This window comes from Lactuca sativa, chromosome 4 (assembly GCF_002870075.4).
Source record: "Lactuca sativa cultivar Salinas chromosome 4, Lsat_Salinas_v11, whole genome shotgun sequence".
Classification (NCBI taxonomy): Eukaryota; Viridiplantae; Streptophyta; class Magnoliopsida; order Asterales; family Asteraceae; genus Lactuca; species Lactuca sativa.
Window position 1 is genome coordinate 23,766,587 of NC_056626.2, and position 72,089 is coordinate 23,838,675.

A 72,089-nucleotide genomic window follows, 5' to 3' on the forward strand; every position below is an offset into this window, starting at 1 on the left:
CTAGCTGTATCACTATGAGGATACGTCCAGATGGCGCCAAATGTTATGACATGCTCTTCAAGGGGTTTGGATGATGGATGATGTAACTGCTTTGGGAACTTTCTTGAGAACATAATCACAAAAGAACCGTTAGAGGACGACCGGGTGTTCCCCCGAGACGTCACTCCGATGATCAAGTTATTTTTCTGAGAGAGAATTAAGATAAATTCAGTGAGAGAGAAGATGGATATCTCCCTTGAGATGGAAGAGTTCATTTTATACTTGTTATTAACAGATCGTGGGACCATCTCTCGTGAACGTGATATGTGGCCTCTTCTTACTGGGAGAGCTATTCACGCTAACTAACCCCCAGGTGACGTCAGTTCTGGGCATCACTGGGCTATTTGTAGCTTTGTCATTGGTTGTGGGTGAATGAGGAGATCACATGTGATGTTCTTCCCTTGTGACAAGAAATGAGTTGTCGCTCCGACTTTGGCTCTCTAAGGCCAAGACTGGGTCTCAGCCAAGGCAGTAACGTCTCTGTTACATTTAACGTGGCCGTTGGGTAACGTTAACAATTAATATACCCAACACTACAATGGTCTCCGAAGTTTGAATAATAAAAGGAATTGCCAAAAGTGAATATCCCACAAGCCTTATAGGTAGTAATTTTCAGTTCAAGGTGCAAAAACCTTCCAATTAACATGCTATGAGTATGGTTAGTGTTACTACAATTTGCGATTTGTCTTGCATAAATTTTCTTCTTCAGTGTGGGGTGTACAGAAAGCAAGCATGTGTGCTTCTACAATACGTATGGTCTTCTAAGTTTGAACAATGCAAGGAATTCCCTGACTTTCAGGTATGGATTTTATTATGATTGCTTGAGGAAGTATGGAAATGCCAATGTAACGTTTAGATTATCTACCTCCTGCCCTTATTGAGATCCATGTATGCAAAAACACCCATCTTGCTTATTTGTTATCTTTTTTTATTATCAAAAACTAGAACAAAATGATCAACATTTAAGATTATTAATTTAATTTTAATATGTGTTTTTTCATGTCTTGAGCTTTCAAAGATTTTGAGTTATCTCTGTAAGAAGGTCAACTATTTCATCACATTTTTGGAGTGTATTCCAGTGTGCTTCGAGTCCATCACACTCATTCTCTCCTTAATCAAACACATATCTCTTTCCAAGCTTGCCTTCTTTCCTTCTTCTACTAATTAACATACAATCAAAATTACAAAACCAACAGTATAAGTTGTTAATTTTACTTGGTTTCAAGGTTTTATTTGGTAATGTAATGTTGTCTGAAAGTAGTAATCTAAGGGGGAATGAAATGGAGCATTACAAATAAATGAAAAAAAGCATGTTTGTTTTGCTACATTGGATTGGAATGGGATGTTCTTCATATTCCAGACTTGTCTTCATATTTCGGACTTGTTCTTCACATTCCGGAATACGAAGTTCATTTCAGAGTATTCATAATGACGGATAAAAGTTGTGAACATGAACATAAACTAGTTAATTTATGATAAATAAGTAGCTTTCTATGGCTCTAAATCCGAATTAACATTCCATTTCGGATACGTGCTTGGAATTTCAAATATGTTATTTGTAATATAGACTATGTTATTTTGGTTAATATTCAATAAAAACAAATACAAAAGTAAAGGAAGAAAGAACTAACCTAGAAAACCTCGATATCCTTATGATTGTATGTCATTTTACTTTGTTAAATATCTCCAAAATGTCAAGTATTTCGATGTACATTTCGTATCAACATTAAGTAGGGGCCATTCAGTCTGAAGCTGTTTCTGAAGGACCAGACCTCGAGACTCATATCCAAAATGCCCTCTTCCCTAGTAGTTAGTTATTTTGCAAAAGGTAAATTTATAGATAATTTCTTAAATCACATTGTATAATGGTTAACTTAGTCAATATTTTTTAGGATAAAATGATGAGAGAATTTCGTATATGCCTTTCTTAAACATCAAAATATCATATTTATCCGGCCTAACTTCTAAATATCATATATAACATTTATAATCTTTTAAAATATCATATTTGCCCAAATTCTATTTTTAAACATTTTTATAACTATTTATTATGATTTAAAATAATTATAATTATAAGAAAATCTAGAATACCCATATTACCCTTGTTTATATTTTGTAGAAATACATTATGGCGTTGGGGGCCTGGGGAGATTGGCGGTTTTGAACACCCACTTACTCTCTTCCTCCTTTCTTTTCACCTAGAAAATCTAGTTAAAGACAAAACTTCAAAAATGGTCCATGTGGTTTCCGAAAATCTGAAGTTTAGTCCTTAATTTATAAAAATCTCACGGATCGTCCCTGTGGTTTCAAAACATTTAACATATGGTCCTTTTCGTTAACTTCGTTAACTTTTGACCGTTAAGTAAAGGGTATTTCTGTCTTTTCACTACCACATGGGCCATCTATGAAGTTTTGCCTTATTTTAAAATAAATAAATAAATAAAAATAATTATTTAATATTAAAGGTCTCTCTATCTCTCTCTCTCTCTCTCTCTCTCTCTCTCTCTCTCTCTCTTTCTCTCTCTCTCAAAACCCACCTACCCATCTTTGTTACTGAATCCGATTTTCAAGCCCTCCAATCATTCAAACAAGAACTCATTGACCTAAATGGGTTCTCGAAAAGCTGGAACGATAGCGGATATGGAGCATGTTCTGGAAGTCGAAAAGGAATCAAATGTGCTCAAGGTCAAGTTATCGTGATTCAACTTCCATGGCGAGGATTAGGTAGTCGAATCACACCGAAAATTGGTCAGTTTCAAGCTCTCATAAAGCTTAGCCTCCATGATAACGTCATTGAAGGTTCGATTCCGAAGGAATTAGGGGTCCTTCTGAATCTTAGAGGACTTCAATTGTTTAACGACATATTCACTAGTTTGATTCCTCCAGCATTGGGTTCATGTCTATTGCTTCAAACTATTGATGTGAGTAATAATTCTTTGGTGGGTGTAATCCCAGAAAGTCTTGCTAATTGGTCTAAGCTTTATAAGGTCAATTTGACTTTGAATTCTTTTACCGGTTCAATCCCTGTCCCGATTACAAAACTAAATTTCTTCATGTTTCTTGCTCTACAGTTCAATAATTTTTCTGGGGTTCTTCCAGATTCTTGAGGGAATGACAAAAATGGCGTCAAATCCATGGTCAAATCTTAAACCTTTGACCATAATTTCTAGTAACAACCTTTCATCTCCAATCCTCACACAATTTTCCATCACCACCTTAACTGTTCTTGATCCGAGCTCCAGTACATTCTCCGAGGAACTACCATTACAACTCACAAGATTAAACAAATTGCAGAGATTATCACTCGGGAACAATTTGTTTTCGGGTAACTTATCAAGCAATTTGCTTTCACTTCCTAGTTTGATTTTCCTCGATGTTTTCGATAATAATTTCACAAGTGTAGAGATTGTTATTGGAAGAAGTTGAGAAGAAGAGAAAATTAAGAGCTTGAATATGGAGCGACCAAGGAGCCAAAAGACAAGAAAATCCCCAAAATCCATATGGGTATCTTCAACGACCTGCTTCCATCCATTGGCAAAGCAGTAGTTATCACCATTTTTTTATCTTCAATCTCCAGGAATAGCCTCCATTTACAGATTGGAGTGTTGCGTTCTCAGGGTTTTTGTTCTCCAAGTGCTTACGAAGGAAGGGAGCCGACAAGGGCGAGGGGCTATTTAGTTCGATTGATGAAGCTCGAAGACAGAATGAAAATTGAAATTGGAGAGAGAGAGAGAGAGAGAGAGAGAGACTTTAATATTAAATAATCATATTTTTTTAATAAGGAAAAACTTTATAAATGGTCCCTCTGGTAGTGAAATGATATAAATGCCCTTTACTTAACGGCAAAAAACTAACGGAGTTAGAGAAAATGACCATATGTTAAAAGTTTTGAAACCACATGGACCATTTTTGAAGTTTTGTCCTAGTTAAATGCACTATACCTATTGCATGATCTTGGTGTAAAAACACACAATTATAGAGAATAGTGACTCACAATGAATAATCATTGCTCAAAATCTATAAACTACTAAGTTTGCTTTCAATCTTATCAAACCCCTAAACCTCTATTCTAAGTCATTGTCATTCTTATCTTTTGGATTTAAATACAAAACCAGTTACTCAAATCTCTGTTTATTCTAATAAAATGCAAGGAGAAAATCTTTTGTTGCCACCATGGAAAAGTCGTTGACAGTACCTCGGGATTTTGATGCAAACTATCAAAGAGATTTTCGCCTTTTCGGCACCATTATTTTTTTGGCTCCAAAGTCTCTGTCTAATAAGATATTTATCCTTGTTAGAAATTTCTCCTTGTTGCGCTTTCCATGGTAGTATAATTTAAGACAAAACTGCAAAATTAGTCCTTGTGGTTTACAAAAAACTTTGAATAGGGTCCAAAAAGTTTTCAATTTGCATGGAAGGTCCAAAATCAAGAATTTTCTTTGGTTTTGGTCCTTGGTAAACTTGAAATGACAATTTTGCCCTTTTTATTTCTTTTTGTATTTTTTTTTTGAAATTATTTTACATAATTTATTAAAATAAAAAGAGAAAAGAAAAGCATTAACCTACCCACCCTACCCCCACCGATGCCCTCTCTCTCTCTCTCTCTCTCTCTCTCTCTCTCTCTCTCTTTCTCTCTGTCTCTCTCTCTCCAGTCTCCACGCCATTTTCATACTTCCAATCCTCTCAAGCACATATCTTTTAATCGGAGGCTATGGAAATGACAAGGATGAAACCTCAGCAAGAACCACATCTCATCAAGATCCCTACTGTTCGTGGCCATCTGATCAGAAAAGAATTCAGCCTGATGGTCGCCTCACAATCATATCTAGGTTTCTTTATCTTCATCTTAATTAGTCTCTTGGAGATAATGGTGGTTGTTGTTTATCTGGAAATCTACGAAGAAGACGAAGGATGGAGATGATAATTTCATTGAAATTTCATGGGTCCTGGGGCCTTCATTCGTGTATAAAAGAGATACAGGGTATGATTTTTCATTTTTGATGCAGTTTTCGATGTTGAAATCCTCTTCACTATCGCAACTTCTTCTTTATTAGAATCTGTTAATGGATTGATTTTAACATTTTCCCAATAAATTTCTTTTCGAGTTTTTTAGCATTAAAGATATAAATGCTCAAATTTTTATCTGAAATTCTTTGTGTTGATGAATGGGATTTGTTTATTGATTCTTGTGAGCTTCAAAATGGGAAGGTAATGAAAATTAATCAAAAGGAGTTTTCAAATGTATGAATTTTCGTTTGTGATGCGGTTCGATGGCCATGATTGAAATTCTGATTTCGTTTGGATTCAATGGAGTGAGGCTTTCCTTGGCTAAATAAGATTTGAAAGAATATGAAGGATCATTGAATGTTGGAGAGATGCGGTACCCTGGTAATTGTTTTCTCTAGATAAGTGGTGATACATTAGATAGAGAACAGACCGATGGCAGATGCTAGTTACAGGTGCGAGATTGGAAGGCGGAGATGGTCGTGGACGATCTTGGTAGCCATAATTTTGCGATTAGTCATTTCCGAGGCATCTGTGAAAGTTTTCGGTGGAGATACTAATTTGTTGTCTCCAATGGATCTGAATTGAAGCAATGGTGGGGTGGGAAAATGAAGATCTGGATCAGAGAAGACGACGAAGATTATAATTTATTTGTATACCGATAGATTTAGGATTTAAATGTGTAGCGTTTAATGCGATTGTAGAGAGAGAGAGAGAGAGAGAGGGAGAGAGATAATTCCTTTTTTTTTAAGTTAAAATACTATTAGAATAATTATAAAATAAATAAAAAATAAAATAAAATGGCATAACCGTCTTTTCAAGTTTTTTTGAACTAAAATCAAAGAAATTTCTTCATTTTGGACCTTCAATGCAAGTTAAAAACTTTTTGGACCCTATCCAAAGTTTTTTGCAAATCACATGGACTAATTTTGCAGTTTTGTCATAATTTAATTTCTCTTTAATTTGATTTAATACATATACGTTCAATGGAAATAGCTAATCTTTGAATTTAAGAATCAAAGTGTCGCTTTTCAAGCCTCATAATTGATATCCTTTTTAAACAACTTGAATCATAAATTGCTAGCCAATTTAAAATTCTTAAAGAGCGCTACCAATTACAAGGAATTTATGGTTTCGCTGCATGTAAAAGTACTTATCTGTCTATATCATTCCTCAGTACATAGAGTATCAAAGTATCCTTTAGAAAGCTTAAATTTTCATGTACTACATGAGTCAGTCTATTACCACTTAACTAAAATTGACCTCATGGAATGACAAATGTGACAACTTGCTCAACAGTGATGACGTGCATTACATGCTTGGAGCTTTAAAAATATTAGGGCTAATTGTTGAAGATGATGTAATTGAAAATGAAATTGTGGAAGGGTATTATCGGTATTCTAGATAGATTCTCTTATAATAAGAATGATTTTAAATTATAATAAATGATTATAAAAATATAAAAAGATAAAATTTGGATAAATATGATATTTTGAAAATTTATAAAAGATATATATGATATTTAAAAATTAGATTGGATAAACATGATATTTTGATTTTTAAGAATTATATATTTTTTTACTTTATTTTGTGATTTTTGTGACCTGATAATAGATTAACGCGATTGAAAAACTAAACAAACCAGACCATAATGTCGAGTAAAACAACAGTGATCAAACAATAATGTTATTTCCTTACCGACATTAAACGACAAAATAGAATTACGAAAATATTTAATCAGAAGCAGTAGCAGTCATCATTACAATTTACAGGTCATGCTTCCTTCGTTATAAACACACGCGGTCAGTTAACAGTTAACACGTATGAGATAAGGAGAGAAGTCGTCGGAAGTTGAAAACTTAACTAGGTCTAGAAACTTCACCGGCCCGGAGAGAAATAATGGGGCGGAGGAAGCTCGAAATAAAGCGGATCGAAGATAAGAGTAGCAGGCTAGTGACGTTTTCGAAGCGGAGAACGGGATTAATTGAGAAAGCACGGCAGCTTTCCGTGCTCTGCGACGTCGATGTCGCCGTCATCATATTCTCCGCCGGCGGCAAGCTGTATGAATTCAGCAGCGGCTGTACTGCTAACAGGTGCCTTTCATCGTCTTGTATATTTGTATGTTACTTCGATCCGAAAATCTGTTCGTATAGATGTGTACTCGTTTTCCTGAGTATCACCTGTACGTTATCTTTAATTTGCACAGTGTACGAGATTTTTAGGGCATAAACAAATGATTTTATGTCTAACCATGCATATATAACATAACACACAACCACAATATGGTCGAGGGCTCCATTTTTAGGTTTCAACTTTTTGATGGTATATATGGGGAGTTTCCGAGTCGTTTGTGGTGCCTGAAAGTAAATTTTAGCTGGTGAACGTTTACATGTTGACTCGGTTTTTGTCGTCTCTAATGTCTTCTTCTTTTTAAGCTGTGCCTGCTTTCTACTTGTTTCCATTTCTGTGATGAAGATAGTAACTAACAACGTACACATTAATTTTTGAATGTTTATAAATGTATGCTTGCTATTTTGGTTCATTGTTATAAATTATATGGTTCTTAAAGTTTTCCCTTAGACTTTATTTTGTTTTTGAATGTGAAATTTTTTTTTTTTTTTTTTTTTTTTTTTTGTAAAGACTGTTCTTACTTTAGGTTTTCAGCAAACGAATCTCATCATACAAGTAGATATAAACCTTTATATCTCAAAATCTTCAAGACTTGTACCAAGTGTAATTGCCTTTAGATTTTATGTGGACCATCACTTAGACTTGTGTGGGCCTCTCTTCAATATAATATTCAGATTTTGATAACAAGGGATTATTCCCTATGTATAAGAAATAATTAAATTAGTAGAGAGATGCAAAAGAAAGTAAATAATAATAATTCAAGACCACTATTAGTTTTTCAGGGTTTTTTTTGGGAGAGATCCCAAAAAATGGCCAAGGTTGTGTTCTGATTTAACATCATTTTAATTAAAAAAAAAAGTGTCATGTCCTATCAAATTGACATTGTAGCATCTCTTTCTTGAACCATAATATAAGCATAGAAACTTGTGTTTTTTTTATCATTATTTAAATTCAACATGTATCAAGTCCTAGCTATCATATTAGTATTAGGCCATAGAGTATGGGGCAACAACCTACATCAAAAAGATTGAACAGAGAAGAAAGAAGAAGAAATGGAAACATAGAAAAAGAGAGTCCATTGGTTGTGGTCTCTCGTGGTATATACCACATAAGACTATAATCGTTTCTCTAGGTCATCACCACAAGACATCCAAAATGGTGTGCACAGTTGTTGCCCTCCTCTGTCTCAGCAACGAGAGCTCCATGCCATGTATATACCCCACGACTTTATGGTTGGTTATTTCTCGGACCAATATAAGCATGGGAGATTGTATAATATTATTCTAATAACCTAAAATAAAAATAGTTAATTAAGGAATTTTTGCAAAGATCGTGGTCATCGGTCACAAGATCATGTTCAATAGATTTCCTCTTCATCGTATCATTAGGCTCATATTACGACTCGTATGTGGAATTAAATGTCAGATCAACAACATTAATGATCGGTGAGTAATTGTAATGAATGATCAAATAACAATCGTTGAGTATATTGATAACGAACAAGAAGATGAAATTTTGCGGAAATAAGAAGCTTCGAAGGCTAAAATTGAGTTTCATGTAGATTATAATGAAAGGGGTTCTTCATTCTCGATTTCTACCTACATATCAAACTAAAAATCGCCACCCCCTATTCATCGTTTTTCTCTTTTCCAAGCCTACTAATCGGTTATTGGAAAGAAGGGTTGGGCCTAGATCTTATTTGAGGCTTACCTGGTATTCAACTAAAAAAGAGGGAAAGGGCTACAACTTTTTTACTGTTGTTGTAGAAGACACATATACATTAGTCTCAAAGGGAAGAATGATAAGAATGACCGAGAATATCTTTTATTCTTTAAATGTCGATTGTGCACTTGTAACTTATGTCTTATTCTTTCAAGAATGCCTCTTATTCCTTCAAGAATGTTTCATATTTTTTCAATGATGAGAATGATTACGATTGTTACTTCTACACATGTAATTTGTGTATCTTATTCTTCAAGAATGTCTCTTATTCTGTTAAGAATGTATTTTATTTTTTGTAGAATTATACCAACATCAGTTTCTTTTTTATTCACACAAGATTTACTTGATATACATTCTCAAATATGATGTTAGTTTTCTATGTCATTCTTACAGAATAATAAGAATGATAAGGGATTTATTGGAATGATAATATAATACTACATAATCATAGGAATTATAAGGCGATCGATTGGAATGTGATTCTTGTTTCAAAAACCTCTATTTTTGAAAAATTATTGTATGCTTCTCATTCTTGGTGTAACAACGTAAATTTCCAAAACAAATTTTCATTTTTAAAATATACTTTTATTCACAGGATAATATCAAAACATAATGTATCCAATGTTATCATAACAAAACGTATCCCAGAATCTCAAGATATAAAACTTCACAAGTGTGTACGGATCATATCGGCGCGTTCTCGCGATCCTCGCTAGTACTTGAAACACGTAACACAACATTTGTAAGCATAAATGCTTAGTGAGTTCCCCAAATACCACATACAACACATACGCCACTCAAGGCCATAACTCTGTGGGACCTTCCGGTCCAAGTGTCTCAGGGGACTTCTGTCCTGAAATCCTGGTAGACCTTTCGGTTCGTAACCTCCTGGTCACACATAGGTACCATTCCATATACAGTATAGTGAGAAGACTCACTATACATATCATAGCATATAAGACCTTCTGGTCACACATAGGTACCATTCTATATACAGTATAGTGAGAAGACTCACCTCGTACAATATCGGATAATCTCCCGTGCTCGGGTACCTGATCTAGCCTTCTCCTATCAACAAAATAACATTCCTAGTCAATACTCTCTCATAATCTCATCTCTAATGATGGGTAGAAGACCATTCTACCCCTCCTAGAACTCTCTTGAATCAGCTTGACCAAAACCCTAAGTTTAACTGAAGTCAACGATCAAACTTTGACCCAACTCGTCGATTGCACATGGGCAACTCGGCGAGTCCACCCGGGTCCTCTGAATCCTTCTAGCCTCACTTGGCACGTCGAGTCATCCCTTCACTCGACGGGTTATTCCTGTTACGAATCGCGGGGAAACCCCGACTCGACTCGTCGAGTCCACTTATGAACTCAACGAGTTACATCCATGGCAACACTCAAATAACCTTCTGAGGTCAGATCCGATTCTCTAACCTATAGATCTGACCTTCCCATACCTACTAATCACGTAAAGGTGAAACCTTTACACTCATGCAACACATATATGGTTCCTTTTGAAGAAATAGCCCCAAAAATGGCAACCTAAGTTCATTCCTTCCATAACACTTCATAAAGCAAGATGGATAATGCTCTCTAGACCTCTATGGGTCCAGATCTGAAGTCTAACATATAATGGGACCATAAAATCGTCAATTCAAGCCATAAAAAGGGTATAGAAAACCCTAGATTCATAGATCTTAACCAAAACAGAAGGAGAGTTCGATTTGCTACCTCAATACTGCAGATCCAAGCTTGGAAACCACAGATCAACAACCCTCTTGACCTCCTCTAGCTGGAAACATGTAACGACCCAATTTTCATAGCCAAAAATTTCATTTTAATTAAACATTTTGCAAAACATTTGAAAATAAACAACATTCGATCATATCGTTTCTTAAAACATATTACATGTCTGAAAACTAAAACATGGAATCAACCATAATGTCAGAGTACAAATCCCAGAACAATCTCATAATGCGGAAAAACAAGGGGTGTGTGTGATGTGCCGCTACCGTGCCAACTCCTTCCCCTTCGCTGAAGAGGTGCCTGAAACCAAAACTCTAAACTGTAAGCACAAAGCTTAGTGAGTTCCCCCATAATACCACATACCATACAATCATATAATGAACAACTAGGAGATACGGGCCTCGCCCACACTCATGGAGATACGGGCCTCACCCACACTCCGCTAACTGGGATATACGGGCCTCGCCCACACTCCGCTATCTAGGAGGTACGGGCCTCGCCCGCACTCTGCTATCTAGGAGGTACGGACCTCGCCCAAACTCCACTACTAAACCATAACATACAAGTATCACACAGACAACGAGTATAAACAATTCTACCACGCTAGCATATATCATCATCAGACTCAACTAAGAGATACGGGCTCTACCCACACTCCGATACTATCATATCGTCTATACGGGTCGGCCTTGGTTCCTTAGACGCGTTCCTACTGTAAGGAAACTCACCTCGAAAAGTAGCTACCAAGAGTCTAACTGTTGGACGTCTGACTGCTGCACCGGTAATCCTCCAGCTACAAATCCATAAACATAGATTAGCCACTCATAATGCCCTTAGGTCAAATGACTGACCTACCCCTGGTCCAAGGTCAACTCCTTGGTCAAAGTCAACTTCCAGTTGACTGGACTCGCCGAGTCATGGCACAGACTCGCCGAGTCCTTCTCCTACTAACCAGGTCCTACATGCCAAGTCCCTCTTCCCACTCACTGAGTCACCCTCAACTCACTACATGGGATTATAGAACCGACTCGCGATCCGAATCGCCGAGTCCAAGAACAACTCGCTGAGTCTCCACGAGCAGACCTCCCACTCGCTTCCAAATCCTCATCAGAGCATCCTTTATGAGAATTTGGGTTTCTGGGACTATTGCTACACGTTAAATTGCTAATTCCACGTGTAGATATGAAGGGTTGGACCTTCAACACTTAAACCCCTCTTACTCAGTAACAGTTCATATGGCTCGCCGAGTTTCAAGAACAGCTCGTCGAGTTCCAGGCAATATTCATAGGACTCGCCGAGTTGTTCATCCAACTCGCCGCGTCTAAGGCCACCTTCATAGAACTCGTCGAGTTCCTCTTTGGGACTCACCGAGTCCCTTCGACCCATTTCCCATACAGACCAAATCTGAGACACGCAACGCTTCCAAACCATAGATCTATGTTCCTAGGGCATGCTTATCACGTAAAGTTGCAAACTTTATGTGCATGCATGGCCCTATAAGCTCCAAAACGCAAAACCAAGCTCTTAATGAGGTCATACACTCAATGGGGACCTCAACCACTTCAACCACATATACTTTATACTTCTAATACGTCCATAAGGTCTAGATCTGAAGTCCTTTCAGAACATAGAGCACAAATACATGCAGTTTGAGGTTTTAGGGCTTGAAAACCACTTATTTGGGACAAAAAGGGGATCTAATGAACTAGTGATCAAGGTAAGAACTTTTCTACCTTAATGGAAGCTTCTCTCAGTGAAGATTCCGGATCTACCTCCCCTCCTTGCACACTTCAACCTCTTCCTTCTTCTCCTAAGCTCTAAACCTTCTTCACAAAGCCAAGAACACTCTCAAGAACAATATGGGGGCTAGAGTTTCGCTCTACAGCTCTCTGGAAGTGTTAAGGACAAAGGAGGCCAAGTTAGAACGTTTAAATAGGGTGCAAACACCCGGATTAGGGTTTTTGCCCAAACAGGGTCTACTCGCCGAATCCGGGGACCGACTCGCCGAGTCCAAAGCTTGGACCCCGCGTCTCATCCCGCTTCTACTCGGCGAGTTGGTCCTTCAACTCGCCGAGTCCAAGGCAAAAATGCAAGAAATAAGAATTATTAATTATAAGGAATACATACCGGGAACCAGATGCTACAAAACACCTTCTTCTTTGCAAAATAACACCAAAAAGGATTAAAAAGGCTTGATCTCACACACAACTCGCCCAAGCTCTCTATATTTCTCTCTCTGGACTAGTAGCCGCAAATGAGGGCTATAAGGTCCTTTAAATAGGGCTTAGGCCCGCAGATTTAGGGTTTCTGACCTCAGCGAGGACTCGTCGAGTCACCCTGCCGACTCCTCAACTCCATTCATTAATCCAGTAATCAAATCGCGATCCTACTTGACGAGTCTAGGCGTCGACTCGTCGATTCCTTCACTCTAAATCAAAATAAATAAATAACATAGAATACCTGAGAATCCGGATGTTACACTTGGGGAATGCTTTGTGCTAAGTGAAATTTCATCTAACATTCTCATAAGAATGTCATTTTTTTCACTTTGTGATTAATTAAAACAAAGATAATAATCGAAATTGATTAAAAATCTTGTTAAAATGGAAATTGAAATTGATTCAAACATGATAAGAAAATCGGACAAATTTGTATCCCAAGAAAATCTTTCATTCCATAATTCAATAAACATAAAATGTCCATAATAGCCTTGGGAATCACATTAATGTCTAATAGGCACCTTAATAGTGTATATATATATATATATATATATATATATATATATATATATATATATATATATATATATATATATATATATATATATATATATATATATATATATATATATATATATATATATCATACTTGTTTTGTTATAAACTAACATGCTCAACTTTAAACAAATCTCGATCAACATCTTATACATGTATTATATACATCTTACACATGTATCAAACCCTCTCTGAGTTCTTGCAAAGTTCAAAATCGTAAGTACTACCCTAAAATTTGGGTATCCCACAAAGTCCATCATCACGGGTACTACCTACATTTCCAGGTAGCCAACAAAGTTCATCATCACAATTATTACCCTCAATTCTCATAGCCCACATGTTTATCGTCAAAGTTTCAATCTACTATCTTATGGCAAAATTACACATCATATTACTTCAATACAACTGGTTCGCATGAGTTTGCAGTCAACTATTTCCTTTCTACTACTTAGGGCCATCATACATATATAATTAATATTAATAGACTTCATCTTAATACCTACTAATGAAATAATATATGTATGACCATTCCATCCACTACTTTTACATAGTTCCTCGTATAGAAATACCCTTTTTGACTAATACTTTTTCGTTAGCATGACAATCATTATTCCATTTTTTCTATCTACAAGCATTTTTATAACTACAACATCATATCCTTTTCTTATCAATGAAGCTTTGAGATAAAAACATCCATGTCCATACTAAGTATTCGTATAGGGAATAAAAAATATTTAATTAAGAAGACTTAATTGCTAATTAGGAATAGCCCAATTGGTAGAGGCATAGCCTTTTAGTTTGCGAGGATGGGATACCAGGGTTCGATCTCTGGTGCTAACAAGAATTGTAGTATTAACACTAACATCAAACCAATCAAGTTGTAATTCAAAAAAAAATTTAAGAAGACTTAATTAAATAGTTTTTAGGTGGGTGTGTGTGTATAGGGTAGGGTCGGTGTGTAGGTGGGTCGGTGTGTGGGTGGTTGTGGATGTGGGTATGGATGTGGGTGCATGTGTGGGAGAACAGAGGGGCGGGTAGGTGGGCGTATGTGCGTGTATATATATATATATATATATATATATATATATATATATATATATATATATATATATATATATATATATTAAAATAGTATCATTATATAACATCTACTTGCGGTTTGCGTCTAAATAAACCAAACATGGTTTTCAATTTCATATTACAATTAATTTTACGATTGATTAATTTATAAATTATTTATGTATTGATTTTGTTTTTATTTCGATCAAGATGGTTAATTGATATATGAACTATTGTTTGTAAATTAATGTAATGTAATTTATTCTATTAATTAATTAAAAACAACTGACTTGGAAAAAAATAAATTAGAATAAAGTGTAAAATACACAAATGGTTTCTGTGGTTTGTGGTAATTTGTACGTTTGGTCCCTAACTAATTTTTTTTAACTCGGAAGGTCCCTATCGTTTGATTTTGTTGCACGCTTGGTCATTGTCTAACTTAAAAAGACTATTTTGCTATTAATTTTTTTAATTTATTTAAATAAACACACCCTAATCTCAGTTCCACCTCACCTTACCTTACCTACCCCCACCTTATTTAAAAAAAATTAAAAATTCAAGGGTAAAATAGTTTTTTTAGGTAAGACGAGGATCAAACACATAAAAAACAAACTATATGGACCTTCCGAGTTAAAAAAAATAAGTTAGGGACCAAAGATGCAAATTACTCCAAACCATAGGGACCATTCATGTAATTTACTCTAGAATAAAAATAATTTTTGACATTTTTTTATTTAATTTGACTTGTCGTATAATATTTAAACCTTTTAAATATTTTGAAAAATAGTATTTGAATATATTTTTTAGGTTTTTTGATATTTTGATTTATATTTTGGATAAAATAATATTAAAATTAACAAAGAAGTATATTGTAATAATCATTTTAAAGTCTATGAATAATAAGATAATATTTTGTATTTAATAACATATTTAAATTAATAAGATAATAACATATTTAAATTAATAAATTAATTATATTTTGTATTTAATAAAATATTTAAATTAATAAAGATAACATTTAAATTAATATTTTGAAATTAATTATATGTTGTATTTAAATTAATTAAATGTTCTTTTCAAAAAAAAAGATAATAGTTTGAATTTAATAACATATTTAAATTAATAAATTAATTATATTAAGTTGGAAATTGAAAGGTCATTGAGGTTTCAAATGCATATGATGATAGAAAAAATGCACCAATTAATACATTATTAGGCGAATACAGCGCGTTGCGCAGAATACAACAATATATTTGAAATCTTTACAAATATATGTTTTTTTAAACATATCAATGACATTGTTGTTAGCTCTTATATAATAAATCTTATAATAAGTTAGCATAAAAATTGTTTGTTTTGAATTATATGATAATGTAGACATTTTCTAAAATTTTATAATCTCAATTGTCTTAATGACCTCTATCAGTGGGTTACTCATGAATAAAATTAAATATATTATATGGTTTAATGATATTTAAAGCTGTTGTTATTATTAATTACTTTTAAAAAGTTTATTTGCTTAAGATTTTAATTTCTATCATTGTAATTATTTAAAATATCAAACATTGTTTTTGTTTTTAAAGGTAACAATATAATTTTTGTATATAATGTTATTTCTAATTATTGTTGTTGTAAGTATTTTAAAATAATGTATTCACAAACTATTAATTATTTTAACTTGGTTTCAGAAATTTAATTTTTTTAAAATTTATTTGATGAATATTGTTAGTTTCTTTGATTGTAATTATTTAAAACATTAAACATTGTTTTTGTTAATAAAGATAACGTTATAGTTTTTTTTTATATAATATCACTTTTATTTATTCTTATTGTGAGTTATTTATTTGAAAATTTTTAATGATTACAAAAAATAGTTTCATGGTTTTTTTTGTTAATTTAGGATTATAATTTAGGTTTAACACTATAATTTATAACTTTTAATTATTTATAAAATAGTCTCTCGGTTTTTCAAGTTTATCTGAAATTTTGATTTAAGTTAACCATTTAACATTATATTGAAATTAATAATTTAACTATTTTGCATAAACTTATAAATTATACAAAAGTTGTGACTTTAAAATGACAATTGCTCACACACGGTAACATATCTAAATTTATATTATGTTAAAAAAAAATTGAAGTCATAATTTTATAAATAGAAATAACATATGGTATTTTAATATTGTAGTTTAGTTCATTTGTGATTTGAATTTAGTTTTTGCGTTAATTTAATATTATTAACCAATTTATAATAATTATTAGAAAAAAATTGAATAGTTATGGACGTTTCAAATGCATGTGGTGTAAGTAAAAATGTTTTTTTTTTATAAGTAGACTAGACGAATACCAATGCGTTGCATAGAATACAATAATATATTTGAAATCTTTACAAATATACGTTTTTTAAAATATATGAATAACGTTGTTGTTAGCTCTTATATAATAAATCTTATAATAAGTTGGTATAAACATTGTTTTTATATATATATATATATATATATGATAATGTAGACATCTTTTAAAATTCTATAATCTCAGTTGTCATAATGGTCTCTATCTGCGAGTTACTCATGAATAAAATTAAATATAATATATTGTTTATTGATATTTATAATTATTGTTATGATTAAATATCTTTAAAAGGTTTATTTGTTTAAGATTTTAATTTCAATCATTATTATTTAAAATATCAAACATTGCTTTTGTTTTTAAAGGTAACAATATAATTTTTGTATATAATGTTACTTTTAACTGTTGTTAAAAATTATTTAAAATAATGTATTTAGAAACTTTTAGTTATTTTCATTTAATTTTAGAAATTTAACTTTTTCAAAATTTATTTGATGAATATTGTAAGTTTTTTTGATTATAACTATTTAAAAAAAAACATTGTTTTTGTTTTTAAAGATAACATACTTTTAACTATTCTTATTGTAGGTTATTTTTAAACTATTTATTTGAAAATTCTTAATGATTATAAAAAATAGTTTCATGGTTTTTTTTTGTTAATTTTGGACTACAATTTATTTTAACACTATAATTTATAACTTTTAGCTATTTATAAAAGTCTATCGACTCAAGTTTAACTGAAATTTTGATTTAAGTTAACCGTTTAACATTATATTGAAATTAATAAATTATATAAAAGTTGTGACTTTAAAATGACAATTGCTCATATACGATAACATGTCTAAACTAATAAGTTCACTATAATATGTTCAAAAGTTAAAGTGATTTTTTTCTATTAGTTAATTAAAAATCACTTATTTAGAAAACACTTAATTATAACAAAAACTAATTTTTTGACATTTTTTATTTAATTTGATTTGTCGTTCTACATACTAAATTAAAAATAATTAAACCTTTTAAATATTTTGATATATATATATATATATATATATATATATATATATATATATATATTGATCTTTATTTTATATTTAACATAATAATAAACTAACAAATAAATATATTATAATAATCATTTAAAAGTCTACCAATAATAAGATAATATTTTATATTTAATAAGATATTTAAGTTAGTAATTTAATTTTATTAAGTTGGAAATTTAAATATCATTGAGGTTTTAAATGTATATAGTAATAGATAAAATAGTTTTTTATAATATAGTATTAGATAGTTCTATGAATAGCCCAACACTACACATTTAGCCCAAATACATTACCCTTTATTTAATCTATTTTGGTAATACATCAGGAATATAGGATAAATCATTAATGTTTATAAGACCTACTTGATTTTGTTTTCCCTAATATGAGTTTTTTAGAGTTTAACCGGGGGAAAATAATATTATTGGAAGAACTCACGAAAAAGGTAAGGACATTTCCTCAAACTCCTAAAATTTTAAACATTTATACCCATTATTTTTGGTAAATTATACCGTGCATATCTGAAAAAACACGTTTAATCTCTATCTTCAAAAATTAATCCGGATCATCTCTTATGTCGTTAAAAGTTGCATGCTTAGTCTCTAACAACTTAAAATGACTATATTCACCTTTTCATTTTTTTTTCAATTTTTTTTAATGTTTCTGATTCATTTATTAATAAGAAATATTTTAATTAAATTTTATGGGTCACACCCTTTTATCCCTTCCCCTTTATAACCTTTTCCCCTTTTTTCCTATCTAACTATTAATATTCCTCTCTAACCATTGAAATTGACAATCTGCAAGCATGAACCCGCCGACAGCCGGTAACCATGAAGTTGTCGATAACCATAAAGTTGTCGACGACGAAATCTTCTTACCCACCGCTTATCACCATCGCTCGCAGTCAAACCCTCACCCACTGCTTTCTCTTAAGACTCTATGATCCCTCTCTCTCCACTTGACTCTGACCACCTGTCATTGACCCTAGTTCTGTTGCACCAGAAATTACAACAACTCCGCCGTAAATGACTATCATCTCTGCCAAAACCCCCTCAATCTCTCTTCAATTATGGCGATCTGGACCACCATCGGACCACCGTTTACTCTATTTCTATCTTCTCTCAGGTCATCTAGATCACCACCAGACTACCTACTTTCATCTATATCCTCTTTCAGAACACTACTAACAACCAACCACTATGATTTCTAGAAAAACAATGAATAACACCCACCATGATTTTTGCACAAATGGCTGAAGTTAGGATTTCAAGATCTGCAAACAATTTTTGGACCGATAAGGTAGGAGGTTAGAGTTTTAACATCTACATACGATTTTTTGAACTCAAGATCTTGAAAACGATTTTTAGGGATTTCTTCAAACGATTTATGAAACAAATTTCAAAATCGAATTAGTTCTACCTTCAGATTCTGAGTATTTTTGGTGTTGTATTTGGAGATCTAGGTTTTGGTTTGTGCAAATGATGTTCAAAAAACAATTCTTGCATTTGGTCGGAGTTGCATGTTTCTAAAATCACCAGTGAAGTGTGATGAAGAGGTTCTGTTTCATTGCAGCGAAGGAGACGAGGTTGAAGGTGTGGTGGGTGGGGCCATATATATATATATATATATATATATATATATATATATATATATATATATATATATATATATATATATATATATATATATATATATATATATACTAACATTAATTAATTGGAAATAAAATATACAAAGGGAATAATGGTCATTTCAAATCTAGCATGGACTAAATTTGCAACAAAATCGCATATCAAGGACAAAGCGTGCACGTTTTAAACAAATGAGGGATTGTCCGAGATAATTTTTAGAAATAAGGACCAAATGTGTCTTTTGGCACCTTGACGAGGAAGTGTAATTTACTCTTTATTTTTTTTTATTTTCAATTTTATAAGTGTTACATCTATTTCTCTCATATTTTTGTTATTATTTTCTTAAATTTTTAACTATTCATGCATATTGTGAGGAGTGGATATTACTCACCACTCACCACAGATTATGGGAGATGTATATTCACAATTAAGCGGATGAGTATGCTCTAACATACATTGCGGTGGGCTGAGGTGGTTGGTACGTGGCATAGGGAACACCACACCTGATGTTATGTAGTTGTGCGGTGAACCCCTCACATGAGGTGATTCCACTACACGTTTCTTCTTGCTCTTTGACCATTGGGATTAATATATTTGAATTTTTTATATATTTTTTTCTTTTACTTCACAATACATAAACAACATAGCTTCTATTTTATACCACAACACAAACACCTAAACCTTTATATTCTTTATATATCAAATTCAAAATGTCATCTTCATATTTCACTTCATGTGATACGTTGGCTTTGTGGGAATCGATGTTTATCGGGAACTTTATGCAAATGACACTCGCTTATATACAAAAAAATGAAGCTGAAAGTTCACATTAAGAAACCAGAAAAAATCATTTACAAAGAAATCGTGTAGCTACGCACAATCATCTTGTACAAGGCTACTTTGCCGATGATTACGTCTAAATTGTAAAATGTAGACGTCGATTCAGGATAAGGAAAGAATTATTCCTACGTATAGTTAAAGAAGTGAATAATCAATTTCCATATTTTCAAGTGAAATGGGATGCGAGAAACAATCAAAGTTTCTCTCCAATTAAAAAATATACAGTGAGATTTCGTCAACTAGCATTCGACATAGGAGTGGACTCATGGGATTAGTATTTGTGGATGTTAAAGCGAATGACACAAGAATGTCTTTACAAGTTTGTTAAATCTTTGATTATCCTCTACCATGATCTATCTTGGTACACACCTACAATTAACGACGTTCACCAATTGTAAATGACATATGAAAACAACCATGAGTTTCGTGCAGGGTTTGGTAGTATTAATTGGATGCATTAGGGGTAGGAAATGTGCCTTAATGTGTGGTCGGGTCAATTCATATGAGGTGATAAGAAACAAATGATGATAATTTTAAAAGCAGTTCTATCACATGATCTTGGGATGTGGCATGAAAATTTGGTACATCGGGTGCCAACAACGACATCAATGTTCTAGACTAATCACCGATATTCAATGACATTTACCTTGGAAAATTGTATGATGTGTCGTTTCAAATGAATGGAACATCATACAAGCGTAGGTACTACCATACCTGTAGGATATATCGGAGTTAGCTACATTTGTGAAATCATTCCCATGCCAAGCGACGAAAAACGATTAAAGTCTAAGGTGACTCAAGAATCAACTAAGAGGCATGTGGAACGAGCCTTTAGTGTTCTTAGAGACGTTAGCATATACTCAAAGTCTCGGAATAGTCATACGAGCATATACAAGAATACATAGATTGGTGTATGCATGCACACTATTGCATAATATGATTTTAGAAGAAGAAGGAAAAACGATTTGTCACTAAAATGAAGACGAAAATTTACCAATATTCGAAGGAGTGTGTATTCATACGACAGACTACATGGCAAGCAGAAGGGAAGTATATGACTGTGGTGGACATCAAAACATTCACGTTGATTTGATGAAACATATTTACAATATTCCTCTAAATCTGTCGACAACAATTCGTACAATGATTTGTTTGATGATACAAATGAGGATTCAGATATGTCGGAAGATGATTCGAGCGACAATTCAGACAACGCTACGACTGACAACGAGGTGTGACGCACTATTTTAATATGTTTTAGTTATGTTTGGATTTTAACTAATGAAAGAGTTTTCTCTTTATTAATTTTATATAATTATTAAATTACATTTTTATATATTTATTTAGAAAAAAAAGTAAGGCCGTGACAGGTGATCATTTCCTACCAGTGAAGGGATGAAGGGAAATTAACACAATGATGAGTTGACAGACAAAAAAGAAAATGATAGTCCACAATTAGGGGTGAACGTGGTGCGGTTCGGTGCGGTTATTAGCCAAAACCTCACCACTTACCGCAAATGCGGTTAATCCATTTTCAAAACCGCTTGGTGCGGTTAGGCGGTTATTTTTGTGGTGCGGTTTTGTTTTTTTGTATTGTGGTTATTAACCGCATGTATTTGGTGCGGTTATTTTGTGTGGTTTTTAACCACAGTTTAGAGCTCAAAACGGTTTTAAGAGTTCAAACATATTACTTGTAATAATAATAAAAAAAAACTATAAGGTATAAAACAATTAACTTAAATCACAAACAACTAATATCTTAAAAACGTCAAATCAATAATAATTAACTATAAATATCTTAAAATTGTCTAATTTCACCATTTTTCAAAGTTAAAAATAGCAAAAAAAAAAAAAAAAAAACAACACTTTTGTGTTCTAGTATTTTATCCACCTTTCATCCATGAAGCTTATCTTATTTTTAATATTTAATATATTAATAATTAATAAAAAAATCGTATATAATATATGCGGTGCGGTGCGGTTTTTGAAAACTAATAACCGCACCGCACCACAAATTTGCGGTTTTTGAAAATTAGAAAACCTCACCATCAGTTTTTATTGTGGTTGCGGTTTATGCGGTTAATTTTAATTGCGGTGCGGTTTTTGCTCACCCATATCCACAACCATTCACCTTTATACAAGAAGGAAAAATCACAAAATAAATATATAAAAATACTACAGATATATACAATAAAAATAAAAATCGCTAACTAATCCTAGATTGTTTCTTAGTAAAAGATCATTACTATTTAGCCATTTTTATCTTTAAGGGGGTGTTTGGGATTATTTTTTAAGGTTAAAAGTCTTTTTTGTAAAAGCACTTTTTGACTTGTGATTTTTTCCAAATTTTTTTTAAATGTGTTTGTATTTGCTTTTAGGGTAAAAGTCGACTTTACAGTTAAAAAGTCTCAAAAGTTATAAAAAGATAGGATTTGTGACTTTTGAAAAACCAATTTTGTCTTCTATACAAAAAGTTATTTTAAAAGATCTTATTCATTAGTCAAACGTCTTTTAGCTGTTTTTTGACTTTATGGAAAAGCTAAAAATCAGAAGTTGTTTTAAAAGCAATCAAAACACCCCCTAAATAACAAACATGTATTACATTCTAATGTATACATACCCATATCCTTGTTTACTTTTTATTTTATTATTTATATTGAATAGTTATGAATCTATATCAAATATTCTTTTTTAAAGCATTTCATAAATTTATATAAAGTTGTAAGACGATTTCATTACTTCTTCTTAAAGTATATGTTCAGAGGTATAGACCCAAAAAAAATGTTAGATACGTTGCACAATTTTTTTTCCACATAGCAAGTGGCGTATCCCGGATTGCAATATGTTAAGAGGCATAAAACTATCAAATAATATTTCTAGGTCGGGTCAAAATGGTTTTAAACAAGGTTTTCAAGACTAGGTTATTTTCTTTAATAAACACTACCTCACCTAAAACTCCCATATACAAGCTAAGCTTAATAAACACCACAACACTTAAGGACTCCAAAAATAAATAGCACCAAAAAACTACAACACCTAATTAAGACTCCAAAAACAAACAACTTTTGCAGCTTGTTAAGTTTTGAAGCTGACATTACAAAAAATTAACAAGTATGAATATGATTGTAAACGAATCAATCATTATATATATATATATATATATATATATATATATATATATATATATATGCTCACCTTGTTAGAATTTTGTTATGTGAGCTCAGGTTTAAAAGTAAGTGGTCACCATGTCAATTGTCACCATGACACAATAAAATAAATTGATAAAGAAAATACAATGTGAGAACAAGAAATACAAAGGAGCTAACAAAAAAGAGTAAGAATAAAAACGAAGCTACCAAAGCTAAACAAAATATAGCAATGAACTTATGAAGTGATCACCAAGGGCAAAATCGACCACAACAAACAAGTAGACCACATGTGACCAACACTAGGAACCGACAGGGGCAAAATTGTCCACTCCAAGGGTTTTTGAATTTCTTTGGTTTCTACATTTCATGCTTGTTAAATACTTGTTTAAATGTTGTATGTATAACTATAAATTATAATATATATATATATATATATATATATATATATATATATATATATATATGTTGCAGTGTGGAGCATATTCTGGCTAGGTATGAAGCAGAAAACAGAAGCATGAAAGGAGATGGCCAAGATTCAGTAAGCCTCCCTCATAATACATACAAGTTCTTAATGAGCTTAATGCATTGTTTTCACAATATATACATATTTTGTATAAATATGAGTTAATAATTGAGATGTATTACAGGAACTTCCATTGAAGTGCACAAAATTCAGAACATGTAAAGAGCTTCTACAAATGGTGGACAGGTAATACGCAAACATACAACACACACACACAATGGTAAGTTAGAAGATAATGATTTTAATGATACCCAATTCTTTGCACAGGCTTGTTGAAGAGAATAATAATAACAAGGACCTCCCTGTGGTTGAGATGACACAACTTGAAGAAGAACTTGATGCTGCTCTTATGCATATAAGGTCAAGAAAGGTGGTTCTTTTCATTTGCTGCTACTTGTTCAAAATTTACCTATCTATTTTTGATTTTGAATTAGTCACTGATTAGTAGGATCTTATTATGATATTGATATATTGAGAGTGATTATGGTTGATGATTGATGCAGACACAGTTGATGATGGAGTACGTATCCACCCTCCAACAACAGGTATATAAAGATAAAGAAAAAAACCATCTTTTAGAGTATTACACAAAGTATAAGATCCATAGGGCAATTACTATATTGCCATTACTCATATAATAACACTCGATTGTCCCAATTGTGAAAGTTGTAACAGTGAATACATTCAGTGGATTGCTAGTGAAGTCCAACCAGAGTCTTTTCTTTTTGTATATATGATGAGGCTAATTCATCTGGTTAATTGCAAGGTCGTTAAGATCATACACATACATGATACACCCCTTCTCCTTCTTCTGTTTGTGTATGTTTAATACCTGCATAAACACAACAGCAGTCTAATCTACATTTATTATTGTGATTGTGAGCAGGAGAAGGATTTAATCAAAGAAAAGGAAGAAATCTTACACCAGGTAAATCAATTACCCTTAGAAATTGAAACAGGTTTGTGTTTGTGTTTGGAAATATGGTTATATGAATTGGAAATTAAAAGGACAAAGTTAATGTCTTCTTGCTTTGTTGCATACAGTTTGTGTTTGGAAAATGGTAGTAATTCTACGGGTGGAATTGGTACGGTACCAATTCATTTTTCTCTAAACCGTGTACCGTACCAACTATAATTAGTATAAAAAAATTGCTACTGGTACCGTACCAAATATACTTGGTACCAGTTTATTTGGCTACTAATAAGTTTAGTTTGTACAAATTGGTAATAGTATATACCAACTTCTTTTAATTTTCTATTGCAAGATTTAAAAATAAGCAAAGACATCGGGATTTTGATGTTTAGTATATAAATTAGTTATGTAGTTCTTTTAATTTACAAAAGAATTCTACTGAAGTAATGCTAAAGTAACGTTTTAATTATGTGCTTTAACGAGGTAATAACTATTGACTAATACGACCAAATGACTAATATAATTTTATTAAAACTGTAAACACAAAATACAATTAACAGTTTGAATACACGATTTCATATATATATATATATATATATATATATATATATATATATATATATATATATATATATATATATATATATATATATATATATATATATATATAAATTGGTTGGTATGGTATTACCATGGTATTCAAGCTTTTATACCATTACCGTACCAACATGGATCAATTGGTACAATACTACCAACCAAACATGTTGGCTACCAAATTTCTTGGTTCGGTTGGCAACATGTTGGTTGGTTTTCCGTGGTACAATTTTGCCAGCCCTAAGTAGTTCTGTCATATGTTGCGATTTCTATTGTTGTAAATATGGTTATATGAATTGAATTGAAAGTTAAACTATAATGAAATTGCAAAAATTGAAGTGGATCTTTCGCTTACAGATTGCATCAGCGAAGCATGTGTTTGGGATTGAGGGTGGAGGTCTGAACAACGACCTTTCAATTAACCCAATGGATTCGCCGCAACATTTGACTCTCCCTCTTTTTATTACCTAATCCCTGGCCTCTTCAATTTTAATTTCAATTTCATCCTTGCAATTGCAAATTAGATTCAGATGTTTACAATGGGAAATATAACATAAGCCGATGACAATAATAATCCGATGAAATATGTTGATTGTGTTTATGTGACTTTACTGTGTTTGTTTGTGTGTGACTACTAGATACTTATGTATCTCGGTAAACCGTAATCGAGTGCCTCACGTTGAAGCAAGCAGTTTTTAAGGTTATAAAGTTTGGGTTTTGAATTTTGCTTGTGCGAAAACCATTATATTTTTTCTGGTTATGTTTTTTTTAAAGATTTTTCTATGATTTAATAGATATAATATTTAATTACCAGACTATAAGATGGGTCAAAAGCATCATGAATATGTTGATATTTTAATTTTCAACATACATAATAAATTAAAATTAAAATAATTACAATAGTTATTTAAAATTTTTCCCAATAAATAATCATAAAAATGAAAAACGACTCATATAGCAATAATTTTCGTAGATAGCCATCTATGAAAATTTTGGTCATCTACAAAAAAATTATTATTTTGACAAACGACATCATTTTGGACATGTTAACTGCGAAAATCTAGGTAGAATTTCATAGATTACACTTATGAAAATCTAGATGTTGTTTGGATTGTAGAATGTTTTTGAAAGAATTGAAATTAAAATTGGACAAAGAATGTGTCATTAATTTGAATCCAATTTCATATCCCGTTTGGTTGGTAGGAAATGAAATTGAAATTAATTTCAAATTCTGTTTGGTTCGTAAAAAATTGAACTGAAATTCATTGCTTTTTTTTTGTCTATTTGCTTAATTTTACTTTGTTTTTGACTTATATGTACAGATATATTATACTTATTCCTTTTCATATTAATTGTCCATATTTTCTTTTTAGTTTGTCTCAAAATAATAGTCTACTTCGCAAAATAAATATCATTTTTACTAAAATACCCCTAATTATTAGTTAACCTACCTAAAATTAAATGCAACAAAATTAAAAACTGTCATTTCAGTTAATAAAATTAGTAGTAATTAATGTTTCCTTAATCTGTGTGTTTTTTGTCTGTAGTCGGTAATTTTGGGATAGAGAGAGTATAAATTATAAAAATAGTAAATTTTCATTTTAGTAAATGAGCATTTATCTCAATATATTGAGAAAATAATGTTAATAAACATCATAACTTAATAAAGTCCTTCCACTTCACATCCCAACAATTTTTCCAACATAACAATAAGCAAGCAACAATTTTTCCAACATAACGATACATTATAAATAGATAAGCAAAATGTCAATTTAATGGTTGCTCCCCAAGATGCAAACATAGACTCTGTCACATTTATTCTAAACATGATCCATTCGTTCGAAGTCCCAATAGAAGTAATAGTATCAACATCTTTAGGTCCAAGATCTCTGATTCCCTCGTCCCAATCATAACTATTGTCAAATGGATCTACTTTCATTTCTTGTCTTATGAAATTACGTAGGAGACAAAATGTCATTATGATCATATTTTTTGCTTCAATTAGATAATACGAATTTCCTCAGCTTCCCTTCAAAAGACCAAAACATCGTTCGATAACATTTCTTGTTGATGCATGTTTCATGTTAAGGAATTCATTTGTCGTAGTTGGTTGGTGTCCGTGATGCCATTCATTTAAGTGATACATTTTCCCTCTATAAGGGGCAATAAAACCCTCTATATTTGTTGTGTATTCGACATCAACTAAATAAATAACCTGGAAATAAGTTTTATCGTTAATAACAATTTATAAATAAGATTTACATATCCTGTCTTGGAACTTTCAATCCATGAGAGCAGACAAATAACTCAAGTGTGAGAATTAATTTGTTTCTTTACCTTTCAACTCCATTGCAAGTAAAAGGTTAATATTTTTACCTTATTAGGTAGTCAAGATAGATATTTTCTTGTGCCCCATCCTCGTATAATTGACATAACATGTCAAGATTTAAGACATATCAATGTAAATCCAGATCAACCAAGATGAATAATAGGAACACAATACCAGTAGCACAAGTAGTAAAATACATCAAGATCCCATTAGTAAACCAACCTTGTATGCAGAATCAGGAACCACATGGTTAGGTTTTTGATAGTTTGTTTTATTTACTTCTTTTTATAGTTTATTTTAGCATATTTCATTCATAATTTAGATAAGTTCCATGCATATTTTCCTTTTTGTTATTTTATGACTATTTCGGGTACTTTCGAATCTTGTGAGCATAATTGCAGGTTTTCGGGTCTAGCGGAGCGGGAGTGTTCGAGACGTATGGAAAGCGATGGGAGTTGGTAGAAAAAAAGGATGTTAGGCTTGGTGATTGTGGAGATGATGCATGGAGCGAGATTGATGATTATTTAAGGGCTTGGTGAAAATAAAGTTTGAATTTGTAAGAACTGGAAGAATATTCGAGAATGTGGAGATTGTTAATCGGGCGAGCGCACGAGCTTTGGAGGATTTGGAGAGGTCAAATTGGGCTTAAAATGAAGAAAACTTGAAGACTTTTAAAGGCCAAGAGCACGTCAAGAACATCATCCAGGGGCCACTCGCGAAACAGCACGCGGTTCGTGCTACCCCCTGCAGGGGCAATTCCGGAAATTCTTCTTTTAAGCTATATGGGGAAGGTTGGTGTGCCACTTTTCTACACTCTTGGACATCCGATTTTTGAAGATTCTCTCTGGAATTTTGAAGACTTTTAAAGGCCAAGAGCACGTCAAGAACATCATCTTTTTACCTCTTGATTCTTGATTAATGTTTGGTACAATCTTCTCTAACTTTGTTTCTTTGAGTTTAGCCATGCTTGCCTAAACTAATCTTGGTTGACTTTTTGTTGAATCCTTTGAAATTTTGTTGAATTTTGAAGAATCCATGAACTTGTTCTTAAATCTTTATGGAAATGTTTTGTGTTTTATCATATTATCACTACTAGTATGTTTTTATTCATGAGTTTAAATGTGTTTGTGGTGATTAGTTGGCTAATTTCTTGATTAAGTAAAGGATCCTCAAATTAGCAAGCAACAAATGATTTTTGTGTTGTTTTTGTTGGGTTTTGTGCATTCTAACACTTCCTAAGTGTACATGCAACCCTAAATACCTTGGATCTATGTTTTCTCTATTATACATGCAAATAAGAACTTCCAAGGTATTATCCTAATCTAGCATACAAAACAATAACTATAGCAAGATAGAATACATACCTCTTTGGTGTAGAATGTCTTCATGAAGCTTGAGTGCCTAGTGCCCCAAGTGTGACACCTCAAATGGAATCACAATCATCAAAACACTTAGAATAACTTGAGAGAATTCTACACTCTTCAAAATCGGCTAGCCCTTTCTTCACACACACTAGTGGCCGATTTTTCCTCAATAATAAGATGCTTATATAGTTACACAATTAGGGTAAACTCTTAATTGTCATGGCTTTCCATTTCCTTGGATCCATGGGTACAAATACACCATGGAGCATCCATGGACCATCCTATGGGTTTTAGCCCAACTTGATTAACCATGGAGCATTAGCCCACTATACAAGTATGGATGATTTACACAATCAACCCATATATTTAATTAGTCTTCTTTTGATCACTTAATTAATCCTAGATTAATTCTTGATCAATACTAATTAAATAATCTTATTATTCTTATTATTAATATACTAGAACTTATAATATATTAATAACCATAAGTGTCTTATTTCTCTCATTCAAGTGCATGATGGTATGCAACCCAAATGGACCATGCCGGGTCGGGTCAAGTCTTACCAAATATAGTTATGGACTTAGACATTAATCCAACAGTCTCCCACTTGGATAAGTCTAAAACTATTATTGCGTATGACTTCAGGAACCAACCGGCAATCGTAGCTCTCAAAAGCTTCTGTCGAACTCTGACCTTGTCGATGAACTCTGACCTTTGTCAATGACTTGTCCATTAGATAAGGGATCATATATTCCTCCATTCTAGATATCATATGGACTGAGACATGGATTATAATCATTCTCTCTGTCCATTTGTTGTTTCCCGATTTCCGATTTATGACAACTGACTAATTGAACAAATCAAATCAGTCCTAGCCCGGCCGAGCACTTCCATTTGTCATCATCAAATCATCGAGGGGCCCACAGATATCGCTTTTATCCCGAAGGTAAAAGGAACGGATAAACTTCGACTCATATGGCTTGTTCTACTACTTGTTGAATCATACACAAAGGCACATTTTATAGCACCGAGTTACCAAATGCGTTTTCGTGCTATCAATGTACTATCAACTCATAGTAACAACTCATATCTCTAGGTTTGAAGAATATAAGATATTATCGTCTCATGATCACTCGTGATAAAATCCATGAAGTGATTCCAATGAGCGCGGGTTGAATCCAATACTCAGAACTTATGAGCACTCATGATTGTTGTAGCCTTGTCCAACACCTTAGACCTCTACAACCCATCATGACAATCTTAATTCATATCTACTTCCAACATATGACCGACTGTGGATAGTTTGAATAAATTAGTCATTCCAGAAGAATAACCCAGTTTATTCGGGAAGTCAAAACATGCAAAATGAAACACAATAATAATTCAATCCAATATGGTATCAACCCTTTGAACATAAATAAAACACCTTTTATTTATCACCATATGATTACACATTATTCATTGTACACTGTTTCAGCTATCAACTTTATTCTTGAATTTAAAACAATAGTTGTCCCATGCTCCAAGCATGTACACTATGTTTTTTTCCAAAACACTAGTCATGCCACACACTAAGTATGCATACTATGTTTGTCTATGATCTTTACTTTGTGAACTAGATCCATTGAACATAACTTCAATGATTCTCTTTTCACACTCCCAAATCCTTACTGCAAATGCAAGAATTCCAAATTCATGCCATTTACTGGAATCTGTCAGATTCTAAACTTATATGCATTGATCCTCTTGTAATGATTATGCACAAAGTCATAAAGACTTGACAACAAACATTACAGATCATTCCAAAGGAGATCAACTCCTTGGAACCATCCTTCTTGCATTAAGTTTCCTTAATCTTACACAGAGTGAAAATTCTAACTTTGAAACATTTCCAGATTCCATTTTGACTATCACTTCTGAACAAGATTTGCCTCCTTACAGATTATGTCAATATGGTCCTTCCAGAATTATCACTATACTTCCAACTGTCCTTGAGCAACCAATCTTTGGTAAACCTTAGATTGTCCTCGACAATTGTTTAATCCTTTTAGTCATATCCAGTTCTAAACCTTTTCCCTTCTTAATGCCCCAGGCATTTGGAAAATTTTAGAACGGATGATTATAGCACATGTAATCGATCCTATATCCGAAGCATATGGGACACGATTCATGATGTCTTACATAAAGACTAAACCAGTCTTTTGCTATAATATTTCCATTTCAATTTGCCAAGTTCTCATAATTCAGATTATGAAAAGGGATGCCGTAATCATAATCGAATTTTAGAACGCAAATAATGGACCCATATACAGAATTTCCTTATGTTGAGCCATTCCAACATGAAATTCATATATATCCTTGACTAAATGATTAAAACCTCAGATCTAAACCTTATAGATTTGATATGAAGTATAATTTCCTCTCCCTTAATTATAGCAAAACAACTTTTTCCCAATTGAAATTTTTTGTTTTCTATAATTAACATTGCTAACTTGCAATACTTATCATAATTATCATGCTCCCACTAACATGATGATTATTAGCATAACACTTATGCTCCCACTAGCTTTGACATGTACTCAGAAATCAGCTGACTTTCTTACCAAAGTTCAGATTTCTGATACTAGATTGTTTTGATAAGTCTTTATCAAAATCATACACCTTCCCTTAGATAGCACACTTGTGTATCTAAACAATTATGAAGAGGGATGCCGTAATCATAATGTTTAGACCTTTTTGCCACTTCTCACAAGTCCAAATTAGTGTGCCGGTTAACCACACGCGCTCCACTAACGACTTTGAGAATGCAAATATCACAATTGCTATCTAGCTAAAATCTACTTAGTGAAAGTGTTTCCTCACCATCATTTTCATGAATCAGAGAGAAACCTTATGACACTTAGATTTAATGGCGTATGTGTTCTTATCCATGTGAATTGTCAAAACCATAGTCACAAGACAAGGATAATGACAAATCCAAACTCATATGGATTGAACTCAATCTTAACTTCTTGCCACCTGGCAGCTCAAGGGCCTGCCATTGCTTCCAAGTTGTTGTGCAACAAATTGAGAACTCTAAGAACTCATATGCAAAGCCAACTTTAACTGGAATGGGCACAGATATGTCAACACGATAGGTTATAAACCTCAAGTCGTGTGCTAGTGAAGAACTTCAGGTTTTATTCTTGATTATTTCTTGAGACTTTCAAGACCTTTAAGACTCCCACTGTCCTCTTGACATATAAGACTCCCTTGTCAAATATCCAAGAGATAGTGAGGATTCTAATCAAGACAAACACTTCACACAATTGGCCTAAGTTGGTCTTTGTTTTATCCAAAACATCACAACTTACCAATTTCAAATGTACAAGAGTAGAAAAACTTTTACTCTTACATTTGACAAGTGTTTTAAACCTTCTTTAAGACATGTCACTCAAATGAAAATCTTGGAGTATGACTCTAAGACTTGTATTGGAACAAAGTATGACTCATCTTCTTGATTTAACCATTTCAACAATTCAAGTTCCTCTTCTTAGTCATAAGAATGCACTAAGATTTCCTTAGAGAACTAATTTTGATATGGTTTCTTAATCATTAAGATGATCACAAAACTGATACTAAAGTACTCTCCCATCTTTTCAGATTTGAGAAACTTTTATCCTTCTGCCTTATTTGATTCTTCTTATCGATCTTTAGTGGTGGACTTAATCAGTGCACAAGAATGTGTACTCGATCCCTAAGTCCTTTACTTGACTCACACATCCATGTGAACAAGTAATTAGTCTTAATTTTCCAAAACTTGAAAGTTCTCATTCATCATGCTATACAACTTGCATGATTCCAAGTTCCGGTCCAATTGAAACTTGGGTGATGAGAATCTTTCCTTATTTGGTAAATTTAGACATTACCACAAATGAAAGAATCAATTTCATACTTCCACTCTTGCTACTAATGGAATCTTATAAGCAACAAAAATTTCCACAGATGCCATTGTAAGGATATTTTAAAATAAATAAAATCAAAAATTTCCTTTTATTTTAAAACTTTGCGGAAAAACTATCCTTACAATCCATATGAAAACTTGTTGTTATCTATTCCTAAGCAATATCTCATAACTCCTAAGAAGTAGCTCAAGAATCCGATTTTTCAAACTATGCGATAGAAATCCATCTATGCGATCAGATTCAACATATTCTTCCTTTAAGTTTCTTCACTTTCCTTTGATTCTTAAACCATCACCATGCGACCCGGTCACATCATGTATCAAGAATCCAGAATAGAAACTTAACAGAGTTAGATAGTGGATTTTACCTGAAGTAGAGTCAAACTTATTGACTTTAACATCCTTAGGTAAATTTGGCAGCTTCGCAACCAATGCCCTTTCTTTGGCAATACAAACATATGGACCCTTTGATAATGGTACACAGGACTATCACAGACTTAGCTTTTCTCTTTACCATTTGGTCAACCGAGTTGACTATAGCCGATCCCTTTCCATTGGGAAGAGAATGCTTTACTGGATATCCAATGTCATCATTGTCAATGTCCATAAAGTTTTAGGAAGTTGATCTTAACAAATAGATAAGATCATTAAGGGTCTTTTCATAGTCTTTTTCATAGGTGTTCCAAAAGAACTCACTATGTGACTTAGAAAGTAGTTGAACCACCAACTTTCTCAAGACTTTGACACCCAACTCTCCCGGCTTGTCAATATGTGACTACATCTCCAAGATGTGACCACACCTAGACCTTGCCTTGCCTAATAGGGCCTGAGTGACCTTAAACTTTTCAAGAACTTGTGGGTTAGGGAGAATAATTTGAAGAGGTGAAGAAGTATGATATCCATGGGACATCATCTTCATTAGGAAACCTTGTTTCAAGAGATTTGGGAAGATTATAGGTGTCTAAACCAGACATCTTTTGGGAGATATTCAAGATAGTTGATTTAAAGTCCTTAATATGACACCCAATATGAAATATTAAGGCTAGGACCCAACAAACTATTTTATAACTTAGAAGAGGTATGCCGTAATCCAAGCTATAAAATATTTGAAGGTAGGTGAATGACGATTCACCAATTTCCACCAAGATAAACGAAATGTATTATTAGGTTTTAATTGGTTTTGAAACTCCTAGATCTTTGAGATTCATTGAACTTTTCAAAGGCATGTTTCAATCTCGAGTGTGCCCTTCAGGTTTTGTGACTGGGATGCCGAGGATCACAAAACAAGGTGTGAAGTAACCATGCAAATCACTTGGTACCCTTAATAAATTACCCCTCAATCGATGTGCCGGTTAACCACACACGCTCCATCGATACTATGATAAATATTAAGTCACCCTTTACCTACCTTGTTAAGTCCAAGTTAGTGTGCCGGTTAACCACACACGCTCCACTAACGACTTAGACAAAGTGTAAAGTGTAATTTCATGGGTTAGCACCTTATTCACATTTTTCCTAAGTAACTAAGATTGGGTATTATTAAGAGTTTAGTTACTTAGTATTATCATTAATACTTTTAATGAAGGGAGAATTCTAGTCCTGTCAAACCCGTTCGGCTAACGACCCTCCACCAGTCAAGCAAGCGGTGGGTGAGAGTGGACACCCATTAAGTTGCCATTTTATAGGCAACAACCTTATACCCACCTTATAGACCGGCTTCGTGAATGAGGCGTACTAGCGGTAAGACTGACTTTACTCTTATACATATATATATTATTAACTTATAATATTATAAAGTATAAGGGTTGAATTTTAACTTTTAAAATTCTAAGGGCTAACTTGGAATTAAAGTATTCATTAGAGAAAACTTTACAAATTCCAAAACTTGAGGGCAAGTTTTGAAACTATTCAAAACTAATTAATTCCATAACTTATGTGTTTAAAGTAGTTTTAATCCAAAAACTCTTCAAGTTCCATAACTTGAGGACAAGTTATGGAAGACTTTAAACTAATAAAAGAATTAACTTTTCTTTATTTTATAACTTATGGAATTAATTAAGGTTACACCTTTTTTTTTATTTTTATTTTATTTTATTAAATGAAGAGACTCTTGGTCCTCCATAACTTGAGGACAAGTTATGGAGTCATAAAACCATTTAATTAGAACTAGACTCTTCATTTTTTGCAACCTTTGCCAATTTTTTATGAGTTTTATGATTCTTAAATGTGACTTTTCATATAACTTGATGACAAGTTACAAAAACACATTTTAGAATCAATTCTTAGATTAATTTGGATTAAAACCAACTATCACATAATTTTATTCATTAATCTAAATTCACTCATAAAACAAGGTAACACAAAAAAACTTTTGGTGATCCATAACTTATTCTTAAGTTATGGAATCCTTTAAAACATTAACACCAAATTTTGTAACTCCAAAAAAAAACTTTGAATCAATTTTTTTTTAAAACCTTTTCATATCCATAACTTATGGAGGTTTCAAAAAAAAATAAAACTCTTTAGATCAAACTTTTAAAACTAATAAAATAATCATATTATTTTATCTTTTATTAAATTTGACCTAATTCAACTCATAAAGCAAATTATTCAAATCTTACAAATAATTAGTTTTTCACAAGAACAAGTAATTATTTTAAAATTTGACAAACTTCATGTTTTTTTTTCTTTTTTTTTTCCAACTTTGAAAATAAAATATTTGCATCAATATAACAGAAAACAACCCGTGGCTCTGATACCACTGTTGGGTTTTGTGCATTCTAACACTTCCTAAGTGTACATGCAACCCTAAATACCTTGGATCTATGTTTTCTCTATTATACATGCAAATAAGAACTTCCAAGGTATTATCCTAATCTAGCATACAAAACAATAACTATAGCAAGATAGAATACATACCTCTTTGGTGTAGAATGTCTTCATGAAGCTTGAGTGCCTAGTGCCCCAAGTGTGACACCTCAAATGGAATCACAATCATCAAAACACTTAGAATAACTTGAGAGAATTCTACACTCTTCAAAATCGGCTAGCCCTTTCTTCACACACACTAGTGGCCGATTTTTCCTCAATAATAAGATGCTTATATAGTTACACAATTAGGGTAAACTCTTAATTGTCATGGCTTTCCATTTCCTTGGATCCATGGGTACAAATACACCATGGAGCATCCATGGACCATCCTATGGGTTTTAGCCCAACTTGATTATCCATGGAGCATTAGCCCACTATACAAGTATGGATGATTTACACAATCAACCCATATATTTAATTAGTCTTCTTTTGATCACTTAATTAGTCCTAGATTAATTCTTGATCAATACTAATTAAATAATCTTATTATTCTTATTATTAATATACTAGAACTTATAATATATTAATAACCATAAGTGTCTTATTTCTCTCATTCAAGTGCATGATGGTATGCAACCCAAATGGACCATGCCGGGTCGGGTCAAGTCTTACCAAATATAGTTATGGACTTAGACATTAATCCAACAGTTTTTGCTTCACACAATCTTAAAAACATTTCCTCCAACATGGTGGTGAAAGCATTTGACCCCTCTTGGATTTGGTGACTTTTTGGTTCTTAATGCTAGTTGATTTTCACTAATTACATGCTTAATGGAAATTGTGACTTTGACTAAGGAAATTGTTATGAGCTTCTCTAACCATTTTAACAACTAAGAAAAGTGTAGGTAATCTTAAGCTTCTTGGATTACTATAGCCAAATTAAGGATTTAAGTCAAGTATTGCACCATTGGATTCTAATGATATGTTCTTTAAAGGTCAAAGTGAGGAAACTTTAAGTCAACCATCTCTCCCTTATTGATTTTACGTCAAACCCTTATTTTTGTTGAAATTGTCCATTTAAATCATAGTTAATTCTAGTTTGTTTCAAGTACTTCAAAACACCAAAACCCCCCCATTTTATTTTTATTGTTATTTTACAAGTATTTTTACAAAGAGATTTTTCATAGAATTATAAATTGAACTAATCTCCGTGGATTCGATCCCCTTACCACTATACACTATTTTAGTGTGTAATAATTAAGGTTATTAATTTTTTTGGCCTCGACACCACCAAATTTTTGGTGCCGTTGTCGGGGATTGGTTTATTTTTAATCAGTTTGTTTTTCTATGCCCATATCTCATTGTATAGGTACTCTAATCTACAATCCCGAATTTGAAAAAAATACAAAAAAAAAAGTATGGCTTGAAAATGAACACTCCTTGCATTGAAGATCAACTTTCTGAGCTAGCTCGGTTAGTTATGATTATTGAAAGTGACCAAAGTGTGCAGCTCATGCCTATTCTTTGCAATTTTTGCGCCCAAAATGGACATCATTCCGACATGTGTCCATATTTACAAGGAGAATGGGAAGAAGTGCAAGAGAAGAGAATCTACTACTGGTCAAACCAATGGAGTTATTATCAGCCTCAACATGATCAATGGTGGGACAACAACCAAGTTTGGGGATATAACCATTACCAAAACCCATACCAAACATGGGGAAATAACCAATACCAACCAACTCCACTGCTCCAAGAACCCTATCCTTACCCTCCTCAACAAACTGAAACGCCAAGCATGTCCTTAGAGGACATTGTGAAAAGCATTGCCACTTCTACCCAAATTTTCCAGGAAACAACTCAAGCTAGCCTCAAAAGCTTAGAGCAACAAATAACACAAATTGCTCAATCATTGAGTATAGTGGAAGCTCAACACAAATTACCATCTGAAGAGAGCCCATGTCATAACGCATGTTGCATTCCTTTGAAAGATGAGAAAACTTTTGATGGACCAAGAGTGTTATACGAAGAAGAGGAAGAAGAAGTGGAAGTGGAAGAAGCTGTCAAAGAGGAAGAAGAAATTGAGAATGTTGTCAATGAAACTGTAAAGGAAGTAATAAGGGTTAACGAAAGAGAGATTGAGCCACCCACTACCAATGAGAAACTAAATCTAGTGGTAGAACAACCACAAGATCCGGAAACGATAAATCTGTCGGACCCTTCAAAGGATACCTATCCCGAGAAAGAAGACGCCCAACCGGTCACCTACTCAACCACCATGTCAAAGAGGGAAGAGTTGGTCACCTTACTGAACAAGTACAAGAGAGAATATGGTTGGATGATTGCTATTATCAAAGGTCTATGTTCGGTATGGTTCTCCCATAAAAAGAAAGTCAAATACAAGAAAAGAGTCCCAATGGAGGTGTGGAAATTAAAAAATGTAGACACGGGGCAAATTTTCAAGGTTAATGGACATCGATTGAAGCCATTCAATGAAGGTTTTGATTCAAATGTCCAAGATGTCATCCATTTGGATGCCCCAAAGTGTTAAAGTGAAGTTTGGAGGCGTCTCGCCAAAGGCGTTAAAGAAGGGCATTTTTGGAAAGCATTGTGTTTTTGTGTTTTTAATTTGAATAAATGAGTTTTGAAGATGTTTTTGGGATTCAAAAGAGTTGTTTTTGAAGAAATAAAGAGTTTCTAGGTGTATGGGGCCTTCCAAAACAAGAACGGGTGAAAAACGAAGAAAAATGAAGCGAAAATGAAGATCAAGATCAGCGGGTTGCACGACCCGCATGCTGTTGCGCGGTTGGATTGCGCGGCCAGGTGTGATGAAGCGACATTGGCCCAAGACTTAACTGCAAGGTCTGTGCGACCCGCGTGCTACTCTATGTGACCCGCGCACTGTGTTGGGCAATTTGGGCAATTTTTGGCTATTATTTGCCCAGGTGTTGACCAAAGGTTTTACTGAGTTGACCTTTTGACTTTTCTTGACCAACATTGACCGAAATTGACCCATAGAGTAAAATGTTCAGCTTCCCTTCTTCTTCATTTAACCATCTTGACCTCCCACTCCATTCCTCTCAAGAACATAACCTTCCAATACCCACCTCGTCGAAAAAATCAAGATTGTCGGAGTTCTATCGGTCGGAATTTCACAAAACCACCATCACGGACACTTTCCGCCACCCGATCCTCCGATTTTGGTCATTTTTGCCTTTATCTTAAGCATTGAGGACAATGCTTGTTCTTAAGCTTGAGGAGGGGTATTTCCTTTTACTTTTTTCATGCATTTTTTAATTAGGTTGCACAACATTTTAGCTTTATGCTATTTTGCGTTTAAATTTTTTTTATAAAATTCAAAAAATATTTTATTTTCTTCTTTTCTACTTTTATATTTTTGCATAACATTTAGCTTAGGGCATTTGCATTCATGCATTTTTGTTGTCTGTTTATTCTCACCCCCTTGGATGTCATGGAACTGGTTCACAGTTATTGTATCATTATTGGTCCAGGATCTTGTTGTTATCTCACCCATCGAACCGGGACCACTAGCTGCAGTTTAGGACTTCATACTCGGGATCAAATGCTGCAAGCTTAAAGGGGTAAGTGATCATGGCCAGGTAGCTTTCATGAAGAATTATACATGCGATACTAACAACTGTAGGATATACTATAGCAATGGATGTTTTTAGCCTTGCGGTCAATACCGCCGAGAGGATCACACTTGATCATGTTTGAACCGTTAGGATGAAGCACTGGTGCTTGTCCCCGAGTAGAATCCATATCCGGTCTCTTTAAATCACCATATCTTTTTCGCGATTTTTTTAGGATTTTAGAGAGTCTTTTAGCCCACATTAGGGCGTTTTCTTTATTTATAGAAAATCAAAAGTTTGAAAAGGAGCTCGCATATTTACGCTCCACACATGGTCATTTTCACACTTAGACCATTTGGATTATTATTTTTACCCCCTCGGTTCCACTTACATAATTTTGGGAACCAAATTTTGAGTCAAAAGTTATTTTGATAAAAGCAAAAATTCAATATGTGTTTTAACAAAAAAAAAAAAAAAAAAACAAAAAAAATACAAACAAACTTAGATAAGTGACCAGTTCAATTATTGAACAAATTTCCCTACATTTTGGTCACCTGGCGTTTGATATTCACTTATTTAGGATTGTCTATTTGTATATAGATCGAGTTATTTCTTTTCGCAAATTGGTGATGTTAGAGAGGCTGTTGAGTCGGATACTACGGGAGGTTCAGGTCAACGCTAAGTGAACTGATTCCTACAACGGTGCCCGAGCGATAAACCAAATCACACTTGAGAGTGGCCGACAAACGTGAGATCACGCAACTTTCGTGATTAGAGTGTACACTTAAAAAGAAGAGCTATATACGAGCCCATCCATTTGCTTTCTCCTTACTATAGATGTTCTTCATTGTATGCATGTTCCATTGGGGCTACGACTGGCCATCCCTCCTTACTCACCTAGAGGAGTTGTTCTGGCTATAGTTTATGGTTCCATTGTCATCGGATGAAAAATCCGTGAGATAACAGAGAGATCGATTCTGACCATGTTGACTAACGGTGATCAGGTTCTACGGTTGTATCCATTTTTTTATTTTTCTTAGGATAGTTCATCCCGAGTTCATTTTAGTCTTGTCTTACTTGAGGACAAGTAAGGTTTAAGCTTGGGGTGATTTGATAGTTTGTTTTATTTACTTCTTTTTATAGTTTATTTTAGCATATTTCATTCATAATTTAGATAAGTTCCATGCATATTTTCCTTTTTGTTATTTTATGACTATTTCGGGTACTTTCGAATCTTGTGAGCATAATTACAGGTTTTCGGGTCTAGCGGAGCGGGAGTGTTCGAGACGTATGGAAAGCGATGGGAGTTGGTAGAAAAAAAGGATGTTAGGCTTGGTGATTGTGGAGATGATGCATGGAGCGAGCTTGATGATTATTTAAGGGCTTGGTGAAAATAAAGTTTGAATTTTTAAGAACTGGAAGAATATTAAAGAATGTGGAGACTATTAATCGGGTGAGCGCACGCGCTTTGGAGGATTTGGAGAGGTCAAATTGGGCTTAAAATGAAGAAAACTTGAAGAAAAATGGGTAAGAGATGATTGGACTCGAACTGGGCCAAGTGGGCTAAGGTATAGAGGCCCAAACCTCAAAGACTCGAACATCATCTTTTTACCTCTTGATTCTTGCTTAATGATTGGTACAATCTTCTCTAACTTTGTTTCTTTGAGTTTAGCCATGCTTGGCTAAACTAATCTTGGTTGACTTTTTGTTTAATCCTTTGAACTTTTGTTGAATGTTGAAGAATCCATGAACTTGTTCTTAAATCTTTATGGAAATGTTTTGTGTTTTATCATATTATCACTACTAGTATGTTTTTATTCATGAGTTTAAATGTGTTTGTGGTGATTAGTTGGCTAATTTCTTGATTAAATAAAGGATCCTCAAATTAGTAAGCAACAAATGATTTTTGTGTTGTTTTTGCTTCACACAATCTTAAAAACATTTCCTCCAACATGGTGGTGAAAGCATTTGACCCCTCTTGGATTTGGTGATGTAACATCCCCCTCTGGCACGTATCACAATATTGTCCGCTTTGGGCCACTCGGCACGAGGACTTTCCAGGGGGTCACCCATCCAGGTACTACTCCCGCCCGAGCACACTTAACTGCAGAGTTCTTACGGTATATGCTGCCCTCACGGCTTTAAAACGCGTTGTGTTAGGGAAGGTATCCACACCCCTTATAAGAAATGCTAAGTTCTCCTTCCCAACCGATGTGGGATCAGATCCAACCCACTTTCACCCCCCCCCCCCCCCATTATAGGGTTCGACGTCCCCGTCAAACACATCGACCCGTGCCCTGGCTCTGATACCAACTATGACATCCCCAAAATCACGGCCAGAAAAGACCGGTTTCATTTATGCTTTTTAAATTAATTTCAGAGTAAATCCTTTTGATTTAAAAGAGTTGCGGAATTTGTTCCCAAAAACAAAATATGATAAAACATGTTATAACTCTATATTATTGATATTGCTTACAGTTTAACACATGTTATCAAGGATAAAACAGGTGGTGTCGAGGCCAATAAAATTAATAACCCTAATTATTACACACTAAAATAGTGTATAGTGGTAAAGGGATCGAATCCACAGAGATTGGTTTAATTTATAATTCTATGAAAAATCTCTTTGTAAAAATACTTGTAAAATAACAATAAAAATAAAATGGGGGGTTTTGGTGTTTTGAAATACTTGAAACAAACTAGAATTAACTATGATTTAAATGGACAATTTCAACAAAAATAAGGGTTTGACGTAAAATCAATAAGGGAGAGATGGTTGACTTAAAGTTTCCTCACTTTGACCTTTAAAGAACATATCATTAGAATCCAATGGTGCAATACTTGACTTAAATCCTTAATTTGGCTATAGTAATCCAAGAAGCTTGAGATTACCTAGACTTTTCTTAGTTGTTAAAATGGTTAGAGAAGCTCATAACAATTTCCTTAGTCAAAGTCACAATTTCCATTAAGCATGTAGTTAGTGAAAATCAACTAGCATTAAGAACCAAAAAGTCACCTGTGACATCCCCAAAATCACGGCCAGAAAAGACCGGTTTCATTTATGATTGTTAAATTAATTTCAGAGTAAATCCTTTTGATTTAAAAGAGTTGCGGAATTTGTTCCCAAAAACAAAATATGATAAAATAATATTTATCAAAGCATTTCATCAACAGATACATTTTCATTATATAATCAAAACTCAGGATGTCATGTTCCGATACATACCATAAAGCATAAACGATAACATGACAAGTCATTCAAAAAATATATACATATACAGACTTGTAAACAAAACAACTTGATGATACATCCATCTTATGCCCTCGCGCCACTACCTGTGATACAAATAAACCGAGTGGGTCAGGCTTTGGAGCCTGGTGAGCATATATAAATAATTATATTTAATTTCACCAACCAATAATAACCCGATTACCCATTCCCGTTATCCTCACTTTATGTCCCTAAAACAACATCTATCTCAAGGGACCTAATCTAGGATTTTCATCGGGACGGACATTACTGCTAAGGGGTTTCCTCAACAATAGATATCCTAAAGGTAACCATGAGGGGGATAGAGTACACCGGTGAACACATCGTTCAAACACCTACAGGTTATGAACCTGCTAGCGTTCCACAAGACTGTCTAGAAAGAGTCTGTGGTCGTTATCCATACTCCGCTGAATAACCAGATCAACAACAACAACATCGAGGCCTCTCATCTGTTTATCACACATCAACTATCTACCCATGTTCTACCCAACATATTAGTAGATAAAAATATATATCTATATACATAGTTTAAAAACCTGTATAGCATTCTCATTCAATACATATTCCAAACAACAGATGAGACACATACACATAACGTATTTCATAGAGAATAAATCATATCTATGAGATAGAAGAAAGTGAATATATGTTCACGCATATAACAACAAAATATACACATAACACGTATTTCGTATAAAATACTTCATAATTATGCATTAGAAGAAGGTAACTACACACTCACTTGATCAGAAGATGATCAGACAGCACTACGACTTGTAGAAGTAGTATTTTTCGATAGATCTGGAAGATCTTCACACACCGGGCTTCTCGCAGGCAGAGCTTCGGCTTGGAAACTCTTTTCTTCTTGGGATCTTCAGGCTTCGGGTCTCGGGAATGATACCAGGGCTTCAGGGGGTTAAAATAGGGCTTAGAGATTGTATCGGGAGTGGGAGAGTAAGAGATGAGCAACCTAAATCGGCTCACCCTTGAATTCTATTTATAGGGAGAAAATGCTAAACTCACCTCGTGAGTTTATAATATTCACCTCGTGGGCTCGATACGTCATTGAGTTTGTTATGGCCACATGCCCTAGAAAACGTCCATCATCTGCTCACCTCGTGAGCCACTTAATGCTCACCTCGTGACCTCTGACAGGGGTGGAAGTTCGTGCCCCGAACTTCAGAAATTCATATCTTTCGCATACGAGTTCCGTTTTCGACGTTCTTTATATCCACGCGTAGGTGAGATTATGATCTACAACTCTCTTTTAGAATCCGTTGGCTACTTTTGAATTTATTTTTATTATATTATAAATATATTATTTTTAGTAGGCCGAGACAGGAAAACTCCGTTTGAAATTCATAACTTCTTCATCCGACGTCCGTTTTCGTCTATCATTTTACCGTTGCACTACCATTGATGAGATCTTCGATTCTCGTTTAGATTGTTTCGGCTAAAAACCGCTCGATCTCAAATCGAGTATCCGGGCTGTCTACTGCTAAGCCGAAACTTCGAAAAATCATAACTTCCTCATACGAAGTCAGATTTGGGCATTCTTTTTATGCACGCTCTCGGTTTAACGAACTCTATGACTTTTGTTTAGATTACTAAGGCTAGATATCGCTCTATCTTAGATTCGTATCTTACGTCATTCGGCGTCGTGCCGGTTCTGTCGCGAAACTTCGACATGTCATAACTTCTTCGTTATAACTCGGATTTCGGCATTCTATATATATTCGTAAACCTCGTTTCAACTACTACAACCTTATCCATATATATAGGCTTTATCTAACATTTTATTTTTGACGCTTATTTTCATTCTTAATTTAATTAAGTCACACAACTAAGCACAAAACACATAATACTCAAATAATACATCTTTATTATTTAAAGATGGGTTACAAAGGTTAAACTAGACTATTAAATCGCTATTAATCACAAGCCCAAAAACACAGCCGTTACAAGTGGGAACCACCATTAAGTCCTACGGAGATCCGAAGATTTTTGGGATTAGCCGGATATTACCGAAGGTTTATCCAAGGCTTTTCTTCGATCGCTAGCCTGTTGACAGCTTTGACCCACAAAGGAGCTACTTATGTTTGGAGTGATAAGCATAAAGAAGCATTCGAGAAGCTAAAGAAGAAACTATGCGAGGTACCAATATTTTCTCTGTCCGATGGAGTTGAGACTTCGTTGTTTATAGCGATGCGTCTGGGGTTGGATTGGGTTGCGTTTTGACCCAAAGGGTAGAGGTGATCGCATATGCGTCTCAACGGTTGAAAGAGCATGAAAAGAACTACCCGACTCATGATTTGGAGTTGGCAGCGGTAGTTTTCGCTCTGAAGATACGGAGGCATTACCTTTGTGGCACGAAGTGCAAACTTTTCACTGATTATAAGAGTCTCCAATATCTCTTTAATCAGAAAGAATTGAATATGAGGCAACGACGTTGGCTAGAGTTACTTAAGGACTATGACTGCGAGATACTTTACTACCCCGGTAAAGCAAATGTTGTTGTTGGTGCTCTCAGTCGGAAAGTCAATCTTGAAAGGAAGAGGCCAAAAGCGTTGAGAATTGAAGTTGTCTCGACCATTGTGGAAAGTATAAAGAAAGCTCAAGAGGAAGCTTCTGAGAAGAATGACCGAAAGGAGGAACGTTTGAGAAAAACGTTGGTGTTCGGTGTAAACAGTCATGGACTGAAGGTGTTCCAAGATCGGATTTGGATACCTAAGACAGGAGGAGTCAAAGATATTCTGATGGAAGAAGCTCACAAGACCATGTACTCGATTCATCCCGGTAGCACTAAAATGTATAGGGACCTGAAACCTTACTACTGGTGGCCGACGATGAAGCTTGCTGTTGCAAAGTATGTGGCTGAGTGTGTGACTTGTGCGAGAGTCAAGACATAACATCAAAAACCATATGGGAGTTTCGAACCTTTACTTGTTCCTATGGGTAAATGGGAAGACATTTCTATGGATTTTGTAACTAAACTACCCATAACAAAGAATGGTCACGACATGATTTGGGTGGTCGTTGATCGATTCACTAAGAGTGCGCATTTCATAGCAGCCAAGGAGAAGTGGTCTATGGATAAGCTTGCGAATTCTTACGTGAAGGAAATTATGAGGCTTCACGGTGTTCTGTTAACGATTGTGTCAGATCGTGATAGCCGTTTCACCTCACGATTTTGGAAATGTCTACAAGAGGAATTAGGTACCAAGTTGCGTTTAAGTACAGCTTACCATCCACAGACTGATGGTCAGAGCAAACGGACGATACAAACACTTGAAGATATGCTGAGAGCATGTACCCTGGAATTCCAAGGTAATTGGGATGAACATTTACCTTTGGTAGAATTTTCCTACAATAATAGTTTCCACTTGAGCATTAAGATGGCACCTTATCAAGCTTTGTACGGGCAAAAGTGTCATAAGCCGTCTTGTTGGCTTGAGGCTGGGGAAAAGCAGTTTATGGGATTGGAGATAGTCCATCAAACTGCTGAAAAGTTGAAAATAATTAGGGAAAGAATGTTAGCATCTCAGGATCTTCAAAAGAGCTACGCTGACAACAAGCGAAGACTGATGACTTTTGAAGTTGGAGATTCGGTTTTGCTTTAAGTCTCGCTGTGGAAGGGACTTATAAGATTTGATAAAAGGGGAAAATTAAGTCCAAGGATTATTAGACCGTTTAAAGTTCTTTAGAGGATTGGAAACCAAGCTTACAAGCTCGAACTACCAGAAGAACTGAATGGAATTCATAACACTTTCCATGTGTGTTATTTGAGGAAGTTCACGGGAAAAGTTCCCGACATGATTCCACTTTCGGAGTTGAGAATTGATGAGAACAAAAGGTTGATTGAAGAACCAGAGGCAATCGTTGACCGAAAGACTAGGAAGTTGCGACGCAAGATGGTCGAGTTAGTGCTTGTCCGATGGAAACACACGAATGGGCCGAATCTCACCTGGGAGACGGAGAGTGACATGATGAGTCGCTACCCGCATTTGTTTGTTGATGTGTGATTCCGGGGATGGAATCATTCTAAGGTGAAGACAATTGTAACGCCTGTGTTTATGGGCTTGTCATTAATAGCGATTTAATAGTCTAGGTTAACCTTTGTAACCCATCTTGAAATAATAAAGATGTATTTTTTGAGTATTATGTGTTTTGTGCTTAGTTGTGTGACTTAATTAAATTAAGAATGAAAATAAGCGTCAAAATAAAATGTTAGATAAAGCCTATATATATGGATAAGGTTGTAGTAGTTGAAACGAGGTTTCCGAATATATATAGAATGCCGAAATTCGAGTTATAACGAAGAAGTTATGACATGTCGAAGTTTCGCGACAGAACCGGCACGACGCCGAATGACGTAAAATACGAATCTAAGATGGAGTGTGTGCTTCTACAATGGTCTTTTAAGTTTGAACAATGCAAAGAATTCCATGACTTTCATGTCTCCTTTCAGGTATGGATTTTATGATGAGTGCTTGAGGAAGTATGGAAATGCCAATGTGAGGAAAATTTTACTGACCTTTTGATTTTCTACTTGTCACTACCCTTACTGAGCACCTCTCCAGGCATGCAAAATCACCTCACCTTGCTTATTTGTTAATTTTTTTTTTCCTATCAAAAACTAAAACAAAATGGTCAAAATTTAAGACTATTAATTTAATTTTACTATGTGTTTTTTCATGTCCTGAGCTTTCAAAGATTTTGAGTTATCTCTGTAAGAAGGTCATCTCATTCATCACCCTTTTGGAGTGTCATTTCAGTGTGCTTCAAGTATCCACTATATGATTCCATTACACTGATTCTTTCCTTAATCAAAAACATCTCTCTTTCCAAGCTTGCCTTCTTTTCTTCTTCTGCTAATTCACATATAATCAAAATTACAAAATCACCAATATAAAATGTTAATTTTATTTGGTTTTCAGTGTTTGGTAGTGTAATACTATCTGGTAGGTAGTAATCGAAGGGGGAATAGAATGGAGCATTACAAAGGAATGAAAAAAAACATGTTTGTTTGCTATATAGGATTAGAACGGAGCATTCCCCTCGGGATGTAATTCCTTCTCTTAGAATATAATAATCTTCAATAACACAAATGTTTTTTTAAATGTTAAAATTTCAGTAAAAATTTTATATTATTTTACAAAGGCAGGTAAAAGTATATTTTTTTAATTATAATTATATTTAGAGATTTCACGATATTTAATTATTTTTATTTATGTATAAAAAAATTTAAAACCTTAAATAAAAAAATTGTTTTTACTATTTAAAGTAAATGTAGTTTATATTTCAAAGTACATGAAATATGTTTATATGTAATTTATTTAGCTATATATTATCTTTATATGATTAAAATTTAATATTCATATCTTTTTCTTTATTTAACATTTTAACTATATTTTATTTATAAATTATACAAAGCAAACATGTTTGAAGTTGAACGACTCCGGTTCCATTCCTTCAATCCAACCAAACATAATAATAATGAAATGTAAATAATCCATTCTATTCATTCCTAACTCCATTCGATCACACCAAACAAACTCTTACTTCATAAAATAAAATATAAAATTAACTTAGGTGTAAAAGCACACGTAGGTACCTATATCTTTATCATCGTGAACACCCACATCATCTATAGTCGAATGTATGAGATTTTCCAAGTTATTCAACATCCTATAAAGCTGAAATCTGTCACTTTCAAAATTATCACAATCAGGGACAAATCTATAGTCGAATGTATAAGTTTTTCCAAAGTTAATATTTAATTTGTAATTACCGTCGACACTATTATTTTTTATATTTAATCGAATATTGTTATTACCGACGATATTATCACCGCTAACCAAAATCATTTATTAAATAAATAAATAAATAAATGAAAATTGTTATTACCGGCGAGTATTATTACCGGCGACATACTTATTAGCGGCGACATAACTCATTAGCGGTGACATAGTGACCAATAGCGACGAAACAGTAGCGACGACTCAGTACCGGCGACGCGTCGCCGCTATTAATATTACCAACGACTTTTGAGATTCTTACCGGCGACTTTTGTCGCCGGTAATAACCTTTTTCCTTGTAGTGTTCCTTGTTAATTTCTCCATATTTCTCTCTATAAATCTTAAGCTTTTTTTCCATCATCTTAATATCTTAATTTCTCCTTGAGAATAAGCATATACCTTTAAGTATCTGAATTATGGCTTCTTGATCATATTCCGCTTGTTCTTCCATCATTCTCTGATACTGCAACGTCTCCATTTCAATGGAAGCTTTCTCAGTTTGCAATCTTGTAATCATCGCCATGGAAAAAAGGGTGAAAATGTAAATGACAAATTGTTAAGAGTAGAGTGATTTAGATCGAGATCCATTTGTTTGTATATTTAACGAGAGAGAAGGTATGTTTGTGTTATACTAAACAATGTTTGAAGTGATTAGGGAGTGAAAGACATTCCTAATGTTTTAGGCTAGTTGCATGTTTTTACCTTAAATTAACGTTCAATCATGCAAGTTTCGGAGTTTTTTTTTTCTTTTAAAATATGGGTTTATTTTAAAAAAGATTTGTAAAATTCGGTTAGTTACAAACTGCTTTGAAAGAACGAGTCTTCTTTGACCAAAAACAAAAAAAAAAAATAATGGTTCTCATAACATAAATTCTTTTTACATAATTTCTTTTCTTTATTTTTTACTTTGTGTTACTATTATATTTATGCTTAACTTCATTACTGGAAACATGCATGCAATTAAAGTTAATATATCACTGCAGCTAGTAATTACATCAAATAAAAGAAGACGTCAATATGTTTAAACTTTTATGTGAAATGAAAATAAGAAAGTAATGAAGTTTGTTAAATTTCAAACTTGGATCTGTTTCAAATTTCGTATAATACAAGTAAGAGTTTTAAATTTACGTTCATAATATAGTGAAATGTTTGTTAAATTTGTAGAGCCATTTTGCATAGAACCATTTCACAGTGGTCTTTTGCAACTTCATTGATAACTATTAGTTTGACTTCAATTTTTGGATCCATATAAACCTAACAACATTAATGGCACTTCTGTTCTGGGTTATATTTCAAGTTCGACAGATGAACTTTAACAATATAAGTTCATGTGGAGCATCGATGCTCAGGATATACTAATTGATAACAATGCATAAATATTGTCGGTAGTAAATAATGTAACCTATGCTTCATCGATTAAAAAAAAAACTTGTGTACAGATACCCGATTCCAGAAACAGAAATTGGGATTCAAACCAAACCAGAAATCAGGAAATCAATTAAACCAGGAATCAGAAAGAAATAAACCTACAGGCTACAGATTCAAAATCTAACAAGAAAATAATGTAGACCATCGATTCGAGAAAAATATGTGTTAACCAGAAAAAGAAAACGAGACAAAACAAACCAAAATCGGAGATACACATACCAGATCAGAGATGGAGAGTAGCCGGCGCCGGCAACGGTGATCTGGAGCGTCGGTCGGAGGAGGATGCAGCGGAGTTCGTAGGAGGGACGCGATTGCAGGAGAAGCCTTCTCCCTGGCTGTGGTGAAGAGCGATGTGAACGTGAGCTACGATCCATATGAACAATAAAGAAAAAAAAGGCGGGTTATTTCTGGTTAGTTTGAGGGTCAGGCCAGCCATTTTAAAAGATAGATATTTCTTACTTTTTGTGATAGTATTTGGAGATAACAAAAGAAAAAAAAAATTAAAAGTAATTGTATAGAAATATTTTTAAAATAACTTTTAGCAAAGTTACTTTGTTTTATATTTTTGTTATATCCAATTACTCAATTACTCGGAAGTGGCGAATCTAAAACCCAAAACCACGTGATTCCTTATGTAAATAAGACAAAAAAAATATAAAAGTGTAAAAAATACTAGCGGTGATGGGTCGGGTTGTATGACTAAAATATTTAAACATCAGTTCAATAGTTATAATAAAGTTCTTACAATTGAACCCTACGAGGTCTTATAGCTTGAAACATTGTCACAATTGCATCGTTACCAATACCTTTTAAAACATTTTTTTCAATATACGACACTAAACTATCACTCAAAAACTGATCACTCATTTTGTTGCATATATTAGTCTTTATCAACTTCATTGCTGAAAATACGCGTTCTACACTTGCTGTTGCTACGGGTAAGTTTCATAAGAAGGTAAATCTTAGGAAATATTATATGCTTCTTTTCTTCAACCATCTTTTTGGCAAGGTCTACAATACTCTTCAAATCATGAAATCGTTCATCTTCACGTACATCTTTAATGTAATTTCCAAGTTCCACTTCAAGAACTCGAAGATCGTATTCTGTTGGAAACTCTTCCGGATAAAGTGAAACCATTTTCATTATTTTTTCTAAATCAAAGGTTTTGAAAGATTCACTTGGGCACAAACAAGCAATACAAAGAAGTAAATTCGTGTTTGCTTCATTAAAGCGATGGTTCAGCTCTTGAAGTTGCATATCAATCACCTCCTTAAATACATCAACTTGATAATGGTGCAAGTTATTAACCTTAAAAATAATATATACCCATATATATTAATAACTAACGATAAAACACAATAAATCTATAAATCAATGTGGTAGTTGGTAATAAGAAACATTACTAACCTGTGAACCTTTACGACGACGGTATCCATTAAAATATTCATCTTCCAAATCCACAACTTTAACTTCGTTTTTAGCACAAAACAACATAACTTTCTCTAAAAGTGGTTTCCATCCTATATCCCTAATTTCTTGAATTGCTTTTTTTTGAACTACTAACTTGATTCATGGCATTTATGATATCTTGTCTTTTCTTTGTAGTATTATATTTAAATGATCTGTCACTCCCAAGATATCAATCATCAAATGTAGACAAAACACAAAATCAAACGATTTTAACCACTTTAGGATGCGAATTGTGTCACACCTCGAAACCGTTGGCGGAAACATTCTGGGGCAGAGGACGTCATGTATAGCATCACAACCAATGAATAACAACAATCATAGCAACACTACCATTACGGTGAATATTTGAATAAAAACGTTTACATCTGTTTGAAACTCAGTTTGAAATACATCCAATAGTTTTGCAAAATAAAACATAAAAATTCTAAATGCTTCGGTTCCTCGAAAATCCAGCAAGTACCTGTCTACTGATTTCCTGAGAACACAAGCAGTTTGAAAAATATCAGCATAAAGCTGGTGAGTTCATAAGCAGTATTTTGTAATGAAAACTTATTGATGAGCGAGTCGAGATGATTATGTAGTTTCAAGAAAATCCGATATTTTCTTTAGTGAAAAACATAGTGTGATCGATTTCATATACAACCATGAATTTTCGTTTCTGAAAATCGTATAGATATGCAAAATACTACTTCATGTGACTAGCTAAAACTAATCATGAAGTATACATATTTAAATATAAAATCGTAGCATAAATGATTCGGTTTTGAAAACCCTGGCTCGGCCAGTATGCATAGTGTGTTTAGTTCTATTTGGTATAAATAAAACTACTGAAGAAAACCAAGTTGGTAAACTATCGGTGATTTATACATAATATGAGTCGTATAACCATGCTTGATATGACTAGAGACCTTTCCAACGTTCTTCAGGCGTTGACGTTAAATGACATTTGTACATCTCAGGCGTGCCCGCCTAACTGTAGCTAGCAGTCCAGATGTGGGATTGTCAGTCTCGAATAGATCTATTCACAAATTTCACGCTCTCCCTCCAGGAGACTCTAGTTATACAGTGGTAGGATTTATCCCTATACACCTAAGGGTACATTAATGAAGTAGCGCCTCATAGTATCGTACAATCTAGTTTACATGTAATGCAGTAGCGTTCTACCGTAGTAAAAATCCGAATGTATACCGCGAATAATGATAAATTACAGTTATGAAAATCATGTTAAAGCAGTGATATAAACTGTAACCGGTTTCTGTTCCAGTGCATATGTTTAGTAGAGAAGTTTCTATGCTTGATAAGTTTTTAGAGAAATCCCAAACTATACCAATTATAGTTTGCATTTATAACGTAATGAATAACGTATCCGTCAAAACTATGTAATTTTTTAGTGGAAACGCCCCTTATGCTCAACATAGTACAAAAGGGAAATAAAGCATGAAGTTTGCATAAGTTTTTATGTATATTCCTGAAAACGTTTATGTTTAGCTTGTAAGAAAACATTTATGTTTAGCTTATAAGAAAACATTTATATTTAGCTTGTATCCCCCCCCCCCCCCCCGGAAAACCTTAAAAATACGGAAAAATATAGGGGTATGAACTCACTGTTGTTGCGTGGAGTTGTTGACTGAAAAGAAGATTCCTGAGTTGTTTCACGTGACACTTAACGAAATCCTATTATCAAATAAATACGTAGATGTATCTAAATTAGCGATTTCGATAAATAAAGTGTTAGAAAACACTTGAATTTGGTTGAGGAATATTACCGAGACTTGCTTGAATCGAAGAAATGGGTTTTCAGCCAAAAAGTACCACCAAAAAGGTGTTTACGGCCGTGAACACGAGTTTACGGTCGAGCTAGCGTTTACGGTTCCTGAAGACTCGGTGAGTTTACGACAGTAAACTCAAGAACAGAGTTTACGGTCTGAGAAGGTTGGGCCGTAACCTTGGAAAATGATGTTTGGATGCTGATTTCGACACGATAGGTGATTCTAGACGTTCCAAAGGGCTCCAAACAATGTTTTTCGACGTTTCCCGAAGTCTAAATGAGATTTTGTGAGTTTACGGTTGATGAATCTTAGAGAGAGGAGGAGAGAATGCGGCTAGAAATGTCCCAATGAAGTCGGAGGCATCATATTTATAAGGTGAAAGTGGGGTTCATTCGTCCTTGACTGTAAACAGGGTTTACGGTCATAAACGAGTTTACGGCCATAAACTAGTTTACGGTCGTAATCCCAATCTCAGACCAAAATGTTGATTTTTGAGATTTTCGGGTTTCCGCACGATTTTTGATTCCGACTCGTAAATAATTTAATTAAATATAACTAGATTATTTTAATAAACCAAAGAGTTTGATGGAAAAGTTAACACATTTGAATTTTTATTAACGGAATCGCGTAACGGAAACGGGACAAGTTTCGGGTTGTCACATCATCCCCCTGTTAGAGGGAATTTCGTCCCGAAATTCAAACCTAGAATACAAATCATGGATTAGGAAAGAGATGCGGATACTTCTGTTTCATCTGGTCTTCGTGCTCCCAAGTGAATCCAGGTCCTCGCTTGGCATTCCAGCGAACCTTCACTATCGGGATGCGACTTTGTTTCGTTCGTTTGACTTCTCGATCCATGATTTCGACAGATTCTTACACGAAGTTGAGGTTCTCGTTGATTTCAATCTTGTCGAGAGGAATCACAGGTGTCTCATCGGACAGACATTTCTTTAGGTTCGATATGTGGACAACAAGGTGAATGTTGCTAAGTTCTCGCGGTAGTAGTAGTTTGTATGCTACTGGACCGATCCTAGAAAGGATCTTGAATGGTCCAATGTACCTTGATTTTAGCTTTCCACGCTTTCCGAAGCGTATCATGCCTTTCCAGGGTGAGACCTTCAGAAGGACGCGGTCGCCAACCTGGAACTCCAAGGGTTTACGTCTCTTATCGGCGCAGCTCTTTTGTCTATCTCGTGAGGCTTTCAGTCGTTCTCGGATTTGTACAACCTTCTCAGTTGTCTCTTGGATGATTTCAGGGCCAGTGAGAGTACTGTCGAGGATTTGACCCCTGGCTAGCTGCGTGTCGCCCACCTCAGCCCAACACAAAGGGGATCTGCACTTGCAGCCATAAAGGGCTTCAAACGGCGCAGCCTTGATGCTGGTATGGTAGATGTTGTTGTAGGAAAATTCAACCAAAGGAAGATGAGTGTCCCATAACGCGCCGAAGTCAATGATGCAGGCTCTCAACATGTCTTCCAATGTCTGAATTGTCCTCTCACTCTGTCCATCAGTCTGCGGATGATAAGCCGTGCTCATATCCAATTTAGTTCCAAGAGCCTTCTGTAAAGACTTCCCGAACCTTGATGTAAACCTGCTATGTCGATCGGAGATAATGGATGCAGGTACACCATGAAGGCGAACTATCTCTTGAAGGTAGATCCATGTGAGTCTCTCCATCTTGAAGCTTTCTTTGATTGGCAGGAAGTGAGCGGACTTCGTCAACCGATCGAAAATTACCCAGATAGCATCGTGCCCACTCGGAGTTCTGGGTAACTTGGTGAAAAAAATCCATGGTTACCCTTTCCCACTTCCACTCAGGTATTTCTGGTTGTTGAAGTAAACCTAAGGGTTTTTGATATTCAACCTTCACCATGGCGCAGGTCAGGCACTTACCCACGAAGGTAGCAATCTTTGCTTTCATGTTTGGCCACCAACAGAGTTGTTTGAGATCCAGATACATCTTATCTGAACCCGAGTGAATGGAGTATTTAGTCTTGTGGGCCTCATTCATGACAACCTCTTGTAACCACCGAACTTTGGGGTCCGGATTCGGTTCATGAAATAGTACACTCCATCTCCTTTGATTTCCAAGTTCTTGTCCATTCCTCGCAAAGCTTCATCCGTCACGTTCTCGGGTTTTAAGGCTTCCTGCTGAGCCACCTTGATTTGCGCAGATATATGGGAATGGATGGTCATTGGTAGTTCCTTCACCTTACGCCCTGAATACTCCTTTCGACTGAGGGCGTCTGCTACCATGTTGGCCTTGCCGGAATGGTAGCGAATTTCGCACTCGTAGTCACTAAGTAGCTCGACTCATCGTCGTTGTCTCATGTTTAACTCCTTCTGATTAAAGATGTGCTACAAGCTCTTATGGTCGGTGAAGATAGTGCACTTGGTTCCGTAAAGATAGTGTCTCCAGATCTTTAACGTAAAGACCACTGCTCCCAACTCCAAATCATGAGTTGTGTAATTTACCTCGTGTGTTTTCAACTGTCTCAAGGCGTAGGCGATAACCTTTCCTCGTTGCATGAGCACACAGCCTAGGCCCTGATTGGATGCATCACAGTAGACCACGAAGTCTTCCGTCCCTTCGGGCAGGGACAAGATAGGTGCGCTGCACAGGGCCTGCTTCAATGTTTGAAATGCAGTGTCTTGCTTGGCTCCCCAACTAAAGGTTCCCCCTTTTGCATCAGGGTAGTTAAAGGCTTAGCGATTTTGGAGAAGTTCTGGATAGCCCGCGAGACCCAAGAATTGTCGGATTTATGTGGGTGTCTTCGGTGCAGACCAATTCTCAATCGCTTTGATCTTGGATGGGTCAGCATGTATCCCTTCCTTGCTAATCACGTGTCCAAGGAAATTCACCTTCCTGATCCAGAATTCGCACTTCGAAAATTTTGCATATAGCTTTTCAGCCCTTAAAGTTTCCAACACCCGCCTTAAGTGTTGTTTATGGTCGTCCTCACTCTGAGAATAGACAAGTATGTCGTCGATAAACACAATCACGAACTTGTCCACCCGATTCATTAGGTCCATGAATGTTGTCGGTGCGTTAGTTAGACCAAAGGGCATTACTACGAACTTGTAGTCTCCATAGCGAGTTCGAAATGCTGTTTTGGGCACATCATTCTCATGAACTCGCAACTGATGGTACCATGATCTTAGATCGATCTTTGAGAAATAACTGGATCCCTGCAGTTGGTCGAAGAGATCGTCGATCCTGGGTAAGGGATAACGGTTCTTGATCGTCAGCTTATTTAACTCTCGGTAGTCAATGCACATCCGAAAGGATCCATCTTTTTTTTTTCACAAATAAGATCGGAGCTCCCCAGGGTGAGGAACTCGGACTTATGAATCCTTTGCTGATCAGCTCATTGAGCTGACTGAATAATTCTTGCATCTCCGCTGGCGCTAAACGGTATGGAGATTTAGCTATAGGAGTAGCTCCGGGGATCAAGTCGATACGGAACTCGACTTGGCGATTGGGAGGGATTCCTATGAGATCTTCAGGGAAGACATAATGAAAGTTACAGAACTCGGGGATGCTCTTGAGGTCCCTAACTTTTCACGTTTCGTCGACAACATGATCTAGGAATGCATGGCACTCCTTCCGCAAATATTTATGGGCCTTGACGCACGAGATGATACGGAGGTTCGAACTGAGCATATCACCATAAATCATAAGGGTTTCACCAGAAGGAAGATTAAGGCGGATAGCTTTTTCGAAACAAAGAATATCAGCATGATTGGAGCTCAACCAGTCCATGACGATAATGATGTCGAAACTCTTGATGGACACAGGCATAAGGTCGATGGGAAAAGAATAATTGTCTAGAGTAAGAGTACAGTTTATGAATATGTCGTTAGTGCTCTCCTTCTTTCCGTTAGCTATCTCGACGGTAAATTTTTCGGTTATAGGTTGGGATTTACACTCGATTAGATGTTTGAATGAACGACTAACAAAACTCATCTCCGCACCAAAGTCGAAGATAATGCATGCATAAGAGTTGTCAAGGCGGAACGTACTCGTAACAACGGTAGGATCAACAACTGCTTCATTCTGGCCCATAGCCAAAACTCTCCCTATATTGCCACCAGTTGTTTCCTTGGGGCAGTTTCTCCTGTAGTGCCCAGCCTCTCCACATCCATAACAAGTTTGACCAACGCCCGCTCCCGGAGGTTGGTTGGTTGGTTGAGCCGGTGTCTTGCAGTATCGAGCTGTGTGCCCCTTCTTCCCACAGCTGTTGCAATTCAACTCACGGCAGAGTCCGTGATGATGGAAGTTACACTTGTTGTACAGGGGTAGTTTTCCAGCATAACCACCGGTAAGAGATTGGGTGGTTGGAACAGTTGTGGGAGCAGCAGCAGGAGCAGTAGCAGCATGAATTGTTACTATTTATGGCTTCTTGGAGGGCTCCTGCGAAGACTGACCCTTACGCTTGTTGCCAGACTTCTTCTTCTTCCTACTGCCATCCTTTTGGGGTTCAGGGACAGTTGTCACTTCATCCAGATCGATTCCATGATCGATCAGATTCTGTGCCAGATCCTTGGCGCTTTCGAATGTAGTTGGCCTAGCAGCCAAGACATTTCCTTTGGTGGGTTGCGTCAGTCCCCAGATGTACCTCTCGATTTTCTTGCTTTCTGGGGTGACCATTCCCAGACAGAGAAGAGCCAGATCACAAAATCTTGCGGTGTATGTAGCAATGTCAGAACCCTTCATCTTCAAGTTCCAGAGTTCGTGCTCCAACTTTTTTACTTCGCCCCTCGGGCAGTACTCCGCTAGCATGAGCTCCTTAAGTCTTTCCCAACCCATGGCATTAGCTACTAGCAGGGTTAGGGTTTTGACTCGACCATTCCACCAGGTCAAGGCTCTGTCGGTGAAGGTGTAGGCGGCAAACTTCACCTTGTTAGCCTTAGAAAAGACGCAAATTTCGAAGATGGATTCGATCTTCTCGAACCATCGAGTCAGGGCGATGACACCTCCATTTCCATCGAAGGACTTAGGTTTTGCAGTCATGAAGTCCTTGTAGGAACACTCCTTTTGATGTCCCTAACTTCCATCTTGTCTCTGGCAGTCGGTTCCACCTCCATCTCCCTCAGCGTTCACTTGTGCCATTGTTGTAGTCACGACGGCGGTAACTGCTGCCTGGAACATGATAGGGTCGAACTGAGGAGGTGGTGGTGGTGGCGGAGTGTCGTTGTTCCTTCTGACGGGTCTTGGTCGGGTAGGCATCTTTTTCTAGAAACAATCAGGAAGAAGAGGATGGTAAGTCCTCGAGATATAAAAACAAAATATATCTCATCCTGATAATGAAAGTATTCTACCGAGCGATAATCATAGAAAGGTTACTAATACAAGTAAGTTATTGCTTAAGGAAGGAGATGTAGCAATACTTAGAGTGAATCTGCATACTAAGTTTGGCTTTAGCGAAAATACACCTATAGTATTTTATGTGAGATGATTTTTGGTAAGTTTCAAGCCTACTGTAGCACCACAATCACCCCCAAACACATGTTGGTCATGTCTTGACTGAATATAGTTAATCAGGCTATATTCACCCTAGACATGATTACATAACTGCCCAGGTTTAACCGCAGCGTTCCAGCATCCATAATACTTTTGTTCAGTTCTACTAGTGACACGAATCTTGTTATGTATGCATACTCGTATACTTTTATAAACATACTTTATATTTTGAAAGTATACTTTTAGTGTAGAGCACTTAGGCCCCTTAGTGTTTATAGTTGTATACCACATAAGGTTCGGTATACTAGTTCGCTATAAACACGGGCTCTGATACCAATCTGTCACACCCCGAAACCGTTGGCGGAAACATTCCGGAGCGGAGGACGTCATGTATAGCATCACAACCAATGAATAACAGCAATCATAGCAACACTACCATTACGGTGAATATTTGAATAAAAACGTTTACATCTGTTTGAAACTCAGTTTGAAATACATCCAATAGTTTTGCAAAATAAAACTTAAAAACTCTAAATGCTTCGGTTCCTCGAAAATCCAGCAAGTACCTGTCTACTGATTTCCTGAGAATGCAAGCAGTTTGAAAAATATCAGCATAAAGCTGGTGAGTTCATAAGCAGTATTTTGTAATGAAAACTTATTGATGAGCGAGCCGAGATGATTATGTAGTTTCAAGAAAATCCGATATTTTCTTTAGTGAAAAACGTAGTGTGATCGATTTCGTATACAACCATGAATGTTCGTTTCTGAAAATCGTATTGATATGCAAAATACTACTTCATGTGACTAGCTAAAACTAATCATGAAGTATACGTATTTAAATATAAAATCGTAGCATAAATGATTCGGTTTTGAAAACCGTGACTCGGCCAGTATGCATAGTGTGTTTAGTTCTATTTGGTATAAATAAAATTACTGAAAAAAAATCAGGTTGGTAAACTATCGGTGATTTATACATAATGTGAGTCGTACAACCATGCTTGATATGACTAGAGACCTTTCCAACGTTCTTCAGGCGTTGACATTAAATGACATTTGTACATCTCAGGCGTGCCTGCCTAACTGTAGCTAGCAGTCCAGATGTGGGATTGTCAGTCCCGAATAGATCTATTCACAAATTTCACGCTCTCCCTCCAGGAGACTCTGGTTATACACTGGTATGATTTATCCCTATACACCTAAGGGTATAGTAATGAAGTAGCGCCTCATAGTATCGTACAATCTAGTTTACATGTAATGCAGTAGCATTCTACCGTAGTAAAAATCCGAATGTATACCGCGAATAATGATAAATTACAGTTATGAAAATCATGTTAAAGCAGTGATATAAACTGTAACCGGTTTCTGTTCCAGTGCATATGTTTAGTAGAGAAGTTTCTATGCTTGATAAGTTTTTAGAGAAATCCCAAACTATACCGATTATAGTTTGCATGTATAACGTAATGAATAACGTATCCGTCAAAACTATGCAAATTTTTAGTGGAAACGCCCCTTATGCTCAACATAGTAAAAAAGGGAAATATAGCATGAAGTCTGCATAAGTTTTTATGTATATTCCTGAAAACGTTTATGTTTAGCTTGTAAGAAAACATTTATGTTTAGCTTATAAGAAAACATTTATATTTAGCTTGTATCCCCCCCCCCCCTGAAAACCTTAAAAATACGGAAAAATATAGGGGTATGAACTCACTGTTGTTGCGTGGAGTTGTTGACTGAAAAGAAGATTCCTGAGTTGTTTCACGTGACACTTAACGAAATCCTATTATCAAATAAATACGTATATGTATCTAAATTAGCGATTTCGATAAATAAAGTGTTAGAAAACACTTGAATTTGGTTGAGGAATGTTATCGAGACTTGCTTGAATCGAAGAAATGGGTTTTCAGCCAAAAAGTACCACCAAAAAGGTGTTTACGGCCGTGAACACGAGTTTATGGTTGAGCTAGCGTTTACGGTTCCTGAAGACTTGGCGAGTTTACGACCGTAAACTCAAGAACAGAGTTTACGGTCTGAAAAGGTTGGGCCGTAACCTTGGAAAATGATGTTTGGATGCTGATTTCGACGCGATAGGTGATTCCAGACGTTCCAAAGGGCTCCAAACAGTGTTTTTCGACGTTTCCCGAAGTCTAAATGAGATTTTGTGAGTTTACGGTTGCTGAATCTTAGAGAGAGGAGGAGAGAATGCGGCTAGAAACGTCCCAATGAAGTCGGAGGCATCGTATTTATAGGGTGAAAGTGGGGTCCATTCGTCCTTGACCGTAAACAGGGTTTACGGTCGTAAACGAGTCTCAGACCAAAATGTTGATTTTTGAGATTTTCGGGTTTCCGTGCGGTTTTTTATTCCGACTCGTAAATAATTTAATTAAATATAACTAGATTATTTTAATAAACCAAAGAGTTTGACGGAAAAGTTAACAAATTTGAATTTTTATTAACGGAAACGGGACAAGTTTCGGGTTGTCACAAATTGCTTCAGCTCTACGATCACTATCACTATCAAATTCAACAAGGTCTTCAAGTACATCACAAATGGAAACATATATGGTTTGGATATTTAATAAAGATGCAAAATGAGAACCCCATCGAGTATCAAACGGTCGTTTAATATCGACTTCTTGATTCAAACCAGTACCACTCTCAAGCTCACCTAAAATAAACCACATAAAAATTAATTGTTCGAATAATTAGTATAAACAAATGAAAATAATCCAAATAAACCATACCTTCAGCTAATGCTTCCATAACTTTATCTGCTTGTTTTTTTCTTAACTTAGCTCGTCGTTTGTAAGAAGATCCAATAATATTTAACAGCCGAGAAACCACATAAAAAAATCATTAACCGTCTTGTGATTCTTTGCAACAAACACTAGGGCTAACTGTAATTGGTGAGCAAAACAATGAACAAAGTGTGCCGATTTTGTTTCATTCATAATCAAAGTCTTCAATCCATTGAATGCACCACTCATATTACTAGCACGATCATAGCATTGTCCTCTAATCCTACTAGGACTCAAATTCTGTTTTGGAAGCATATCATAAATGGTAGCCTTTAGTGACAAAGCTGAAGTGTCATTAACATTTCTAAGGCCAACAAACCTTTCTACAATTTCACCTTTTCTATTGACAAACCGCAAAACCAATGCCATTTGTTCTTTACATGACACATCACATGCCTTGTCTACTAAAATTGAAAAAAAAAATCATTTCCAAGCTCTCCCATAATAACATTTAAAATTACATCTAAACATGCTTGCACAATATCTTTCTAGATTCCACCGCATTTCATTTGATCATTTTTTGGGGCATTCTTTAACACAAAACGATCTACAACATCACATCGATCGGCTAACCATTGTAATAGTTTAAGAAAGTTACCTTTTTTATCTGAGTCTTCCTTCTACTTATGACCACGAAATGCTAAACCTTGTCGGAGTAGGAACCTAACATAGTCAATTGAAGCATTCAAACGAGTACGGTATTTTTTTTCTTGTAAAGTAGTTTGTTTCACAAAAGCAGACGTGATGGATTGTCTTTGGTTCATCAAACTTTGACACTTTTGGACAGCAATAGTGTGTGGAGTTCCTTCTTTGTGTTTATATATTCCTGATTTCCTATTCCAAGCTTTAAATCCAGATTTCACAAAGTGACATGATCCACTTTGATTTGGTATACTTGATTTGAATAGATAACAACACAAACAGAATGCATCATCTTCTTTTATACTACATTCTAACAAATATTTATTATCATCAAACCAAGATAGAATAAATCTTCGAGGTTTACCTCCAAAATCACGTGTTGGAAACTTATGATTTAGAGGTTGGAAAGGCCCTTTTTGCAAGTATGCTCTTTTAATTTCATATCTTTGGTTTACATGATAAAAATCTATACTTGGTCATTCAAATGGATCAACAGGTAGTGCATTTAAATCAACCTTCTTATACTTATGTTGTTGTTCACCATCTTCTTTCTTTTTATAAAACTTATGCAAAGACATTCTTGAATGTTGATGCTTTATTCTGAAATTGAATTATGAAATTGAATGCTATAAAAAGTACCAAACTAATAAGTAATAACCATTATCAATTTATCATTTATCAATCTTTTGTTATCAAATAGAGTAATAGACAAATCACAAAATCAAGACAATAACAATATAACATAAAAATCAAGAAATTAGTAGTTGAACAAACAATGTTTTTATATCAAATACACAAAGAATTCTCAAAACTGTTAACACTTAACAAAAACAAATTAAGAATTCTGCAATCTAATCAGTGATTTAGTGATAATGTAATATAAATCATGAAATCATACAAATATACAATCATTAATCAAACAAAAGCGTTTTGATTTTGAACAAGAAAAAGCAAAGAATTCTTATTTCTGAAATTGTAATGTAATACAAACCTCAATTCGGCAATTCCTTAAACCTGAACAACAAATAGCAGTTGATCGATGGAGTGATGGCCTATGGAGTGTGGCCGATCAAAAATTTCCGATAGCCGATAGTCGATATGCTGCTACCATCGGACGGGAAGACGAGGACGACGGCAGGGACGATGTCACGAACTCACGATGATGAATGATCGATTCCAATTTTCCAAACGCAAGGAGTCTGCAATCTGCGACTCTGCCTCTTTTCCGTTTCTTTTTTGAAAAAAATAAAAATAAAATAATTGATCAATTGGATTGGGCTACAACTTAATAGATAATGGGAAAAAGATATGGGCATCTAATATATAAAAAAAAAAAAAAAAAAAGATGTGGGCTTTGATGTCACAGGTAGGTTTTTTATAAAAAAAAAAAGGTGGATCCTTATTTTTTTATAAATAATTCATATATAAAATAAAAAAAAGGTAGGTTCTAGGACCTACCTTCACTCTTACTACCTATGCCCCTGATACTCGCCAACCTTGACGGTGGATAATTCGGACGGTTGCTCGGGGCTCATGTTTTAGGAGAAGTATTTTCTTTATATTAGTTGTTTTTTAATGTTTTAACTATATTTGTGTTTTTTAATATTAATAGTAAATTTTATAATTGTTATCTATTTTCAATTTAATTTTTATTGTATTTATAACTTTGGAGACCTGTGTCCATTATATCTTTGGACCGGCCATGATGCTCATCATCAATAAAGTTAACGTCGATGACAATATATATATATATATATATATATATATATATATATATATATATATATATATATATATATATATATAAGGTTTGCTATTATTATTTTTTTGATCGACAAATCTAATCTACTTCTAATTTCACCTATTTATCAAACGAGACTTAAACCATCAACCTTATAGAAAGAATGCAACACCTAGGTTTGCTATTATTTATTTTAAAAAACATCTTTTAGAATAAAAAATTACTAATAAACATATTACTTTTGCAAATGCTTTAAATATTTTCAACTAATATTAAACAAAATATACAATAATAAACATAATGGTTCATTTCGGACCAACTTTATGTAATATTAAAAGTATATTTTAAGACAAAAAAATACATTTTTGACTCAAGTTTCAGACTCGATATTTCGGATTCTAGACAAAAAAGAACTGAAATTTCAAGAACATGTCTGAATCTTATTGAATAAATCTAAAATTTGAAAAAATGTTTCATTTTTAATAAAAAATTGTAACATTCCCAAAATTTCAGAGAAAATTTTCAATATATTCATTCCATTCATACGATAATCATATCAAAACAGTCGAGAGTATATCATAGTAAATGTTATCAGAGTACAAAATCCCAAAATCACGTGATACGGAAAAACATAGGTAGATGCAGTTGGATGAGGTTAGGTTGTTCCCCTTCGAGCTGGAAGTACCTGAAACATAAACTGAAAACATAAGCACAAAGCTTGGTAATTCCCCCAAAATAATATCTACCATACATATATAACAATCAAAACATATTGGGTCTATTTCACCCCTTCGGTATCTTTCAATCAGTATTGGGTCTATTTCACCCCCTTCGGTATCTTTCAATCGATACTGGGTCTATTTTACCCCCTTTTGTATTTTTTAACCGGTACCGGGTCTATTTCACCCCTATCACCAACACATATATTCATAACAATAAGAGTCACAAAGACATGCATAACATGTAATTGTTACGAAAACAATCATCATACTACAAACATAATCTAGTGGGCCGATATTGGTGTCTTCGACCTACGAATACAGTGAATGAAACTCACCTCAAATTGAAGATATCAAATCACACTCGGGTTGTTGGCTCACGAAATCCTCTCACTAAATCACAAGTAAAGAGACCCTAATTAGAAATTGGGTCAATAATCCAACCCATAAGCCCAAACCCTAGCTAAATCCTGACTTTAAGGGCCCCAGGCTGGTTACTCCTTGCCTTATTGGGCCTACCTCACCAAAGCCTAAATCCAAACTACCCCAAAAGGCATTCTAAGTCCAACTAAAAAGAACCCTAAGGCCTAATGTCACACCCCGATTCTTAGGTATTATTTAAATAAGATTTATTAGGTTAAGCTCTACTCGACGAGTTGGTTGCCCTACTCATCGAGTAGCAGCAGGGTGGGATTGCGTGCTAAGTGACCTACTCGACGAGTCCATATCAGGACTCGACGAGTAGGAGCTGGCAGATGAAACCCTAAATCCCAAGGTTTGCACCCTATTTAAAGGAGCCTTAGCCTCCCTTGGGCCTCTTTACGGTTCTAGAGAGTCCGTGAGAACCCTAATACGCGTGTGTATGTGTGTGCCCTTTGTGTGATTGAAGCTTGAAAAGAGGATCTTTGGAGGGAGAAGGCTTGGAGGAGAAGGAGATTGGAGCAAGTAAAGTGTGGGAATCAACACCTATCTCAGTTATCATCTTCTGGAGGTAACCAAATCGCCTTTTTCCTTGTGGATCTCTTCTATTGGTTGAGTTTTAGGGTTTTTGTGGGAATATTAAGTTGGAAAGAGGAGCTATGGGCTAAATCTGAGGTTGTAACTTCAGATCTGGACCCTCCTTGGATTCTAGAAGCATAAAGTTTCCGTTTTGGTCATGATTAAGTTCCCTCTTGAGCATGAAGCTCCATTAAGAACTTAAAATAGGCATTTAGAGCATTTATAGCCATGCATGCACGTAAAGTTTGCAACTTTATGTGATAAGCATGCCCTAGAAGTTTGGATCTGTGATTTGGAGCCACTGCATGGCTCAAAGCAAGTCTGTATGGAAAAAGGACTGAATGGACTCGGCGAGTCACATGAAGATGGTCGTGAACTCGACGAGTTGGATAAACAACTCGGCCATTCCGATGAAGATTACCATAAGACTTGACGAGTTGAACAACAACTCGGCGAGTCAGATGAGTTTTCCCTAGGATATGTATGTGTGTGTATCCGTCAAGTTGCAAGGAGGGAACTCGAAGGGTGGCCTAGAATCAAAGGAACTCGACGAGTCACCCCCGATGACTCGGCGAGTTGGAATGCGCTTCAAGGAACTCGGCGAGTAGTCGAGGGTACTCGGCGAGTTGGGGGTCAACATGGACTGTTGACCTTGACTGAGGACTTTGACTTTGACTAGGGGTTGACTAGTGGGTTATGGAGTACCTTATAAGGTTAAGGACTTATGAGTATATTGTACTATAATCATAGATGGTGGAGCCCATGTCAAGTGATCCGAGAGTTGGAGTTTATCTTCCGAGTCGACATCTGCAAGGTGAGTTATCCTCATTATATCGATAGGGTCTACGACACCAAGGTCGGCCCTTTAGTTGTTATTGTTATGGTATGCTACATGTGGTTATGATCTGTTATATCAGAATCAGGGTAGACAGTATGTTATGCTCTTATGATCCGTAAGGATTGGTATGTTAGTGACCTGCTAGGTCGGTACTCTAATTACGAGAGAATTTTATGATTGATGATCCGTGAGATAAATATGTTTCATGTTTGTGTATTCCAGTATATGATAGTTATGCACACATGGTTATTTGCTTGTTGGTTGGGTTGAGGCGGTCCTGCTTTGTGCTGAAGGCCAACATACCCTATGAGTGGTTCGGGGAGACTGCAGGCCCACGTGGCGGACGAGTCATGCTGAAGGCTCAGGATAGATTCAGACAGACTGTAGGCCCAGTAGGGCAGTCCTGTCAGGCCGATGGCCCAGTATGCATGTTGATTGATTGATTGTTACTGATATGGCATTGTCAGCGTGGTATTGGTATTTTGGGGGTAGCTCACTAACCCTCGGGCTTACAATTTTCTGTTTATTGTTTCAGGTACTTCAGGAGATCATGGCAAGGCGAAGGCGTGACCGTACCGCTCCTCATCCTTATGTTATGATTTTGGGACACTCTGATGGATATTGATATGAAAACATTTTTGTAAACGATGTTATTTGATTTTTAATTATGATTGAAAAAGTTTAAATTTGGCGTAAAATTTATGGATGTTACAAGTTGGTATCAGAGCCTTGGTTTGAGTGAATTGGAGGAACACTCGTGTGAATCCAGTCTCAAATCAAGGAGATTTTTGAAAGTAAGTTTTAAAAAGGTTTTTTTTTTCAAAATAAAGGATGGAGGGTGCAGACTACTAGAAAAACAACCTTTTACGACGCTCATTGCACGTCGTAAAAGGCTCAGACGACGCGCAAATGCGCATCAAGGAAGGCCCTGTCATAAAGATAGACGACGCACTTTTGCGCGTCGTCTATAGACGACGTGCATTTACGACGCTCAATTACGACGCGCAATTACGACACGCAATTACGACGCGCGTTTACGACACGCAATGCGTATCAAGGAAGGCCCTGTCATAACGGAAGACGACACGCATTCGCGTGCCGTAACCTTACGACGCGTGTGTTAATGACACGCAATGCGTATCAAGAAAGCCCCTGTCAAGAAAGGTCATGTCATAAATGAAGATGACACACATTTTTGCGTATCATAATTTTAAATGTTTAAAAAAAATATTATTTATAGATTTACTAATTTTCAAATTAAATAATACATTAAAAATCTCATAATACAAAATAAAATACCATAAATAACAAAGATAATTCATTTCACTAATATGTCAAATACAAATAATTATTCCAATAGTGAGTAAATGTTATAAAAAAATAAACTCATTTATATACAATTGCATCATCTAGCTTACTATGTGCCAACAACTCTCAGTGTGGCTTCAATTTTGACATCTGTAATGTCATTGATCTTCATAGACTTATCAAGTATTACTTCAACCTAGTGTATAAAAACAAAAGAATTCCACCATTATACAACTCTTCTTACTTTAAAAGATCACGAAATTATTGAAGGCGACAAATCAGTTGTGAAGATGTTAAGTACCTTTAAATCTACATAGGTAGAACTTTCGGCTAAACTTGATCTGAAGAAATAATTTGCAATGAATACCTTAACACATGCAGACAACATAAGTTTGTGTGAAAGAATAGAATTAAACACTTTAGCTGATGTAAGAAAAGTCAAAAATCTTTGGCTTGGATAAAAGGAGCACATCTCTATGGATGCCAGACAACCACCAATGATTGAATGTCACAAACTTGAGTTCAGCAAGAATAAGATTCTTGACTGCAGGGTGCAAATCAAAGCATAAATACAACAAGCAATAGATAAGCATAACATTAGATTTATATAAACCATGGAACAACATACATCAACTAGTATTAACTAATGTGATTCCAGACTTCTACATAGCCCCTGGATATTTAAGCATAACAATGATCCACTCCAAATTTTCACGTATCATCTTTGTTGTATTAGCAGCTATATGAAAAGCATTGTTTCCGTCATCACTATAAACTGTCAAATCAATAGAAAAACCTTTTATCATTTCAAAATGAACATGTAAGGTAGATATAAAGTACTATGATTCATCACGCTAGATAAAAACCATTAAATTAATTGAAAATCGTATACTAGAAATTAGGAAACATGATACCTCTGCCAGTATGAGCTCCTTTACTTCTTTTATTGGAACCTTGAGAAGACTTTGAAGCTTTTGCATCAGAAAATTCAAAATTTCTTCTTAGCGTACTTAAATTATGCCCTTCTATGCCACTACAAGCTTCCCGTATATAATCTAAATGTTTGTTTTGTTTTTTATCAACTCGTACTTTTTTCCCTTGCGATCCTTTTCGATCATATAACACATAACCCACATTTAATCTTTCTTTACTCTTATCCCTAGGAAAATATGTATTATCAGCTTCCATGTTACCTTCTATATCCTCACTATAACCACTACCCATATCTGACTCGACATACTGTGTCCAAAAGAAAAGGTAAATCAGTCTCTCGAGTCTCATCTTTCTAGATGTTGTTTAAAAATAACATATATATATATATATATATATATATATATATATATATATATAAATCACACATACCATTCTTTCAGCGCTCTGAGAAGGTGATGACATTAGACTGGAAGCTCTTCTATTTGGAGAACTACCTTTCTTTGAAGCTTCTGCCAATGCCATTGCTATACTATTAGCAACATCTTCATCATCATCTGCCTTGGGTTTTATTATCCCTTTCCTTGTTGGCAAAAAAGACTTTTCACCATTGACATACTCGTGAGAATGTGAGACAGGGAAACGAGGTGTCCTTTTTCCAACAACACGAGGTCTTCCTAAAAAATTTAAAAAGAAACAATTTCACAATTTACACCTGTCAAAATGATTAAAAGTTAAAACAACAATCATATACCACCAGAGCGCTTCTTCTTTGTTAAAGACATGCAACCATAATCTGACAAAACTGCCCCTGGATGCAAATGAATACGATCAACAGAACCTTTATGTATGATCTCATGAACTTTGCGCTGCAAGTGTTTTTATGGCTTTCGGGATGTTCCCTCACCATCATTTTTTTCTTGTTCACTATCTCTATCTTCCTGAATAATCAAAAGTCAAAACAAAACGACTTGATGAGCTTAACGGGTTAAGCAGTTAATATGAACAACAGATTAACTAAATGGGTTAAGCCAAAAAAAACTGGCTTAAAGTATTGAGACACCAACCATTTACCCATTCGCCCTTCCTTTTTTTTCCACCCAACTCCTCTCTCGTTAAAATTGATGAATAAGGGTAAAATGGTCATTTAGTCTCATTAAGATGGTTTATTCAGTATAGAAAAGATAAAAACCTTATCTATACAATACTATATCCAAATAGACATCCATTTTGCCGATACAATGCTTAATGGGAAGAAAAAGAAACAGCCCCTTAGATGGCAGGTTAGATAAAAATCATAAAAATACACACCCGCATCTCATGTTAATAAAATGGCTGCTTCTTTTTTATCTTCTTGCTTTTAATTTATTGATTTTTCATGATTTGCTGAAACTTGTATTCAATAAAAACGGTTTCAGAGACCTGAAGCCACATAAAAATGCATATGGTATTTGAACATTAGATGTCAATCACAAGTTTCTGATTAATCAACAAAGTGTAGAAAAAGTCATCCTTGACAACAACTTTTATATTGTATTTGAACATTTGTTGAAAACAACTTTTATATGTCAATCACAGGTTTCTGATTAATCAACAGGTTTCTGAAGAATCAACAAAGTGTAGAAAAAAATGCATAAACTACCTTCTGTTGTTTTTATTCCCTTTTAAAGATACTCAGAGTTGACTTCCTTGACAACAACTTTTGTATTACCAAGGATAAGGGCAATTGCTATTCTAGACCCCCATTAAACCTCCACCAATCATAACAACTTTCTTCACACTTCTTGGCTTTAAACCAACATCAGTAACTTTAGGTACCTGTAAATGTAAAATCAAAGAAAACCAAGTTTAGATTTGTAGAAATTTTGATATTTTAGAAAAAAAAAAGAGAAAAAGGTTTAAATTACCTTTGAGATTGCACGTTGTGCAAAGAATATATAAACAAGAATGACTTAACAAAGAAAGTTAGAAAAAGAAGGCTTTTCATGTCAAGTTTCAACCTTTTTATAGCTGTGCCCTCATCCCCTCATTTATGTTTTTCCTTTTCCTTTTTCCTCAAATGTGTTTTCAATTTCTCATATATTTTTAAACATGATTCATTCAGCCATACCTCTAAAGCATGGCATAACTCCAAGAGAGAGTTCAGGTAAGCCAAGATGAGCTCTTGGAGCTGCAACACACGCATGGCATCCCTACATTAATCAAATACATTAATACACATTTACAATAACTATTTTTTGTAAATAATTTGATTCATAAAAACTACAAACCATGGTTGGATTGGAGTGCTTGCTGTAGAACTTGCACTGCCATTTTGAGGTATAAACAGTTAAAAACAAAGAATGAAAGGGAGATGAAGGAGACAATCCCAATCTATTAGGTATAAACAGTTCTTTTTTTGTTGATTGGTTTAATTGAGGCAATCCATCAAACACTTGGTATGCATTTTGAATAAAGAGAAACCATGAGACAGCTATTATCACTTACATACTTCCAACTTACAACCCACTCCATCAAAAACAATCATGTTAGAAATTAAAAGAAATAGATTGTATGGTATGTAATCAGATTTAACAAGACTAATTTATTATATCAAGAACAAAGTCAAACAATCTTGATATGAATAAATGGAATAAATATTACCTAGCATAAATAATCCCAATGTGGTTCATATGTTTGACCATTTTCATAATGAAATATTTGCATAGCTTCTCCATTTTCAATAGGTAGAAATGTCCAAGCAGAAATCCTTGATTCAATTCCAGCAACAACTTTATCCTTCAAATCAAAGATCAAACATTACATATATTGTTTAGAATTCTTCATTGATGTTACATATGTTTAGGTTTGATTATGAACAGGATCACAGATGAATCGGTTTACCTGAGCTTTGTTGAGAAACTGTCTCTAATTGGGGACCATTGATGCCTGATCCTTGTTTGTCTTGATCCACATTCTCGCTTCCATGCTGTAAATCATCTATCTTCTAGACTATGGTCTCGTCAGATTCATCATTTTCTAGGTAAACGATTCCATCTCCTTCTCCTTGCTTCCCTTTACCAACATCCTCACTTACTAGCGGTAAATCCTCTGTGACCTTATCTCCACCTGCGTCTGGTTCACCGCCCTAATTTATCACGTTATTCACATCACCTACTACAGAATTCTCCAAAACGACTTCCACCTTGATCATTGATTCGGAAGAAACAGCAGGAGATGTAGTTGATATGCCATCAATTTTATCAAATTTTTTTCACCTTATAGCCGTCTTCAGAGGAGGCATGTCTGATTTGTATATGACCCAACTTCAATGACTTGTTTGGCGGGACGAGGGTTAGGGTTCTTGTAGCT

General features: G+C 34.9%; 1 protein-coding gene and 1 long non-coding RNA gene across 4 annotated transcripts; one reads left to right on the top strand and one right to left on the bottom strand.

The window, feature by feature from the left end:
• Positions 1–6,804: 6,804 nt before the first annotated feature.
• LOC111888803 (agamous-like MADS-box protein AGL27) lies at positions 6,805–26,249 on the top strand. Its single transcript, XM_023884911.3, has 7 exons — positions 6,805–7,136; positions 23,966–24,032; positions 24,142–24,203; positions 24,285–24,387; positions 24,521–24,562; positions 24,904–24,945; positions 25,882–26,249. The coding sequence occupies exons 1-7, from the start codon at positions 6,943–6,945 to the stop codon at positions 25,993–25,995; spliced, it is 624 nt and encodes a 207-aa protein (XP_023740679.1). The 5' UTR covers positions 6,805–6,942; the 3' UTR covers positions 25,996–26,249.
• Positions 26,250–42,727: 16,478 nt separating this feature from the next.
• Positions 42,728–50,688, bottom strand: LOC128133187 (uncharacterized). Of its 3 annotated transcripts, none has more exons than XR_008231398.1 (5): positions 50,282–50,688; positions 49,034–49,140; positions 48,451–48,539; positions 47,371–47,704; positions 42,728–42,901 (listed from the first exon to the last, which is right to left on the bottom strand). It is a non-coding gene; the product is annotated as an uncharacterized LOC128133187 (long non-coding RNA). The 3 variants fall into 3 exon arrangements; XR_008231396.1 differs by having other exon boundaries at positions 43,579–47,704; XR_008231397.1 differs by having other exon boundaries at positions 43,579–47,704; positions 48,744–49,140.
• Positions 50,689–72,089: the final 21,401 nt, after the last annotated feature.

Coding starts and splice junctions, on each gene's coding strand:
- LOC111888803 (XM_023884911.3), top strand. CDS start 6,943: ATGGGGCGGAGGAAGCTCGAAATAAAGCGGATCGAAGATAAGAGTAGC. Junction 24,388..24,520: donor TGCATATAAGGTCAAGAAAG/GTGGTTCTTTTC, acceptor TGATTGATGCAG/ACACAGTTGATGATGGAGTA. Junction 24,946..25,881: donor AGGAAGAAATCTTACACCAG/GTAAATCAATTA, acceptor TTTCGCTTACAG/ATTGCATCAGCGAAGCATGT.